Genomic DNA, 72,089 nt, shown 5'->3' on the forward strand with positions numbered 1-72,089 from the left:
TCCTGCCCAGAGAAGACATCTCCTCCCACCCAGAGGGGGCATCTCCTCTCGCCCAAGGGGGCGTTTGTCCTGGGTGACTCCTGGGAGAATGGTGGACAGGAGGATATTCCACTTTGGGGAATACCGGGAGATCCCCTCCCCCCTCCTGTACATGGACATGGGCAACTCCACCACCTCCGGGCGCTGGAGGAGATCTCACCAGGAGTTGCCCCCCCCCCCGCAGGTCAAGTTTTTGGGATTTCCTGAGGTTGCAATGTCCATGGCTTAGTATTTCTGACAACTCTTGTATCTAAGGGAAGGTTCCAGAACTTGGCCCATCGGGGGGTTCCGGTACTGAGGGGTTCCAGTACTGAGGGGTTCCCGTACTGAGGGGTTCCCGTACTGAGGGGTTCCCGTACTGAGGGGTTCTGGTACTGGAGGAAGGTTGGAACATCTATGTGGGAAGACTTGGAAATATGGATCAGCAAAGTCCCCGATGGGAGCGACATGTCAGGAAGGAATGAAATGTGTCCTGAGGATGGATCTGGTCCTCGCCAACCTCCCCCCCCCGACGGCTGCGAGGGGGTCCTGTGGTCTGCCTTATCTGTGCAGCAGATGTGCAGACTGCGCTGTCCCCTCGTCAGCTTCCCTCCATGGTCCCCGTGTGACGAGTCCTCTCCCCGCCTGAAACCGCAGCAGGAAGTCACAGCGGCTGCCGTCATCCTCTCGCTCTGGTTCCTGTCACTGAGAAGTCGCACAGCCAGCAGCCTCCTCTGCCGCCCCGTGCACCCCTCTGATTCTGGGCGCGGACCCCGGACCGGCATGGCGGAGCAGGAGAGCCTGGAGTTCGGCAAGGCGGACTTTGTGCTGCTGGATCATGTCACCATGGAGGAGTTCATGGACAACCTGAAGCTCAGGTAAGTCCAAGAGCTTGTTTCCTATGTTTCCCTCGCCTACCGGGCACTGTCACTCCTCGCCTACCGGGCACTGTCACCCCTCGCCTACCGGACACTGTCACCCCTCGCCTACCGGGCACTGTCACCCCTCGCCTACCGGGCACTGTCACTCCTCGCCTACCGGGCACTGTCACCCCTCGCCTACCGGACACTGTCACCCCTCGCCTACCGGGCACTGTCACCCCTCGCCTACCGGACACTGTCACCCCTCGCCTACCGGGCACTGTCACTCCTCGCCTACCGGGCACTGTCACCCCTCGCCTACCGGACACTGTCACCCCTCGCCTACCGGGCACTGTCACCCCTCACCTACCGGACACGGTCACCCCTCGCCTACCGGGCACTGTCACCCCTCGCCTACCGGACACTGTCACCCCTCGCCTACCGGGCACTGTCACTCCTCGCCTACCGGACACGGTCACCCCTCGCCTACCGGGCACTGTCACCCCTCGCCTACCGGACACTGTCACCCCTCGCCTACCGGGCACTGTCACTCCTCGCCTACCGGGCACTGTCACTCCTCGCCTACCGGGCACTGTCACTCCTCGCCTACCGGGCACTGTCACTCCTCGCCTACCGGACACTGTCACCCCCTCATGCCCACCGGGCACGGTCACCTCCTTCCTGCCCACCAGGCATGGTCACCCCTTTCTGCCCACCAGTGGCACTGATGAGGTGGTATAGATAGGTAGCACTGATGGGCACTGATGAGGTGGCGACTCGGATTCTGCGCCTCTCCACTCGTTCCTCCAGACTCTGGGACCTGGATCTCCGAATGAAATGCCGAATTTGCTTCCATCCAAAAAAAGGACTTTGGACCACCAAGCAACCGTCCCGTCCTGGTAGAGGGCTGCGCTGGCTTTGGTGGACCAACACCAGCACATGACACGGCTCCCCAAACCATCACCGACTGTGGAAACGTCACAATGGACCTCCTGCGACTCGGATTCTGCGCCTCTCCACTCGTTTCTCCAGACTCCGGGACCTGGATCTCCACATGAAATGCCAAAGTTACTCTCATCCGAAAAAAGGACTTTGGACCACCAAGCAACAGTCCCGTCCTTTTTCTCCTTGGCCCAGGTAAGACGTTTCTGAGGTTGTCTCTTGTTCAGGAGTGGCTGGACACAAGGACAGTTGTAGCCCACATCCTGGATACGTCTCTGTGTGGTGGTGGCTCTTGAAGCTCTGACACCATCCGTGGTCCACACCTTGTGAGTCTCCAGCTTCTGAGAACAGCCAGCTTCTTCAGCGATGACCTTTTGTGGCTCGCCCTCCTGGTGGAGGGTGTCAGTGACTGTCTCCTGGACAACCGTCAAGTCAGCAGTCTTCCCCATGGTTGTGTAACCTACCGAACCCGACCGAGAGACCAATCACAGGCTCAGGAAACCTTTCCGGGTGTTTGGAGTCAATTAGCTGATTAGAGTGTGACACCACGAGTCTACGATAGTCAACGTTGTCACGACAGTCCCATTTCACTGAATTTTGGGTTGTCACTCGCTGTAAGCCGTCATCATCAAGAGGTAATGAGGCCGGATTGGTCCCAGAAGGAGGCCGGACTGGTCCCAGGAGGAGGCCAGACTGGTGAAGGTGGAGGCCGGACTGGTCCCAGGAGGAGGCCAGACTGGTGAAGGTGGAGGCCGGACTGGTGAAGGTGGAGGCCGGACTGGTCCCAGGAGGAGGCCGGACTGGTGAAGGTGGAGGCCGGACTGGTCCCAGGAGGAGGCCGGACTGGGGAAGGTGAGATGTTCTTGTCTCCTCGTGGTGCTTTCCACCGCTGGTGTAGTCAAGGGGAGGCAAGGGGAGTATTGCGCCCCCTAAACCATGGAACGGTAACACCTCCTGTGTCCCTTCCTCCAGAATATATATATGTGATACCTAGGAGGAAGGAGCCTTACCCCCAGATCCCCTCCCCCTTCCAGCACAAATCTCTACAACCCCTCCCCCGTCCTCCCCTCCCTTCACAAATCCTCCCCCCAATCCTCCCCTTCTAGCACAAGTCCTCTCTCCCAGCACAAATCCCCCCTCCAATCCTCTCCTCCCAGCACAAATCCCCCCCCATCCTCTCCTTTCAGCACAAATCCCCTCCAATCCTCTCCTCCCAGCACAAATCCCCCCTCCCCCCAATCCTCTCCGCCCAGCACAAATCCCCCCCCATCCTCTCCTTCCAGCACAAATCCCCCCCAATCCTCCCTTCCCAGCACAAATCCCCCCCAACCCTCTCCTCCCAGCACAAATCCCCCCCAATCCTCTCCTTCCAGCACAAATCCCCCCCATCCTCTCCTCCCAGCACAAATCCCCCCCCCAAATTCTCTCCTTCCAGCACAAATCCCCCCCCCAATCCTCTCCTCCCAGCACAAATCCCCCCAATCCTCTCCTCCCAGCACAAACCCCCCCCCAATCCTCTACCCCCAGCACAAATCCCCCCGATCCTCTCCTCCCAGCACAAATCCCCCCTCCCCCCAATCCTCTCCCCCCAGCACAAATCCCCCCTCCAGTCCTCTCCTCCCAGCACAAATCCCCCCAATCCTCTCCTCCCAGCACAAATCCCCCCAATCCTCTCCTCCCAGCACAAATCCCTCCCCCATCCTCTCCTTCCAGCACAAATCCCCCCCAATCCTCCCCTCCCAGCACAAATCCCCCCCAATCCTCCCCTCCCAGCACAAATCCCCCCCAATCCTCTCCTCCCAGCACAAATCCCCCCAATCCACTCCTTCCAGCACAAATCCCCCCCATCCTCTCCTCCCAGAACAAATCCGCCCCCCAATCCTCTCCTTCCAGCACAAATCCCCCCCAATCCTATCCTCCCAGCACAAATCCCCCCCCAATCCTCTCCTCCCAGCACAAATCCCCCCAATCCTCTCCTCCCAGCACAAATTCCCCCCCCCAATCCTCTCCTCCCAGCACAAATCCCTCCCCCCAATCCTCTCCTCTCAGCACAAATCCCCCCCATCCTCTCCTCCCAGCACAAATCACCCCTCCCCCAAATCCTCTCCTCCCAGCACAGATCCCCTCTCCCCCCAATCCACTCCTCCCAGCACAAATCCCTCCCCCCAATCCTCTCCTCCCAGCACAAATCCCCCCTCTCTCAATCCTCTCCTCCCAGCACAGATCCCCCCTCCCCCCAATCCACTCCTCCCAGCACAAATCCCTCCCCCCAATCCTCTCCTCCCAGCACAAATCCCCCCTCCCCCCAATCCTCTCCACCCAGCACAAATCCCCCCTCCAATCCTCTCCTCCCAGCACAAATCCCCCCCCCATCCTCTCCTTCCAGCACAAATCCCCCCCAATCCTCCCCTCCCAGCACAAATCCCCCCCAATCCTCCCCTCCCAGCACAAATCCCCCCCAATCCTCTCCTCCCAGCACAAATCCCCCCAATCCTCTCCCAGCACAAATCCCCCCATCCTCTCCTCCCAGCACAAATCCCCCCCCCAATCTTCTCCTCCCAGCACAAATCCCCCCAATCCTCTCCTCCCAGCACAAATCCCCCCCCCCAATCCTCTCCTCCCAGCACAAATCCCCCCAATCCTCTCCTCCCAGCACAAATCCCCCCCCAATCCTCTCCTCCCAGCACAAATCCCTCCCCCCATCCTCTCCTCCCAGCACAAATCCCCCCAATCCTCTCCTCCCAGCACAAATCACCCCTCCCCCAAATACTCTCCTCCCAGCACAGATCCCCCCTCCCCCCAATCCACTCCTCCCAGCACAAATCCCTCCCCCCAATCCTCTCCTCCCAGCACAAATCCCCCCTCCCTCAATCCTCTCCTCCCAGCACAGATCCCCCCTCCCCCCAATCCACTCCTCCCAGCACAAATCCCTCCCCAATCCTCTCCTCCCAGCACAAATCCCCCCTCCCCCCAATCCACTCCTCCCAGCACAAATCCCTCCCCCCAATCCTCTCCTCCCAGCACAAATCCCCCCTCCCTCAATCCTCTCCTCCCAGCACAGATCCCCCCAATCCACTCCTCCCAGCACAAATCCCTCCCCCCAATCCTCTCCTCCCAGCACAAATCCCCCCTCCCTCAATCCTCTCCTCCCAGCACAGATCCCCCCTCCCCCCAATCCACTCCTCCCAGCACAAATCCCTCCCCCAATCCCCATGAGATCCAGGACAGATGGAAGGTATGAATTTGCTTCCCTTGTTACTCCCAAGGCACCCCCCCCCCCCCCCACTGCCTTACTGGGAAGAAACTGTACATATTTGTGGAGTCCTTTCCGGAATTAAATTCGCTGCATCTCCGCGATCCGACCGACCGGTACCAAGTTATACGATTGTTAGAGCTGACACCTAATCTGCTGATATCCTGCTTCCCTGCCCCCCCCCCCCCCATCAACATACGAATGACAATGAGATAAAACATTTCCATTTTCATGACATTTTATACTTAGTGATGTAATCGAAGGGTCTCTGTGCTTCTCTATGCAATGCAGGTAGATAATGGCTGGTGGAAGGAGCCAGTAGGGTGCTGCAATGTTTTCTAGAAGCTATGTACAGCACCTTGCTGGCCCCTCCCACCAGCCAAGATCTGCCTGCATTGCATAGAGAAGTACAAAGATCCAGTGATGACATTTCTGGGCCTTAAATTGGGTATGTAATAAAAAAAAGTATTATATAATGATATCATTGTCAGGTCACCGAGGGAGCGAGATGAGAGCCAGGGAGAGCGAATTATCAGCAGCATATACTCCATCTCCCGTCTGAGCGATGTTTATAAACAATGTTACTTTGTATCTCTCTCTCTCCCGTCTGATCGATGTTTATAAACAATGTTACTTTGTATCTCTCCATCTCCCGTCTGAGCGATGTTTATAAACAATGTTACTTTGTATCTCTCCATCTCCCGTCTGAGCGATGTTTATAAACAATGTTACTTTGTATCTCTCCCGTCTGATCGATGTTTATAAACAATGTTACTTTGTATCTCTCTCCATCCCCCGTCTGATCGATGTTTATAAACAATGTTACTTTGTATCTCTCCCGTCTGATCGATGTTTATAAACAATGTTACTTTGTATCTCTATCTCCCGTCTGATCGATGTTTATAAACAATGTTACTTTGTATCTCTCTCCATCCCCCGTCTGATCGATGTTTATAAACAATGTTACTTTGTATCTCTCCCGTCTGATCGATGTTTATAAACAATGTTACTTTGTATCTCTATCTCCCGTCTGATCGATGTTTATAAACAATGTTACTTTGTATCTCTCCATCCCCCGTCTGATCGATGTTTATAAACAATGTTACTTTGTATCTCTATCTCCCGTCTGATCGATGTTTATAAACAATGTTACTTTGTATCTCTCCATCTCCCGTCTGAGCGATGTTTATAAACAATGTTACTTTGTATCTCTCCCGTCTGATCGATGTTTATAAACAATGTTACTTTGTATCTCTCTCCATCCCCCGTCTGATCGATGTTTATAAACAATGTTACTTTGTATCTCTCCCGTCTGATCGATGTTTATAAACAATGTTACTTTGTATCTCTATCTCCCGTCTGATCGATGTTTATAAACAATGTTACTTTGTATCTCTCTCCATCCCCCGTCTGATCGATGTTTATAAACAATGTTACTTTGTATCTCTCCCGTCTGATCGATGTTTATAAACAATGTTACTTTGTATCTCTATCTCCCGTCTGATCGATGTTTATAAACAATGTTACTTTGTATCTCTCCATCCCCCGTCTGATCGATGTTTATAAACAATGTTACTTTGTATCTCTATCTCCCATCTGATCGATGTTTATAAACAATGTTACTTTGTATCTCTCCGTCTCCCGTCTGATCGACGTTTATAAACGATGTTACTTTGTATCTCTATCTCCCGTCTGATCGACGTTTATAAACGATGTTACTTTGTATCTCTCCGTCTCCTGTCCGATCGACGTTTATAAACGATGTTACTTTGTATCTCTCCGTCTCCCGTCCGATCGATGTTTATAAACGATGTTACTTTGTATCTCTCCGTCTCCCGTCTGATCGATGTTTATAAACGATGTTACTTTGTATCTCTCCGTCTCCCGTCCGATCGATGTTTATAAACGATGTTACTTTGTATCTCTCCGTCTCCCGTCCGATCGATGTTTATAAACGATGTTACTTTGTATCTCTCCGTCTCCCGTCTGATCGATGTTTATAAACGATGTTACTTTGTATCTCTCCGTCTCCCGTCTGATCGATGTTTATAAACAATGTTACTTTGTATCTCTCCATCTCCCGACTGATCGATGTTTATAAACAATGTTACTTTGTATCTCTATCTCCCGTCTGATCGATGTTTATAAACAATGTTACTTTGAATCTCTCTATCTCCCGTCTGATCGATGTTTATAAACAATGTTACTTTGTATCTCTATCTCCCGTCTGATCGATGTTTATAAACAATGTTACTTTGTACCTCTCCATCTCCCGACTGATCGATGTTTATAAACAATGTTACTTTGTATCTCTATTTCCCGTCTGATCGACGTTTATTAACGATGTTACTTTGTATCTCTCCATCTCCCGTCTGATCGACGTTTATAAACGATGTTACTTTGTATCTCTCCGTCTCCCGTCCGATCGATGTTTATAAACGATGTTACTTTGTATCTCTCCGTCTCCCGTCTGATCGATGTTTATAAACAATGTTACTTTGTATCTCTCCATCTCCCGTCTGATCGATGTTTATAAACAATGTTACTTTGTATCTCTCCGTCTCCCGACTGATCGATGTATATAAACAATGTTACTTTGTATCTCTATCTCCCGTCTGATCGATGTTTATAAACAATGTTACTTTGTACCTCTCCATCTCCCGACTGATCGATGTTTATAAACAGTGTTACTTTGTATCTCTCCGTCTCCCGTCTGATCGATGTTTATAAACGATGTTACTTTGTATCTCTCCGTCTCCCGTCTGATCGATGTTTATAAACAATGTTACTTTGTATCTCTCCGTCTCCCGTCTGATCGATGTTTATAAACAATGTTACTTTCTATCTCTCCGTCTCCCGTCTGATCGATGTTTATAAACAATGTTACTTTGTATCTCTATCTCCCGTCTGATCGATGTTTATAAACAATGTTACTTTGTATCTCTATCTCCCGTCTGATCGATGTTTATAAACAATGTTACTTTGTATCTCTCTCTCCCGTCTGATCGATGTTTATAAACAATGTTACTTTGTATCTCTCCGTCTCCCGTCCGATCGATGTTTATAAACGATGTTACTTTGTATCTCTCCGTCTCCCGTCCGATCGATGTTTATAAACGATGTTACTTTGTATCTCTCCGTCTCCCGTCTGATCGATGTTTATAAACAATGTTACGTTGTATCTCTCCATCTCCCGTCTGATCGATGTTTATAAACGATGTTACTTTGTATCTCTCCATCTCCCATCTGATCGATGTTTATAAACGATGTTACTTTGTATCTCTATCTCCCGTCTGATCGATGTTTATAAACGATGTTACTTTGTATCTCTCCGTCTCCCGTCTGATCGATGTTTATAAACAATGTTACTTTGTATCTCTCCGTCTCCCGTCCGATCGATGTTTATAAACAATGTTACTTTCTATCTCTCCGTCTCCCGTCTGATCGATGTTTATAAACAATGTTACTTTGTATCTCTATCTCCCGTCTGATCGATGTTTATAAACAATGTTACTTTGTATCTCTCTCTCCCGTCTGATCGATGTTTATAAACAATGTTACTTTGTATCTCTATCTCCCGTCTGATCGATGTTTATAAACAATGTTACTTTGTATCTCTCCATCTCCCGTCTGATCGATGTTTATAAACAATGTTACTTTGTATCTCTCCATCTCCCGTCTGATCGATGTTTATAAACAATGTTACTTTGTATATCTCCCGTCTGATCGATGTTTATAAACAATGTTACTTTGTATCTCTCCGTCTCCCGTCTGATCGACGTTTATAAACGATGTTACTTTGTATCTCTCTATCCCCCGTCTGATCGATGTTTATAAACAATGTTACTTTGTATCTCTCTATCTCCCGTCTGATCGATGTTTATAAACAATGTTACTTTGTATCTCTCTATCTCCCGTCTGATCGACGTTTATAAACGATGTTACTTTGTATCTCTCCGTCTCCCATCCGATCGATGTTTATAAACGATGTTACTTTGTATCTCTCCGTCTCCTGTCTGATCGATGTTTATAAACGATGTTACTTTGTATCTCTCCGTCTCCCGTCTGATCGATGTTTATAAACAATGTTACTTTGTATCTCTCCGTCTCCCGTCTGATCGATGTTTATAAACAATGTTACTTTGTATCTCTCCGTCTCCCGTCTGATCGATGTTTATAAACAATGTTACTTTGTATCTCTCCATCTCCCGTCTGATCGATGTTTATAAACGATGTTACTTTGTATCTCTCCATCTCCCGTCCGATCGATGTTTATAAACGATGTTACTTTGTGTCTCTCCATCTCCCGTCTGATCGATGTTTATAAACGATGTTACTTTGTATCTCTCTATCTCCCGTCTGATCGATGTTTATAAACAATGTTACTTTGTATCTCCCGTCTGATCGATGTTTATAAACAATGTTACTTTGTATCTCTCCATCTCCCGTCCAATCGATGTTTATAAACGATGTTACTTTGTGTCTCTCCGTCTCCCGTCTGATCGATGTTTATAAACAATGTTACTTTGTATCTCTATCCCCCGTCTGATCGATGTTTATAAACAATGTTACTTTGTATCTCTCTATCCCCCGTCTGATCGATGTTTATAAACAATGTTACTTTGTATCTCTCTCTCCCGTCTGTTCGATGTTTATAAACAATGTTACTTTGTATCTCTCTCTCCCGTCTGATCGATGTTTATAAACAATGTTACTTTGTATCTCTCTCTCCCGTCTGATCGATGTTTATAAACAATGTTACTTTGTATCTCTCTCTCCCGTCTGATCGATGTTTATAAACAATGTTACTTTGTATCTCTCTCTCCCGTCTGATCGATGTTTATAAACAATGTTACCTTTTATCTCTCTCTCCCGTCTGATCGATGTTTATGAACAATGTTACCTTTTATCTCTATCTCCCGTCTGATCGATGTTTATAAACAATGTTACTTTGTATCTCTTCATCTCCCGTCTGATCGATGTTTATAAACAATGTTACTTTGTATCTCTCTATCCCCCGTCTGATCGATGTTTATAAACAATGTTACTTTGTATCTCTCTCTCCCGTCTGATCGATGTTTATAAACAATGTTACTTTGTATCTCTCCATCTCCCGTCCAATCGATGTTTATAAACGATGTTACTTTGTGTCTCTCCGTCTCCCGTCTGATCGATGTTTATAAACAATGTTACTTTGTATCTCTCTCTCCTGTCTGATCGATGTTTATAAACAATGTTACTTTGTATCTCTCTCTCCTGTCTGATCGATGTTTATAAACAATGTTACTTTGTATCTCCATCTCCCGTCTGATCGATGTTTATAAACAATGTTACTTTGTATCTCCATCTCCCGTCTGATCGATGTTTATAAACAATGTTACTTTGTATCTCTCTCTCCCGTCTGATCGATGTTTATAAACAATGTTACTTTGTATCTCTCTCTCCCGTCTGATCGATGTTTATAAACAATGTTACTTTGTATCTCTCTCTCCTGTCTGATCGATGTTTATAAACAATGTTACTTTGTATCTCCATCTCCCGTCTGATCGATGTTTATAAACAATGTTACTTTGTATCTCCATCTCCCGTCTGATCGATGTTTATAAACAATGTTACTTTGTATCTCTCTCTCCCGTCTGATCGATGTTTATAAACAATGTTACTTTGTATCTCTCTCTCCCGTCTGATCGATGTTTATAAACAATGTTACTTTGTATCTCTCTCTCCCGTCTGATCGATGTTTATAAACAATGTTACTTTGTATCTCTCTCTCCCGTCTGATCGATGTTTATAAACAATGTTACTTTGTATCCCTCTCTCCCGTCTGATCGATGTTTATAAACAATGTTACTTTGTATCTCTCTATCCCCCGTCTGATCGATGTTTATAAACAATGTTACTTTGTATCTCTCTCTCCCGTCTGATCGATGTTTATAAACAATGTTACTTTGTGTCTCTCCGTCTCCCGTCTGATCGATGTTTATAAACGATGTTACTTTGTGTCTCTCCGTCTCCCGTCTGATCGATGTTTATAAACAATGTTACTTTGTATCTCTCTCTCCCGTCTGATCGATGTTTATAAACAATGTTACTTTGTATCTCTCTCTCCCGTCTGATCGATGTTTATAAACAATGTTACTTTGTATCTCTCTCTCCCGTCTGATCGATGTTTATAAACAATGTTACTTTGTATCTCTCTCTCCCGTCTGATCGATGTTTATAAACAATGTTACCTTTTATCTCTCTCTCCTGTCTGATCGATGTTTATAAACAATGTTACTTTGTATCTCTCTCTCCCGTCTGATCGATGTTTATGAACAATGTTACCTTTTATCTCTATCTCCCGTCTGATCGATGTTTATAAACAATGTTACTTTGTATCTCTCCATCTCCCGTCTGATCGATGTTTATAAACAATGTTACTTTGTATCTCTTCATCTCCCGTCTGATCGATGTTTATAAACAATGTTACTTTGTATCTCTCTATCCCCCGTCTGATCGATGTTTATAAACAATGTTACTTTGTATCTCTCTCTCCCGTCTGATCGATGTTTATAAACAATGTTACTTTGTATCTCTCCATCTCCCGTCCAATCGATGTTTATAAACAATGTTACTTTGTATCTCTCTATCCCCCGTCTGATCGATGTTTATAAACAATGTTACTTTGTATCTCTCTCTCCCGTCTGATCGATGTTTATAAACAATGTTACTTTGTATCTCTCCATCTCCCGTCCAATCGATGTTTATAAACGATGTTACTTTGTGTCTCTCTGTCTCCCGTCTGATCGATGTTTATAAACAATGTTACTTTGTATCTCTCTCTCCCGTCTGATCGATGTTTATAAACAATGTTACTTTGTATCTCTCCATCTCCCGTCCAATCGATGTTTATAAACAATGTTACTTTGTATCTCTCTATCCCCCGTCTGATCGATGTTTATAAACAATGTTACTTTGTATCTCTCTCTCCCGTCTGATCGATGTTTATAAACAATGTTACTTTGTATCTCTCTATCCCCCGTCTGATCGATGTTTATAAACAATGTTACTTTGTATCTCCATCTCCCGTCTGATCGATGTTTATAAACAATGTTACTTTGTATCTCTATCTCCCGTCTGATCGATGTTTATGAGCATGTCTTGTATTCCTGTAATATCCTCTCCTGTGTAGACATCCACATGTCCCGATTCTGCTGCGATGTGCCGCCATCTTGGCTGTGATGTCAGCAGCCTCAACAGCCTCAGAGCTGCCACTCAAGTGACCCCTCTATAGTATTCCCATTGACTCTTCCTGTGGTAGATACATGAAACGTTATGTAGGTAGGTGATGAGGAGAGATGTGGGAGCTGGACCAGCACAGACAGTAATTAGACAGGTACAGAAAAGAAGAGGGGAAGGGCAGAGGAGCTGGGCCAGCACAATCAGTAATTAGACACTCCCAAAAAAAGAGGGGAAGAGCAGAGGAGCTGGGCCAACACAGACAGTAATGACAGTCATGGAAGAGAAGACAAGAAGGGCAGAGGAATAATTAGACAGTCATGGAAGAGAAGAGGGAAAGAGCAGAGGAGCTGGGCCAGCATAAACAGTAATTAGATAGGCACAGAAGAAAAGAGGGGAAGGGAAGAGGAGCTGGGCCAGCATAAACAGCAATTAGATAGGCACAGAAGAAAAGAGGGGAAGGGAAGAGGAGCTGGACCAGCACAGTCAGTAATTAGACAGTCATGGAAGAGAAGAGGGGAAGGGCACAGGAGCTGGGCCAGCACAGACAGTAATTAGACAGTCATGGAAGAGAAAAGGGGAAGGGCACAGGAGCTGGGCCAGCACAGACAGTAATTAGACAGTCATGGAAGAGAAGAGGGGAAGGGCAGAGGAGCTGGGCCAGCACAGACAGTAATTAGACAGTCATGGAAGAGAAAAGGGGAAGGGCACAGGAGCTGGGCCAGCACAGACAGTAATTAGACAGTCATGGAAGAGAAGAGGGGAAGGGCAGAGGAGCTGGAGCAGCACAGTTAGTAAATAGACAGTGATGGAAGAGAAGAGGGAAAGAGCAGATAAGCTGGGCCAGCACAGACAGTAATTAGACAGTCATGGAAGAGAAGAGGGGAAGGGCACAGGAGCTGGGCCAGCACAGTCAGTAATTAGACAGTCATGGAAGAGAAGAGGGGAAGGGCAGAGGAGCTGGGCCAGCACAGACAGTAATTAGACAGTCATGGAAGAGAAGAGGGGAAGGGCACAGGAGCTGGGCCAGCACAGACAGTAATTAGACAGTCATGGAAGAGAAGAGGGGAAGGGCAGAGGAGCTGGGCCAGCACAACCAGTGACTAGATACTCCCAGAAGAAAAGAAGGGAAGGGCAGAGGAGCTGGTCCAGCACAGTCAGTAATTAGACAGGCACAGAAGAGAAGAGGGGAAGGGCAGAGGAGCTGGGCCAGCACAAACGATAGTTAAACACGCCCAGAAGTAACTCTCTATATATTATTCCCCTCCCTCCTCCCCCAGCAGCTACATAAAAGGGGAGGGATGGATGGATGGACGGAGGAGCTGCTCAAAGGCACATTGCAAGTAAAAAACATTAACTTAAAGGAAAACACCGCAAGTCTGCTTTTAACATACTTCATCTTCCCGGGATATAACCTGCACGTGTGTTATGTTGGTGACTCTTTAAAGCAGATCTAGCGTCAGATATCATAGGACTCTACCTGACAGAGGGACGGCGCCAGCTTTGTTCAGGCATCATTCAGGGTCACCGTCTATATCCTGACCTGAGATGGCAGCTCAGAGATGTCCAAATCCTGGTGCCTGTGCAGTTCTTGGCACAGTTCACAAATGTCTGACACAGATCAGCCCCTGCTGCACCCTCTCACCTTTTGACTTGTTACAATGTTGCATCTTTCATGAAGCCAACATACACTATATTGCCAAAAGTATTGGCCCCGCCCTCCAGATCATGTGATTCAGGTGTTCCAATCCCCTCCATACCATGTGATTAAGGTGCTCCAATCCCCTCCATATCATGTGATTCAGGTGTTCCAATCGCCTCCATATCATGTGATTCAGGTGTTCCAATCCCCTCCCAATCATGTGATTCAGGTGCTCCAATCCCCTCCATATCATGTGATTCAGGTGTTCCAATCTTCTCCCAATCATGTGCTTCCTGTGTTCCAATCCCCTCCATATCATGTGATTCAGGTGCTCCAATCCCCTCCATATCATGTGATTCAGGTGTTCCAATCCCCTCTAGATCATGTGATTCAGGTGTCCCAATCCCCTCCAGATCATGTGATTCAGGTGTCCCAATCCCCTCCATATCATGTGATTCAGGTGTCCCAATCCCCTCCAGATCATGTGATTCAGGTGTTCCAATCCTCTCCAGATCATGTGATTCAGGTGCTCCAATCCCCTCCATATCATGTGATTCAGGTGTTCCAATCCCCTCCATATCATGTGATTCAGGTGTTCCAATCCCCTCCAGATCATGTGATTCAGGTGCTCCAATTCCCTCCATATCATGTGATTCAGGTGTTCCAATCCCCTCCAGATCATGTGATTCAGGTGCTCCAATCCCCTCCATATCATGTGATTCAGGTGTTCCAATCCCCTCCATATCATGTGATTCAGGTGTTGCAATCCCCTCCATATCATGTGATTCAGGTGTTCCTCCATGGACACAGGTGTATACAATCCATCCCCTAGGCATGCAGACTGCTTCTACAAACATTGGTGAAAGAATGGGTCGCTCTCAGGAGCTCAGTGACTCCAAGCGTGGTCCCGTGATAGGTGGTCACCTGGGCAATAAGTCCATCCGTGACATTTCCTGGCTACTAAATATTCCACGCTCAACTGTTAGTGGGATTATAACAAAGTGGAAGCAACTGGGAACAACAGCCACTCAGCCACCAAGTGGTAGGCCACGTCACATGACAGGGCGGGGTCAGCGCATGCTGAAGCGCACAGTGCGCAGAAGTCGCCAACTGTCTGCAGAGTCAATAGCTAAAGACCTCCAAACTTGGTGTGGCCTTCAGATGAGCCCAACAACAGTGCGTAGAGAGCTTCATGGAATGGGTTTCCATGGCCGAGCAGCTGCATCCAAGCCTTCCATCACCAAGTGCAATGCAAAGCGTCGGATGCCGTGGTGTAAAGCACGCCGCCACTGGACTCTAGAGCAGGGGAGACGTGTTCTCTGGAGTGACCAATCACGCTTCTCTGTCTGGCAATCCAATGGACGTGTCTGGGTTTGGTTTGCCAGGAGAACGGTACTTGCCTGACTGCATTGTGCGAAGTGTAAAGTTTGGTGGAGAGGGGATTATGGTGTGGGGGTGTTCCTCAGGGGTTGGGCTTGGCCCCCTAGTTCCAGTGAAGGGAACTCTTAAGGCGACATTTTGGACAATTTCCTGCCCCCAACTTTGTGGGAGGAGTTTGGGGATGGCCCCTTCCTGTTCCAACATGACTGCCCCCCAGTGCACAAAGCAAGGTCCATAAAGACATGGAGGAGCCAGTTTGGGGTGCAGGAACTTGACTGTCCTGCACAGAGTCCTGACCTCAACCCCATAGAACACCTTTGGGATGAATTAGAGCGGAGAATGTGAGCCAGGCCTCCTCCCCCGACATCAGTGCCTGACCTGACAAATGTGCTTCTGGAAGAATGGTCCAACCTTCCCATAGACACCCTCCTAAACCTTGTGGGGGGCCTTCCCAGGAGAGTTGAAGCTGTTATAGCTGCAAAGGGCGGGGCCAACTCAATATTGAACCCTACGGACTAAGACTGGGGGGCCATTAAAGGTCATGTGTGTGGAAAGGGCGGGGCCAACTCAATATTGAACCCTACGGACTAAGACTGGGGGGCCATTAAAGGTCATGTGTGTGGGAAGGGCGGGGCCAACTCAATATTGAACCCTACGGACTAAGACTGGGGGGCCATTAAAGGTCATGTGTGTAGGAAGGGCGGCCGACCAATACTTGGGGCAATATAGTGTGTATTATAAAAATGTGAATTGGAGAGGATTTTGTATGCAGATATTACAGACGCTGTATGAAAGGGTGGAGCGGGGTGGAGTGTGTTATGTAGAAGGGTGGAGCGGGGTGGAGCGTGTTATGTAGAAGGGTGGAGCGGGGTGGAGTGTTATGCAGAAGGGTGGAGCTGGGTGGAGTGTTATGTAGAAGGGTGGAGAGGGGTGGAGTGTGTTATGTAGAAGGGTGGAGCGGGGTGGAGTGTTATGTAGAAGGGTGGAGCGGGGTGGAGTGTGTTATGTAGAAGGGTGGAGCTGGGTGGAGTGTGTTATGTAGAAGGGTGGAGCTGGGTGTAGTGTGTTATGTAGAAGGGTGAAGCTGGGTGGAGTGTGTTATGTAGAAGGGTGGAGTGTGTTATGTAGAAGGGTGGAGCGGGGTGGAGCGTGTTATGTAGAAGGGTGGAGTGTGTTATGTAGAAGGGTGGAGCTGGGTGGAGTGTGTTATGTAGAAGGGTGGAGCGGGGTGGAGTGTGTTATGTAGAAGGGTGGAGTGTGTTATGTAGAAGGGTGGAGCGGGGTGGAGCGTGTTATGTAGAAGGGTGGAGTGTGTTATGTAGAAGGGTGGAGCGGGGTGGAGTGTGTTATGTAGAAGGGTGGAGCGGGGTGGAGTGTTATGCAGAAGGGTGGAGTGTGTTATGTAGAAGGGTGGAGCTGGGTGGAGTGTGTTATGTAGAAGGGTGGAGCTGGGTGGAGTGTGTTATGTAGAAGGGTGGAGCGGGGTGGAGTGTGTTATGTAGAAGGGTGGAGCTGGGTGTAGTGTGTTATGTAGAAGGGTGGAGCTGGGTGGAGTGTGTTATGTAGAAGGGTGGAGCGGGGTGGAGTGTTATGCAGAAGGGTGGAGCGTGTTATGTAGAAGGGTGGAGCGGGGTGGAGTGTGTTATGTAGAAGGGTGGAGCGGGGTGGAGTGTGTTATGTAGAAGGGTGGAGCGGGGTGGAGCGTGTTATGTAGACGGGTGGAGCGGGGTGGAGTGTGTTATGTAGAAGCGTGGAGTGTGTTATGTAGAAGGGTGGAGCGGGGTGGAGCGTGTTATGTAGAAGGGTGGAGCGGGGTGGAGCGTGTTATGTAGACGGGTGGAGCGGGGAGGACTGTTATGTAGAAGGGTGGAGCTGGGTGGAGTGTTATGTAGAAGGGTGCAGCGGGGTGGAGTGTTATGTAGAAGGGTGGAGCGGGGCGGAGCGTGTTATGTAGAAGGGTGAAACGGGGTGGAGTGTGTGATGTAGAAGGGTGAGGCAGGGTGGAGTGTGTGATGTAGAAGGGTGGAGCGGGGTGGAGTGTGTGATGTAGAAGGGTGGAGCAGGGTGGAGTGTGTGATGTAGAAGGGTGGAGCGGGGTGGAGTGTGTGATGTAGAAGGGTGGAGCGGGGTGGAGTGTTATGTAGAAGGGTGGAGCTGGGTGGAGTGTGTTATGTAGAAGGGTGGAGCGGGGTGGAGTGTTATGTAGAAGGGTGGAGCTGGGCAGAGTGTTATGTAGAAGGGTGGAGCTGGGTGGAGTGTGTTATGTAGAAGGGTGGAGTGGGGTGGAGTGTTATGTAGAAGGGTGGAGCTGGGTGGAGTGTGTTATGTAGAAGGGTGGAGCGGGGTGGAGTGTTATGTAGAAGGGTGGAGCGGGGCGGAGTGTTATGTAGAAGGGTGGAGCGGGGTGGAGTGTGTTATGCAGAAGGGTGGAGCGGGGTGGAGTGTTATGTAGAAGGGTGGAGCGGGGTGGAGTGTTATGTAGAAGGGTGGAGCGGGGTGGAGTGTTATGTAGAAGGGTGGAGCGGGGCGGAGCGTGTTATGTAGAAGGGTGGAGCGGGGCGAAGCGTGTTATGTAGAAGGGTGGAGCTGGGCGGAGTGTGTTATGTAGAAGGGTGGAGCTGGGTGGAGTGTGTTATGTAGAAGGGTGGAGCTGGGTGGAGTGTGTTATGTAGAAGGGTGGAGCTGGGTGGAGTGTGTGATGTAGAAGGGTGGAGCGGGGTGGAGCGTGTTATGTAGAAGGGTGGAGCTGGGTGGAGTGTGTTATGTAGAAGGGTGGAGCTGGGTGGAGTGTGTGATGTAGAAGGGTGGAGCGGGGTGGAGCGTGTTATGTAGAAGGGTGGAGCGGGGTGGAGTGTTATGTAGAAGGGTGGAGCGGGGAGGAGTGTGTTATGTAGAAGGGTGGAGCGGGGTGGAGTGTGTTATGTAGAAGGGTGGAGCTGGGTGGAGTGTGTTATGTAGAAGGGTGGAGCGTGGCGGAGTGTGTTATGTAGAAGGGTGGAGCGGGGTGGAGTGTGTTATGTAGACGGGTGGAGCGGGGTGGAGTGTGTTATGTAGAAGGGTGGAGCGGGGTGGAGCGTGTTATGTAGACGGGTGGAGCGGGGTGGAGTGTGTTATGTAGAAGGGTGGAGCTGGGTGGAGTGTGTGATGTAGAAGGGTGGAGCGGGGTGGAATGTGTTATGTAGAAGGGTGGAGCGGGGTGGAGTGTTATGTAGAAGGGTGGAGCGGGGCGGAGTGTGTTATGTAGAAGGGTGGAGCGGGGTGGAGTGTTATGTAGAAGGGTGGAGCGGGGCGGAGCGTGTTATGTAGAAGGGTGGAGCGGGGCGGAGCGTGTTATGTAGAAGGGTGGAGCGGGGTGGAGTGTTATGTAGAAGGGTGGAGCGGGGCGGAGTGTTATGTAGAAGGGTGGAGCGGGGCGGAGCGTGTTATGTAGAAGGGTGGAGCGGGGCGGAGCGTGTTATGTAGAAGGGTGGAGCTGGGCGGAGTGTGTTATGTAGAAGGGTGGAGCGGGGTGGAGTGTGTTATGTAGAAGGGTGGAGCGGGGTGGAGCGTTTTATGTAGAAGGGCGGAGCGGGGCGGAGTGTGTTATGTAGAAGGGTGGAGCGGGGCGGAGTGTGTTATGTAGAAGGGTGGAGCGGGGCGGAGCATGTTTTGTAGAAGGGTGGAGCGGGGCGGAGCGTGTTATGTAGAAGGGTGGAGCGGGGCGGAGCGTGTTATGTAGAAGGGTGGAGCGGGGCGGAACGTGTTATGTAGAAGGGTGGAGCGGGGCGGAGTGTGTTATGTAGAAGGGTGGAGCGGGGCGGAGCGTGTTATGTAGAAGGGTGGAGCGGGGTGGAGTGTGTTATGTAGAAGGGTGGAGCGGGGCGGAGCGTGTTATGTAGAAGGGTGGAGCGGGGTGGAGTGTGTTATGTAGAAGGGTGGAGCTGGGTGGAGTGTGTGATGTAGAAGGGTGGAGCGGGGTGGAGTGTGTTATGTAGAAGGGCGGAGCGGGGCGGAGTGTGTTATGTAGAAGGGTGGAGCTGGGTGGAGTGTGTGATGTAGAAGGGTGGAGCGGGGCGGAGCGTGTTATGTAGAAGGGTGGAGCTGGGTGGAGTGTGTGATGTAGAAGGGTGGAGCGGGGTGGAGTGTGTTATGTAGAAGGGCGGAGCGGGGCGGAGTGTGTTATGTAGAAGGGTGGAGCGGGGCGGAGTGTGTTATGTAGAAGGGTGGAGCGGGGCGGAGCATGTTTTGTAGAAGGGTGTAGCGGGGCGGAGCGTGTTATGTAGAAGGGTGGAGCGGGGAGGAGTGTGTTATGTAGAAGGGTGGAGCTGGGTGGAGTGTGTTATGTAGAAGGGTGGAGCGTGGCGGAGTGTGTTATGTAGAAGGGTGGAGCTGGGTGGAGTGTGCTATGTAGAAGGGTGGAGCGGGGTGGAGCGTGTTATGTAGAAGGGTGGAGCTGGGTGGAGTGTGTGATGTAGAAGGGTGGAGCGGGGTGGAGTGTTATGTAGAAGGGTGGAGCGGGGCGGAGTGTGTTATGTAGAAGGGTGGAGCGGGGTGGAGTGTGTTATGTAGAAGGGTGGAGCGGGGAGGAGTGTTATGTAGAAGGGTGGAGCGGGGTGGAGCGTGTTATGTAGAAGGGCGGAGCGGGGCGGAGTGTGTTATGTAGAAGGGTGGAGCGGGGCGGAGTGTGTTATGTAGAAGGGTGGAGCGGGGCGGAGCATGTTTTGTAGAAGGGTGGAGCGGGGCGGAGCGTGTTTTGTAGAAGGGTGGAGCGGGGCGGAGCGTGTTATGTAGAAGGGTGGAGCGGGGCGGAGCGTGTTATGTAGAAGGGTGGAGCGGGGCGGAGTGTGTTATGTAGAAGGGTGGAGCAGGAAGCAGGAGGTCACAAGGGGTAGATGCAGTCAGTGATCCTGTACAAAGGTCTGTAGATAAGAGTTGGACATTTCCTGAGTGGCCAATCACTGGTGACACCGCTAGATGAGCCAATCACTGGTGACACCGCTAGATGAGCCAATCACTGGTGACACCGCTAGATGAGCCAATCACTGGTGACACAGCTAGGTGAGCCAATCACTGGTGACCCCAATAGATGAGCCAATCACTGGTGACACCGCTAGGTGAGCCAATCACTGGTGACTCAGGAAAACTTTCACCAAACTCCTCCATTGCCAGGAACAACACGAAGCTCTTCAGCAGACAAGGACAGCTACACCAGTCATGTGATAGGACCAATTTTTCAGAGACACTTCTCCTGTTGCTCGTGCACAACGTTGCCGCAGGGGATGACGGGGCATCGGCTCTCAGTTTAGTACATCGGAATAGAAATTCTATTTTGCAGGTCAGTACACACCACAAAGTAACCACAGCGCAGCCTCCTGAGAATGACATCACTTCCCCGAGAATGACATCACTTCCCCGAGAATGACATCACTTCCCCGAGAATGACATCACTTCCTGAAAAAAAATGTATTTATTTATTTTTTTTACGTACTGTCACCGCCACATCAGTTATATAATCACGCTGTACTGGACTGGTGACAATATGTAAAAAAAAAATATATATATAATAATAATAATTATGTAATAAAAAATAAAATAGAAAAATGTGAAAAAAAATACAAATTAAATTATTATTTTTAGCATACTGTCACCAGTCAGTGTCCCTGATCACTGCCACACCAGATATATAATCACGCTGTACTGGACTGGTGTCAATATGTAATATATATATATAAAATAATTAATAAAAAAGAAAAGAAAAATTTGAAAAAAAATAAAAATTAAACTATTATTTTAATTTTTTTTACATACATTTGAAAAAAAAATGTAATTATTTATTTATTTATTTTTTGTACACACTGTCACCAGTCAGTGTCTCTGATCACAGCCACACCAGTTATATAATCACGCTGTACTGGACTGGTGACAATATGTAAAAAAATATATATATATATAATAATAATTATGTAATAAAAAATAAAATAGAAAAATGTGAAAAAAAATACAAATTAAATTATTATTTTTAGCATACTGTCACCAGTCAGTGTCCCTGATCACTGCCACACCAGATATATAATCACGCTGTACTGGACTGGTGTCAATATGTAATATATATATATAAAATAATTATTAAAAAAGAAAATACAAATTTGAAAAAAAATAAAAATTAAACTATTATTTTAATTTTTTTTACATACATTTGAAAAAAAAATGTAATATTTTTTTTTTTTTTTTTTGTACACACTGTCACCAGTCAGTGTCTCTGATCACAGCCACACCAGTTATATAATCACGCTGTACTGGACTGGTGACAATATGTAAAAAAAAAAATATATATATAATAATAATTATGTAATAAAAAATAAAATAGAAAAATGTGAAAAAAAATACAAATTAAATGATTATTTTTAGCATACTGTCACCAGTCAGTGTCCCTGATCACTGCCACACCAGATATATAATCACGCTGTACTGGACTGGTGTCAATATGTAATATATATATATAAAATAATTAATAAAAAAGAAAAGAAAAATTTGAAAAAAAATAAAAATTCAACTATTATTTTATTTTTTTTTACATACATTTGAAAAAAAAATGTAATTATTTATTTATTTATTTTTTGTACACACTGTCACCAGTCAGTGTCTGTGATCACAGCCACACCAGTTATATAATCACGCTGTACTGGACTGGTGACAATATGTAAAAAAAAAATATATATATATAATAATAATTATGTAATAAAAAATAAAATAGAAAAATGTGAAAAAAAATACAAATTAAATGATTATTTTTAGCATACTGTCACCAGTCAGTGTCCCTGATCACTGCCACACCAGATATATAATCACGCTGTACTGGACTGGTGTCAATATGTAATATATATATATAAAATAATTAATAAAAAAGAAAAGAAAAATTTGAAAAAAAATAAAAATTCAACTATTATTTTATTTTTTTTTACATACATTTGAAAAAAAAATGTAATTATTTATCTATTTATTTTTTGTACACACTGTCACCAGTCAGTGTCTCTGATCACAGCCACACCAGTTATATAATCACGCTGTACTGGACTGGTGACAATATGTAAAAAAAAAAATATATATATAATAATAATTATGTAATAAAAAATAAAATAGAAAAATGTGAAAAAAAATACAAATTAAATTATTATTTTTAGCATACTGTCACCAGTCAGTGTCCCTGATCACTGCCACACCAGATATATAATCACGCTGTACTGGACTGGTGTCAATATGTAATATATATATATAAAATAATTAATAAAAAAGAAAAGAAAAATTTGAAAAAAAATAAAAATTCAACTATTATTTTAATTTTTTTTACATACATTTGAAAAAAAAATGTAATTATTTTTTTTTTTTTTTTTGTACACACTGTCACCAGTCAGTGTCTCTGATCACAGCCACACCAGTTATATAATCAAGCTGTACTGGACTGGTGTCAATATGTAAAAAAAAAAATATATATATAATAATAATTATGTAATAAAAAATAAAATAGAAAAATGTGAAAAAAAATACAAATTAAATGATTATTTTTAGCATACTGTCACCAGTCAGTGTCCCTGATCACTGCCACACCAGATATATAATCACGCTGTACTGGACTGGTGTCAATATGTAATATATATATATAAAATAATTAATAAAAAAGAAAAGAAAAATTTGAAAAAAAATAAAAATTAAACTATTATTTTAATTTTTTTTACATACATTTGAAAAAAAAATGTAATTATTTATTTATTTATTTTTTGTACACACTGTCACCAGTCAGTGTCTCTGATCACAGCCACACCAGTTATATAATCATGTTGTACTGGACTGGTGACAATATGTAAAAAAAAAATATATATATAATAATAATTATGTAATAAAAAATAAAATAGAAAAATGTGAAAAAAAATACAAATTAAATTATTATTTTTAGCATACTGTCACCAGTCAGTGTCCCTGATCACTGCCACACCAGATATATAATCACGCTGTACTGGACTGGTGTCAATATGTAATATATATATATAAAATAATTAATAAAAAAGAAAAGAAAAATTTGAAAAAAAATAAAAATTCAACTATTATTTTAATTTTTTTTACATACATTTGAAAAAAAAATGTAATTATTTTTTTTTTTTTTTTTGTACACACTGTCACCAGTCAGTGTCTCTGATCACAGCCACACCAGTTATATAATCACGCTGTACTGGACTGGTGACAATATGTAAAAAAAAAAAATATATATAATAATAATTATGTAATAAAAAATAAAATAGAAAAATGTGAAAAAAAATACAAATTAAATTATTATTTTTAGCATACTGTCACCAGTCAGTGTCCCTGATCACTGCCACACCAGATATATAATCACGCTGTACTGGACTGGTGTCAATATGTAATATATATATATAAAATAATTAATAAAAAAGAAAAGAAAAATTTGAAAAAAAATAAAAATTAAACTATTATTTTAATTTTTTTTACATACATTTGAAAAAAAAATGTAATTATTTATTTATTTATTTTTTGTACACACTGTCACCAGTCAGTGTCTCTGATCACAGCCACACCAGTTATATAATCATGCTGTACTGGACTGGTGACAATATGTAAAAAAAAAAAATATATATAATAATAATTATGTAATAAAAAATAAAATAGAAAAATGTGAAAAAAATACAAATTAAATTATTATTTTTAGCATACTGTCACCAGTCAGTGTCCCTGATCACTGCCACACCAGATATATAATCACGCTGTACTGGACTGGTGTCAATATGTAATATATATATATAAAATAATTAATAAAAAAGAAAAGAAAAATTTGAAAAAAAATAAAAATTCAACTATTATTTTAATTTTTTTTACATACATTTGAAAAAAAAATGTAATTATTTTTTTTTTTTTTTTTGTACACACTGTCACCAGTCAGTGTCTCTGATCACAGCCACACCAGTTATATAATCACGCTGTACTGGACTGGTGACAATATGTAAAAAAAAAAAATATATATAATAATAATTATGTAATAAAAAATAAAATAGAAAAATGTGAAAAAAAATACAAATTAAATTATTATTTTTAGCATACTGTCACCAGTCAGTGTCCCTGATCACTGCCACACCAGATATATAATCACGCTGTACTGGACTGGTGTCAATATGTAATATATATATATAAAATAATTAATAAAAAAGAAAAGAAAAATTTGAAAAAAAATAAAAATTAAACTATTATTTTAATTTTTTTTACATACATTTGAAAAAAAAATGTAATTATTTATTTATTTATTTTTTGTACACACTGTCACCAGTCAGTGTCTCTGATCACAGCCACACCAGTTATATAATCATGCTGTACTGGACTGGTGACAATATGTAAAAAAAAAAATATATATATAATAATAATTATGTAATAAAAAATAAAATAGAAAAATGTGAAAAAAATACAAATTAAATGATTATTTTTAGCATACTGTCACCAGTCAGTGTCCCTGATCACTGCCACACCAGATATATAATCACGCTGTACTGGACTGGTGTCAATATGTAATATATATATATAAAATAATTAATAAAAAAGAAAAGAAAAATTTGAAAAAAAATAAAAATTCAACTATTATTTTAATTTTTTTTACATACATTTGAAAAAAAAATGTAATTATTTTTTTTTTTTTTTTTGTACACACTGTCACCAGTCAGTGTCTCTGATCACAGCCACACCAGTTATATAATCACGCTGTACTGGACTGGTGTCAATAGGTTAAAAAAAAAAATAGAGATTTTTTTTTTAAATTTCTACATTTTCCAAAAAATTGTAACAAAAAATGACAACCTCCAAAAAAACTCCCCATGCCTCTCTCACTAAATACCTTGTACTGTCTATTTTCCAAAAATGGGTGATTTGGGGGGTATTTGTACTATCCTGGAATTTTTGGGATACAATTTTTTTATGGGTATAGCGTTGCATGACCGAATTGTCAAAGCGCGACAGCGCTGAAAGCTGGAAATTAGCCTGGGCAGGAAAGGGTGTGGCGGTGCCCGGAAGGGGCGGGGTTAAAGGACATGCGACTTAAAAAATACACCAAAAACAAAAACTTTTTTTTATAGATTTCAATGGGAAAAGGGGGGTTTTTGGTGTTTTTTCCCCCATAGATATACATTCACAAACACAGGGAAGCGTTTTTCTTGAGCGTTTCTGGCGCTTTTTCTAACTCTTCGCTCGTTGCCGTTTGGTGTCTCCGCAGGTTTGAGCGCGGGAAGATCTACACGTACATCGGGGAAGTGGTGGTGTCTGTGAACCCGTACAAATCCGTCGATCTGTATGGGAAGGAAATGATCGAATACTACCGGGGGAGGGAGCTGTACGAGAGACCGCCGCACCTCTACGCCGTCGCTGACGCCGCCTACAAGGCCATGAAACGCCGAGCCAAGGACACGTGCATTGTGATCTCAGGTACACCGGGACCGGGAGACTCACCAGCAAGGACATAGCTGTCTATATACCCACATGGAAGAGAAATATATTTACAATATATTTAGAAAAAAAAAATTAAATATGTGACATATATTTACAGCATATTGGCCTACGCTAATATATTTTCACTAGTATTCTAAAAAAAATTCAATTTATATATATTTTCTCAAAGGCATATATTTTAAAAAATATATATATTTTTTAAATATATTCAGATTTTTTTTAACATAAAAAAATCATTTTAACATATGTTTTTACAAAAATGTAGATTAAATGTATTTTCAAAGCCATATATTTGAAAATGTATTTTGAAAAATATTTTTCATATTTTTTTAATATATAAAAAATGCATTTCAACAATATATATATATATATATATATAATATTTTTTTTTAAGTAAATGTATTTCTGAAAGGCATATATTTAAAAATATATATTTTTAAAATATATATTCATATTTTTTTAACATAAAAAAAGTCATTTTAACATATATTTTTACATATATTTGGAAATGCATTCCAAAAAATGTAGATTAAATGTATTTTCAAAGACATATATTTGAAAATGTATTTTTTAAAATATTTTTCATTTTTTTTTAATATATTCAGATTTTTTTAACATTAAAAAAAGTCATTTTAACATATATTTTTACATATATTTGGAAATGCATTCCAAAAATGTATTTTTTTTTTAAATATATATATTGAAATATATTTTTTAAGTAAATATATTTTCTAAAAGGCATATATTTAAAAATATATATTTTTAAAATATATATTCATATTTTTTTAACATAAAAAAAGTCATTTTAACATATATTTTTACATATATTTGGAAATGCATTCCAAAAAATGTAGATTAAATGTATTTTCAAAGACATATATTTGAAAATGTATTTTTTAAAATATTTTTCATTTTTTTTTTTAATATATTCAGATTTTTTTAACATTAAAAAAAGTCATTTTAACATATATTTTTACATATATTTGGAAATGCATTCCAAAAATGTTTTTTTTTTTTTAAATATATATATTGAAATATATTTTTTAAGTAAATATATTTTCTAAAAGGCATATATTTAAAAATATATATTTTTTAAAAATACAGTCTGATTTTTTTAACATAATAAAAGTTATTTTAACATATATTTTTCATATTTTTTTAATATATAAAAAAATGCATTTCAACACTATATATATATATATATATATATATATATATATTTTTTTTTTTTTATAAATAAATATATTTTCTAATAGGCATATATTTAAAATTATATATTTATTTAAACTATGTTAAGTTTTTTTAACATAAAAAAAGTCATTTTAACACATATTTTTACATATATTTGTAAATGCATTCCAAAAATGTAGATTAAATGTATTTTAAAAGACCTATATTTGAAAGTGTATTTTTAAAAATATTTTTCAGATATTTTTTAATATATAAAAAACGTATTTCAACACACAGTATATATATTATATTAAAGTATATTTTTGAAATAAATATATTTTCTAAAAGCCATATATTTAAAAATATATATTTTTTTATATATTCAGATTTTTTTTTTACATAAAAAAAGTCATTTTAACATATATTTGTAAATGCATTCCAAAAATGTAGATTAAATGTATTTTCAAAGACATATAATTGAAAATATATTTTTAAAAATATTTTTTAATATAGAAAAACACATTTATATACTGTGTGTTGAAATGCGTTTTTTATATATTAACAAATATATGAAAAATAAAAAAGTAATTTTAACATATATTTTCACATATATTTATAAATGCATGCCAAAAATGTAGATTAAATGTATTTTCAAAGACATATATTTGAAAATGTATTTTTAATATTTGTTAATATATAAAAAAAAAGCATTTCAACACACAGTGTATATATATATATATATATATATATATATATATATATATATACATATACAATAAAATAAATATATTTTCTAAAAGGCATATATTTACAAATATATATTTTTAAAAATATATTCAGATTTTTTTAACATTAAAAAAAGTAATTTTAACATATATTTTTACATATATTTGTAAATGCATTCCAAAAATGTAGATTAAATGTATTTTCAAAGTCATATATTTGAAAATTTATTTTTTAAAATATTTTGCATATTTTTTTTAATATCTAAAAATTGCATTTCAACACACAGTATATATATATATATATATATATATAAATAATTATTATTATTATACAGGATTTATATAGCGCCAACAGTTTGCGCAGCGCTTTACAATATAAGGGAGACAGTACAATTACAATACATTTCAGTACAGAAGGAATAGAAGGGCCCTGCTCGTGGAGCTTACAATATATATATATAATTTTTTTTTATAAATATATTTTCTAAAACGCATATAATTAAAAATGTATTTTTAAAAATATTTTCATATATTTTTTAATATATAAAAAACACATTTCAACACACAGAATAAGTATATATATACACACACATTTTTTTAAGTAAATATATTTTCTCAAAGGTATATATTTAAAACTATATATTTTTTAAAATATACTCAGATTTTTTTAACATAAAAAAAGTAATTTTAACATATATTCTTACATATATTTGTAAATGCATTCCAAAATTGTAGATTAAATGCATTTTCAAAGACATATATTTGAAAATGTATTTTTTAAAACATCTTGCACATATTTTTTTAATATATAAAAAAATGCATTTCATCACACAGTGTGTATGTATATGTATGTATAGATATATATATATATATATATATATATATATATATATATATATATATATAATTTTTTTTTTTTAAGTAAATATATTTTCTAAAAGGCATATCATTTAAAAATATTTATTGTTAAAATATATTCTGATTTTTTTTTTAATTATATTGAATATGGACTAAATTGTAGTATTCCAAATATATGTCAATATATTTGTGAAAAATATTTTTAAACTATATTTAAAATGTATTTTTCTTCCACATGGGTAAAATATTGCAGTTTATATGCAGCATGAAAGTCAGCTTAGACCAATTTATGGTGCCCTAAAGAGGACCTGTTATGGGAATGCTGCCCAGGCAGTGACCAGTATTGTGGTCCCCCCACTGCCGATATTGTCCCTGTTCCTGACTCCCCGTGCCTCGTCCTGCCCTGCGTGTCTCTGTCTGGTGATGGCCGTCTTAGTAGAAGGGCGTGGCTTGCCTTCGGTGATTCGGTGACTGGTGGGGTAGTGATGAAGAAGCAGCAGCAGGAGAAATGGAGGAAGCATAGATCCCCAGAACGAATGAAACAGAAGCAGGGAGATCCTTGCAGTGCAGGCCCTCAGGTACAGCTTCCTCTCCAGCAAGGAGAACAGTGAGCGTAGAACGGGCCTACTGGAGCAGGAGTGGTCATAGCAGACATGAAGCCATAGCCATTGGTTGCCAGGAACTGATATGGAGCATGCATGCCGTGAAGGGATGACCTCCTACTGCAGCACTCCTCCTTCGAATCCCTCGTCCCGGCCCCGGGGCCAGTAGTTGTCCCTCTTCTTCCAACACAGCATTTCCCTGAATAAAAGTTGACCCCATATGTGCTCTTTCTTCTACAGGAGAGAGCGGAGCAGGGAAGACAGAGGCCAGCAAGTACATCATGCAATACATTGCGGCCATCACCAACCCCACCCAGAGAGAGGAAGTGGAGAGGTAAGTTCGTGGTCATTGAAAAGACAGTGGTGGGGTGTCAGTGCTCACTTACTCCTGGGAAGCCTTGGCTGATTTCATAAAGGGGTTTCGTGATTTCAAGGTTCTCCAGAATTGAGCGTTTCACTTTCCTTCACCTCATCCATTCACCGAAGAAGGAGGAACTTCAATGACCACTGTAGGATATTTCGGTGGATTACAGAAGCGGCCAGGCCAAGATCTCGCTCTCCTCCTTTTCCTAGTACAGGATCAAGAAGAATTCTTTGTATCTTCTGGCCATGAAACATCTCAAATGATGGCCTTCATCTAGAGAACATGGTCACCATCTTAAAAGTGGTGATGGGGGACTAGTCATGGTCCAGCTATTTCCCATTTTGCTGGACTCCGGAAAAGAACCCAGTATACAAAGAAGTGGTGGAGCCACGTCAGCTGAGTCCACCCTTGGCTTCTTGTATGTCTTGGATGCTCCAAGAATGATATCCACCCTTCCATAACTCGTGACAAGTGGGACTTTTCAGTGTGTTCACCCACCTTTGACTGTTTCGGCTACTCTTTTTACTCTATATAATACATGGCTCCAAAAACTGAAAGGAAGACTCTGAAAACCCATCAGATCTCAATGGGGACGAATCTCCTGCTGGATCTCTATACTGACATGGACGGGGGATGGGTGAGGGACGTAAGAACGCCCCATTGTTTGATGGAAATGAAAATGATCGACCTACAGAGGACTGAATTCAAAGACACCCCGAAAATCAAAGTGAAGAAATGAAGCAGCAGGCGAGTCCATGTTGGTGAAATGTCATTGCAGCAACTCAGAATGGTCCTCAGTAGTCTGTGTGGCCCCCACGTGCTTGTATGCATGCCTGACAATGTCGGGGGAGGGTCCTAATGAGACCACGGATGGTGTCCTGGGGGATTTCCTGCCAGATCTGGACCAGGACATCACTGAGCTCCTGGACAGTCTGAGGTGCAACCTGGCGGCGTCGGATGGACCAAAACATGACATCCCAGAGGGGTTCTATTGGATTTAGGTCAGGAGAGCGTGGAGGCCATTCAATGGTATCAATTCCTTCATCCTCCAGGAACTGCCTGCATACTCTCCCCACATGATGCCGGGTATTGTAGTGCACCAGGAGGAACCCAGGACCCACTGCACCAGGAGGAACCCAGGACCCACTGCACCAAGAGGAACCCAGGACCCACCGCACCAGGAGGAACCCAGGACCCACCTCACCTGGAGGAACCCAGGACCCACCACACCAGGAGGAACCCAGGACCCACCGCACCAGGAGGAACCCAAGACCCACTGCACCAGGAGGAACCCAGGACCCACAGCACCAGGATAAGCCCAGGTTCCACCACACCAGGAGGAACCCAGGACCCACCACACCAGGAAGAACCTAGGACCCACTGTACCAGGAGGAACCCAGGACCCACTGCACCAGGAGGAACCCAGGACCCATTGCACCAGGAGGAACCCTAGACCCACTGCACCAGGAGGAACCCAGGACCCACAGCACCAGGATAAGCCCAGGATCCACCACACCAGGAGGAACCCAGGACCCACCGCACCAAGAGGAACCCAGGACCCACCGCACCAGGAGGAACCCAAGACCCACTGCACCAGGAGGAGCCCAGGACCCACTGCACCAGTGTAGGGTCTGACAATGGGTCCAAGAATTTCATCCCCATATCTAATGGCAGTCAGGGTGCCATTGTCTAGCCTGTAGAGGTCTGTGCGTCCCTCCATGGATATGCCTCCCCAGACCATCACTGACCCACCACCACAACGATCATGCTGAACCATGTTACAGGCAGCAGAATGTTCTCCACGGCTTCTCCAGACCCTTTCACGTCTGTCACATGTGCTCAGGGGGAACCTGCTCTCATCTGTGAAAAGCACAGGGAGTCAGTGGTGGACCTGCCAATTCTGGGGTTCAATGGCCAATGCCAATCCAGCTCTATGGTGCCGGGCAGTGAGCACAGGGCCCACTAGAGGATGTCGGGCCCTCAGGCCACCCTCATGAAGTCTGTTTCTGATTGATTGGTCAGAGGCATTCATACCAGTGACCTGCTGGAGGTCATTTTGTAGGGCTCTGGCAGGGCTCATCCTGTTCCTCCTCGCACAAAGGAGCAGATACCGGTCCTGCTGATGGGTTAAGGACCTTCTACGGCCCTGTCCAGCCCTCCTAGAGGACCATCATGTCAAGGTAGATAGATCTTGACCATCATGTCAACGTAGATAGATTGTGGCCATCATGTCAACGTAGATAGATTGTGGCCATCATGTCAACGTAGATATATTTTAGTCATCTTTTAGAAACTCCCTAGCAGCAGAAGGGACCTTCACTTGGTCCAGGGAGGCCAACCAATAATGATTTATTGTCAAGACAGGAAAATTGCAAACTTTTTGAAGAGAAATGAAAGAAGAGAAATTGTTTTCACGAGTCCGGTATACGTTTCAGGAAGTGACTACCATATATGATACCGAAACGAAACACGGACTGCCATTGGATGACTCCAGCTGGCTGCAAAGTAATGACTCAGGCAAGACAGTCAGAGACGGCCCCAATTGTTGAGTAATTTGAACAGCCCCTCCCCCCACCTCACAGAGGGTAACCACTAGAGATGAGCGAATCGAAGTATCCGAAGTGGAATTCGAGTCGAATTTCGGAAAAATTTCGATTCGTGCCGAATCCGAAAAACAGCCTAATTCGGACGCGCGAATCGAAATTTTTCCGAAAATGGCGGCTGACATGTGCGGCGACGGAGCGGGGATGTCGGGGAAGGCGCGCAGACAAGGCGCGCTGCCCCATAATGCATTCCTCAACGACATGTGATCGCATCAGCCAATCAGCAGCCAGCCAGCCAGCACTGTGTAATGGTCGAGGTATATATAGCGGCCATTTTGGAAATCTTCATTTGCCTGCAGTCATTGAACAGAGGCAGACCGCTCTGTACTAGGGACAGGGACAGAGTTAGGGCCACAGAAACGAGAATTGGGGACAGAGAGAAGTTACTTAGGGACAGAGAACCATTACTCAGGGACACAGACTTGTTAATGAGGGCCACAGAATCGTTATTTAGGGACAAAGAAACGCTAGTTAGGGCCACAGAATTCATACTCAGGGACAGACAGAATTGTTACTCAGTGCCAGAGAATTGTTACTTAGGGCCACAGAAACGTTATTAGGGCCACAGAATTTTTACTCAGGGACAGACAGAATTGTTACTGAGTGCCAGAGAATTGTTACTCAGGGACAGACAGAATTGTTACTGAGTGCCAGAGAATTCTTACTCAGGGCCACAGAATTCATTCTCAGGGACAGACAGAATTGTTACTCAGGGACAGACAGAATTGTTACTGAGTGCCAGAGAATTGTTACTCAGGGACAGACAGAATTGTTACTGAGTGCCAGAGAATTGTTACTCAGGGACAGACAGAATTGTTACTGAGTGCCAGAGAATTGTTACTCTCACAGACACAAAATTGTTACTTGCACAGACACAGAATTGTTACTTGCACAGACACACAATTGTTACTCAGGGCCACAGAATTCATACTCAGGGACAGACAGAATTGTTACTGAGTGCCAGAGAATTCTTACTCAGGGCCACAGAATTCATACTCAGGGACAGACAGAATTGTTACTCAGGGACAGACAGAATTGTTACTGAGTGCCAGAGAATTGTTACTCAGGGACAGACAGAATTGTTACTGAGTGCCAGAGAATTGTTACTCTCACAGACACAAAATTGTTACTTGCACAGACACAGAATTGTTACTTGCACAGACACACAATTGTTACTCAGGGCCACAGAATTCATACTCAGGGACAGACAGAATTGTTACTGAGTGCCAGAGAATTGTTACTCAGGGACAGACAGAATTGTTACTGAGTGCCAGAGAATTGTTACTCTCACAGACACAAAATTGTTACTTGCACAGACACAGAATTGTTACTCGCACAGAGACAGAATTGTTACTCAGGGCCACAGAATTCATACTCAGGGACAGACAGAATTGTTACTGAGTGCCAGAGAATTGTTACTCAGGGAAGACAGAATTGTTACTGAGTGCCATAGAATTGTTACTCAGGGACAGACAGAATTGTTACTGAGTGCCAGAGAATTGTTACTCTCACAGACACAAAATTGTTACTTGCACAGACACAGAATTGTTACTCGCACAGAGACAGAATTGTTACTCAGGGCCACAGAATTCATACTCAGGGACAGACAGAATTGTTACTGAGTGCCAGAGAATTGTTACTCAGGGACAGACAGAATTGTTACTGAGTGCCAGAGAATTGTTACTCTCACAGACACAAAATTGTTACTTGCACAGACACAGAATTGTTACTTGCACAGACACACAATTGTTACTGAGTGCCAGAGAATTGTTACTCAGGGACAGACAGAATTGTTACTGAGTGCCAGAGAATTGTTACTCAGGGACAGACAGAATTGTTACTGAGTGCCAGAGAATTGTTACTCAGGGACAGACAGAATTGTTACTGAGTGCCAGAGAATTGTTACTCTCACAGACACAAAATTGTTACTTGCACAGACACAGAATTGTTACTCGCACAGAGACAGAATTGTTACTCAGGGCCACAGAATTCATACTCAGGGACAGACAGAATTGTTACTGAGTGCCAGAGAATTGTTACTCAGGGACAGACAGAATTGTTACTGAGTGCCAGAGAATTGTTACTCTCACAGACACAAAATTGTTACTTGCACAGACACAGAATTGTTACTTGCACAGACACACAATTGTTACTCAGTGCCAGAGAATTGTTACTCAGGGACAGACAGAATTGTTACTGAGTGCCAGAGAATTGTTACTCAGGGACAGACAGAATTGTTACTGAGTGCCAGAGAATTGTTACTCTCACAGACACAAAATTGTTACTTGCACAGACACAGAATTGTTACTCGCACAGAGACAGAATTGTTACTCAGGGCCACAGAATTCATACTCAGGGACAGACAGAATTGTTACTGAGTGCCAGAGAATTGTTACTCAGGGAAGACAGAATTGTTACTGAGTGCCATAGAATTGTTACTCAGGGACAGACAGAATTGTTACTGAGTGCCAGAGAATTGTTACTCTCACAGACACAAAATTGTTACTTGCACAGACACAGAATTGTTACTCGCACAGAGACAGAATTGTTACTCAGGGCCACAGAATTCATACTCAGGGACAGACAGAATTGTTACTGAGTGCCAGAGAATTGTTACTCAGGGACAGACAGAATTGTTACTGAGTGCCAGAGAATTGTTACTCTCACAGACACAAAATTGTTACTTGCACAGACACAGAATTGTTACTTGCACAGACACACAATTGTTACTGAGTGCCAGAGAATTGTTACTCAGGGACAGACAGAATTGTTACTGAGTGCCAGAGAATTGTTACTCAGGGACAGACAGAATTGTTACTGAGTGCCAGAGAATTGTTACTCAGGGACAGACAGAATTGTTACTGAGTGCCAGAGAATTGTTACTCTCACAGACACAAAATTGTTACTTGCACAGACACAGAATTGTTACTCGCACAGAGACAGAATTGTTACTCAGGGCCACAGAATTCATACTCAGGGACAGACAGAATTGTTACTGAGTGCCAGAGAATTGTTACTCAGGGACAGACAGAATTGTTACTGAGTGCCAGAGAATTGTTACTCTCACAGACACAAAATTGTTACTTGCACAGACACAGAATTGTTACTTGCACAGACACACAATTGTTACTGAGTGCCAGAGAATTGTTACTCAGGGACAGACAGAATTGTTACTGAGTGCCAGAGAATTGTTACTCAGGGACAGACAGAATTGTTACTGAGTGCCAGAGAATTGTTACTCAGGGACAGACAGAATTGTTACTGAGTGCCAGAGAATTGTTACTCTCACAGACACAAAATTGTTACTTGCACAGACACAGAATTGTTACTCGCACAGAGACAGAATTGTTACTCAGGGCCACAGAATTCATACTCAGGGACAGACAGAATTGTTACTGAGTGCCAGAGAATTGTTACTCAGGGACAGACAGAATTGTTACTGAGTGCCAGAGAATTGTTACTCTCACAGACACAAAATTGTTACTTGCACAGACACAGAATTGTTACTTGCACAGACACACAATTGTTACTCAGGGCCACAGAATTCATACTCAGGGACAGACAGAATTGTTACTGAGTGCCAGAGAATTCTTACTCAGGGCCACAGAATTCATACTCAGGGACAGACAGAATTGTTACTCAGGGACAGACAGAATTGTTACTGAGTGCCAGAGAATTGTTACTCAGGGACAGACAGAATTGTTACTGAGTGCCAGAGAATTGTTACTCTCACAGACACAAAATTGTTACTTGCACAGACACAGAATTGTTACTTGCACAGACACACAATTGTTACTCAGGGCCACAGAATTCATACTCAGGGACAGACAGAATTGTTACTGAGTGCCAGAGAATTGTTACTCAGGGACACCTAATCGTTGAATTAAATAGTATGTCAGACAACATGCAGAGGAGTGGCAGAGGAGGCAATGTTTTAGGAGCGAGCAGACGTGGCAGCAGAGGAAGGGGTCGAGGCAGCAGTATTCGCAGCCAGAGGCCAGTGCTCCCGGTGTCATCCAGCGGTCGTGTCTCCACCGACAACCCTGCCGTCATTGATTGGTTGGCTCGGTCGTCTTCCTCTTCCCAGGTCACCTCTGACACCTACAGCCAACGGTCGGTGGGTACGTCAGACACAACCGTTAGTTGGCATGGCCCGGGACCAAGCCCACTGAAATCACGTGTCCTCTACCTGCCCCTGTCCTTTGCTGTTCCCTCACCAAGCGAAGTATCGCATGCTGTGGGCTCAGCCCCACTGTACAGTGAGGAAGAGCTAACAGAGGGCGGTCAGGAACGGGGGGAGACATCGGCCTTTTCAGCAGCCAAGCGAACAAGTACTGGCGAGGAGAGTGGCTCGGTAGCCGGTCTAGAGACAGGTCTGTCTCCTGACCCAGACGCAGCCGAGGGGGCTAGTAGTGAGGCGGAGACCCTACTTGATGATGAGGAGGTTGATCGCACTTGGCAGCCTCGTCGTCATCAGGCAATTTCTTCCGCATCATCAGGAGAAGAGGGTGGCAGCTTGGCAGCGAGCAAAACAGTCGGTGGGTTGCCCAGGAGACAGCAGCAGGGTCGCATCAGTGTCAGTGGAGCCAAACGTCCACGGAGTAGAGCACCAGCTCCACTGCAGCCTACCACCACGGCCAGTAGTGGTGCCGGTGCGCACGGAGGAAGTAGCAGTCAGCCAGTGAAGAGTAGCGGGGGCAAAGTTTCCTACTCGGTGGTGTGGCAATTTTTCCTCAAGCCGCCCGAGGAAGTAAACGTAGCCGTATGTCGACTATGTGGCCAGAAATGCAAGCGTGGCCAGGGGGCCCATGTTGGGACTACAGCGTTGCGTCAGCATATGCAGCGTCACCATTCGGTGGCCTGGGAAAACCGTGATAAACATACGGCGGTTCTGCCTGCCCCAGCCCCCGCTCCATCACCCGCTCCGTTACTTGCTCCGTCACCCGACGTCGTCAATCGCCCTCTATCAGCCAGTCAAGGCTCCAACACCTCTGCTGAGGGGAGTTGTCGCTCATTGGCATCTTCCGCTCGTTCAGATGCTCCTTCTCCTGCTACTCCTCTTCTCGGATTCCGTCAACAGTCTTTCTTGGAATCCGTATCCAAGAGACAACAGTTTGCGAGCACGCACCCGACGGTGCAAAAGCTGAACGTCCTCCTGTCCAAGTTGCTGGTGCTGCAGTCCCTCCCTTTCCAACTGGTGGACTCAGCACCTTTCCGAGAAATGATGGCTTGTGCCGCGCCGCGGTGGAGAGTGCCAAGCCGTCATTTCTTTGCCCAAAAGGCAGTGCCAGCCCTGCATTCACATGTAGAAGAGATGGTGGGCCAGTCTTTGAGCATGTCGGTCTCTGCCAAAGTGCACGGCAGCGCCGACGTGTGGAGCTGTAACTACGGTCAGGGACAGTACATGTCATTTACGGCCCACTGGGTGAACGTGGTGCCGGCACAGCCGCACCAGCAACTTGGACAGGTCACGACGCTTTTGCCTCCACGTTTGCACGTCCTTGGTCCAGCAAGCATGTCCGCCTCTACCACCTCTTTTTCCGCCGTGTCCTCAGCCGCCACCCCCGTGCCAAGTCCCATTACCCGACCGGCATATCACATGTGCAGGGCGCAACGGTGTCACGCTGTGCTGCACCTGGTATGCCTTGGCGAACGTAGTCACACAGGGGAGGAACTGCTGAGTGTAATGAACAGAGAAATCGACAGATGGCTGTCTCCGCGCAAACTAAAAATCGGAACCATGTTGACTGACAACGGAAAGAACATGGTGTCTGCTCTGCGTCAAGGAAGGTTGTGCCATGCGCCATGCATGGCTCACGTGTTCAATCTGGTTGTCAAGCGGTTCCTAAAATCCACCATCCCACTGCAAGACATCCTTAAAATGTCACGTAAACTGTGCATGCATTTCAGCCATTCCTACACCGCAAAGAACACCCTCATTGAGCTGCAGCGGCAGAACGGAATTCCACAGCATCGCCTGATCTGCGACGTTGCAACAAGGTGGAATTCAACCCTACACATGTTAGACCGCCTTTACGAGCAGCGAAAGGCCATCACCGATTTCCTGATGTTACAAGCGGATAAAGGTACTCCCCTGTGTAACTTAGATGTCAGCCATTGGCAGCTCATGCGTGACACCTGCCGCTTGCTCAGGCCCTTTGAGGAGGCCACGCTATTCGTGAGTCGGCAGGACTATGGGATGAACGACGTCATTCCTCTGTTGCACGTCCTGGAACAAATGCTGTTAACAATGGCTGGTCAGGGTGCGGTAGACGTGGCGCACAGATCTCAACGCCACATGACCCCTGTGGGGGCAGGACAGGAAGAAGAGGAGGAGGTAGAGGAGGACATTTGTGCTCAGGAATTATTGAGTGAAATGGGTGGTTTTTCCACTCAGCGGACAGGAGTGGAGGAGCAGGAGCATCTGGTAGAGGAGGAGGAGGAGGAGACAGAGGACCCAGACGCACCGTGGCAGTATGCTGTGGAGATGGAGGCAGGGAGTCCCTCGCATTCCTTGGCACAAATGGCCCATAGCATGCTCGGTTGCTTGCGTAGCGACAGCCGAATAATAACCATCAGACAGAGGGATGACTTTTGGCTGTCCACCTTGTTGGACCCTCGCTACCGGTCCAAAATGGTGGCCTTTTTCACACCTGCTGAGAGGGAGGCCAAAATTACGTACTATAAAAACCACCTATGTAGTCAGTTGGTCTCTGCCTTTGTGCGCCAACGTCCATCCTCAGACACTGTGGGCCCTGTGCGCTCGCGTTCCGCTGGCATGGCAGCAGGGGAGGGGTGGGGTGGTAGGAGCAGTGGCAGCTCCACCAGCAGCGGCTGCCTCAGTCTGCAGTCGATGATGAGTAGCTTTCTTCACCAGCGCAGTGAGGAAACTACTAACCAGCCGCAGCAGCAGCAGCAGCATCAGGTGGACCTGGAGCAGGAGCTCAAACAACAGGCTTGGGCCTACTTGGACAGCACCCTGCCAACCGAGGTAGACAATCCCCTTGACTACTGGGCAACGAAACTTGACCTTTGGCCCCAACTAGCTGAATTTGCCCTTGAAAGGCTGTCATGCCCGGCCAGTAGCGTGGCATCGGAGCGCGTGTTTAGTGCGGCAGGAGGTATTGTAACTCCGCGGAGGACACGACTGTCCACCCAAAGTGTGGAGAGACTCACGTTTGTGAAAATGAATCAGGCGTGGATTAGTCTGGATTTCAAACCACCAGTTCCTGACACAACTGACTAAATCCGCCATGAATCATGCCTCAAACATGTGCCACTTTCAGGTCTCCTCACACTGCTGGTGTGTTGAATTTTTTGACATAGGGTGCTGGCAGATTACGGGCCTCCTATAGCTGCTGCCAGGCCCCTAATCTGCCATAGGCCCCTATATACCGCCTCCTCCTGCTGCTGCCAGGTCCAGAGTCTCTCATGGGTCCCTGTACGGCCTCCCATTGCTGCTGTCTCCATCGCCACACTCTGCTGCCATGTGCCACTTTCAGGTCTCTTCACACTGCTGGTGTGTTAAATTTTTTGACATAGGGTGCAGGCAGATTACGGGCCTCACATAGCTGCTGCCAGGCCCCTAATCTGCCATGGGCCCCTATATACCGCCTCCTCATGCTGCTGCCAAGTCTAGAGTCTCTCATGGGTCCCTGTACGGCCTCCCATTGCTGCTGTCTCCATCGCCACACTCTGCTGCCATGTGCCACTTTCAGGTCTCTTCACACTGCTGGTGTGTTAAATTTTTTGACATAGGGTGCTGCAAGATAACGGGCCTCACATAGCTGCTGCCAGGCCCCTAATCTGCCATGGGCCCCTATATACCGCCTCCTCATGCTGCTGCCAAGTCCAGAGTCTGTCATGGTCCCTGTACGGCCTCCCATTGCTGCTGTCTCCATCGCCACACTCTGCTGCCATGTGCCACTTTCAGGTCTCTTCACACTGCTGGTGTGTTAAATTTTTTGACATAGGGTGCAGGCAGATTACGGGCCTCACATAGCTGCTGCCAGGCCCCTAATCTGCCATGGGCCCCTATATACCACCTCCTCCTGCTGCTGCCAGGTCCAGAGTCTCTCATGGGTCCCTGTACGGCCTCCCATTGCTGCTGTCTCCATCGCCACACTCTGCCATGTGCCACTTTCAGGTCTCTTCACACTGCTGGTGTGTAAAATTTTTTGACATAGGGTGCTGCAAGATAACGGGCCTCACATAGCTGCTGCCAGGCCCCTAATCTGCCATGGGCCCCTATATACCGCCTCCTCATGCTGCTGCCAAGTCCAGAGTCTGTCATGGTCCCTGTACGGCCTCCCATTGCTGCTGTCTCCATCGCCACACTCTGCTGCCATGTGCCACTTTCAGGTCTCTTCACACTGCTGGTGTGTTAAATTTTTTGACATAGGGTGCTGCAAGATAACGGGCCTCACATAGCTGCTGCCAGGCCCCTAATCTGCCATGGGCCCCTATATACCGCCTCCTCATGCTGCTGCCAAGTCCAGAGTCTGTCATGGTCCCTGTACGGCCTCCCATTGCTGCTGTCTCCATCGCCACACTCTGCTGCCATGTGCCACTTTCAGGTCTCTTCACACTGCTGGTGTGTTAAATTTTTTGACATAGGGTGCAGGCAGATTACGGGCCTCACATAGCTGCTGCCAGGCCCCTAATCTGCCATGGGCCCCTATATACCACCTCCTCCTGCTGCTGCCAGGTCCAGAGTCTCTCATGGGTCCCTGTACGGCCTCCCATTGCTGCTGTCTCCATCGCCACACTCTGCTGCCATGTGCCACTTTCAGGTCTCTTCACACTGCTGGTGTGTAAAATTTTTTGACATAGGGTGCTGCAAGATAACGGGCCTCACATAGCTGCTGCCAGGCCCCTAATCTGCCATGGGCCCCTATATACCGCCTCCTCATGCTGCTGCCAAGTCCAGAGTCTGTCATGGTCCCTGTACGGCCTCCCATTGCTGCTGTCTCCATCGCCACACTCTGCTGCCATGTGCCACTTTCAGGTCTCTTCACACTGCTGGTGTGTTAAATTTTTTGACATAGGGTGCAGGCAGATTACGGGCCTCACATAGCTGCTGCCAGGCCCCTAATCTGCCATGGGCCCCTATATACCGCCTCCTCCTGCTGCTGCCAGGTCCAGAGTCTCTCATGGGTCCCTGTACGGCCTCCCATTGCTGCTGTCTCCATCGCCACACTCTGCTGCCATGTGCCACTTTCAGGTCTCTTCACACTGCTGGTGTGTTAAATTTTTTGACATAGGGTGCTGCAAGATAACGGGCCTCACATAGCTGCTGCCAGGCCCCTAATCTGCCATGGGCCCCTATATACCGCCTCCTCATGCTGCTGCCAAGTCCAGAGTCTGTCATGGTCCCTGTACGGCCTCCCATTGCTGCTGTCTCCATCGCCACACTCTGCTGCCATGTGCCACTTTCAGGTCTCTTCACACTGCTGGTGTGTTAAATTTTTTGACATAGGGTGCAGGCAGATTACGGGCCTCACATAGCTGCTGCCAGGCCCCTAATCTGCCATGGGCCCCTATATACCACCTCCTCCTGCTGCTGCCAGGTCCAGAGTCTCTCATGGGTCCCTGTACGGCCTCCCATTGCTGCTGTCTCCATCGCCACACTCTGCTGCCATGTGCCACTTTCAGGTCTCTTCACACTGCTGGTGTGTTAAATTTTTTGACATAGGGTGCTGCAAGATAACGGGCCTCACATAGCTGCTGCCAGGCCCCTAATCTGCCATGGGCCCCTATATACCGCCTCCTCATGCTGCTGCCAAGTCCAGAGTCTGTCATGGTCCCTGTACGGCCTCCCATTGCTGCTGTCTCCATCGCCACACTCTGCTGCCATGTGCCACTTTCAGGTCTCTTCACACTGCTGGTGTGTTAAATTTTTTGACATAGGGTGCAGGCAGATTACGGGCCTCACATAGCTGCTGCCAGGCCCCTAATCTGCCATGGGCCCCTATATACCGCCTCCTCCTGCTGCTGCCAGGTCCAGAGTCTCTCATGGGTCCCTGTACGGCCTCCCATTGCTGCTGTCTCCATCGCCACACTCTGCTGCCATGTGCCACTTTCAGGTCTCTTCACACTGCTGGTGTGTTAAATTTTTTGACATAGGGTGCTGCAAGATAACGGGCCTCACATAGCTGCTGCCAGGCCCCTAATCTGCCATGGGCCCCTATATACCGCCTCCTCATGCTGCTGCCAAGTCCAGAGTCTGTCATGGTCCCTGTACGGCCTCCCATTGCTGCTGTCTCCATCGCCACACTCTGCTGCCATGTGCCACTTTCAGGTCTCTTCACACTGCTGGTGTGTTAAATTTTTTGACATAGGGTGCAGGCAGATTACGGGCCTCACATAGCTGCTGCCAGGCCCCTAATCTGCCATGGGCCCCTATATACCGCCTCCTCCTGCTGCTGCCAGGTCCAGAGTCTCTCATGGGTCCCTGTACGGCCTCCCATTGCTGCTGTCTCCATCGCCACACTCTGCTGCCATGTGCCACTTTCAGGTCTCTTCACACTGCTGGTGTGTTAAATTTTTTGACATAGGGTGCTGCAAGATAACGGGCCTCACATAGCTGCTGCCAGGCCCCTAATCTGCCATGGGCCCCTATATACCGCCTCCTCATGCTGCTGCCAAGTCCAGAGTCTGTCATGGTCCCTGTACGGCCTCCCATTGCTGCTGTCTCCATCGCCACACTCTGCTGCCATGTGCCACTTTCAGGTCTCTTCACACTGCTGGTGTGTTAAATTTTTTGACATAGGGTGCAGGCAGATTACGGGCCTCACATAGCTGCTGCCAGGCCCCTAATCTGCCATGGGCCCCTATATACCGCCTCCTCCTGCTGCTGCCAGGTCCAGAGTCTCTCATGGGTCCCTGTACGGCCTCCCATTGCTGCTGTCTCCATCGCCACACTCTGCTGCCATGTGCCACTTTCAGGTCTCTTCACACTGCTGGTGTGTTAAATTTTTTGACATAGGGTGCTGCAAGATAACGGGCCTCACATAGCTGCTGCCAGGCCCCTAATCTGCCATGGGCCCCTATATACCGCCTCCTCATGCTGCTGCCAAGTCCAGAGTCTGTCATGGTCCCTGTACGGCCTCCCATTGCTGCTGTCTCCATCGCCACACTCTGCTGCCATGTGCCACTTTCAGGTCTCTTCACACTGCTGGTGTGTTAAATTTTTTGACATAGGGTGCAGGCAGATTACGGGCCTCACATAGCTGCTGCCAGGCCCCTAATCTGCCATGGGCCCCTATATACCGCCTCCTCCTGCTGCTGCCAGGTCCAGAGTCTCTCATGGGTCCCTGTACGGCCTCCCATTGCTGCTGTCTCCATCGCCACACTCTGCTGCCATGTGCCACTTTCAGGTCTCTTCACACTGCTGGTGTGTTAAATTTTTTGACATAGGGTGCTGCAAGATAACGGGCCTCACATAGCTGCTGCCAGGCCCCTAATCTGCCATGGGCCCCTATATACCGCCTCCTCATGCTGCTGCCAAGTCCAGAGTCTGTCATGGTCCCTGTACGGCCTCCCATTGCTGCTGTCTCCATCGCCACACTCTGCTGCCATGTGCCACTTTCAGGTCTCTTCACACTGCTGGTGTGTTAAATTTTTTGACATAGGGTGCAGGCAGATTACGGGCCTCACATAGCTGCTGCCAGGCCCCTAATCTGCCATGGGCCCCTATATACCACCTCCTCCTGCTGCTGCCAGGTCCAGAGTCTCTCATGGGTCCCTGTACGGCCTCCCATTGCTGCTGTCTCCATCGCCACACTCTGCTGCCATGTGCCACTTTCAGGTCTCTTCACACTGCTGGTGTGTTAAATTTTTTGACATAGGGTGCTGCAAGATAACGGGCCTCACATAGCTGCTGCCAGGCCCCTAATCTGCCATGGGCCCCTATATACCGCCTCCTCATGCTGCTGCCAAGTCCAGAGTCTGTCATGGTCCCTGTACGGCCTCCCATTGCTGCTGTCTCCATCGCCACACTCTGCTGCCATGTGCCACTTTCAGGTCTCTTCACACTGCTGGTGTGTTAAATTTTTTGACATAGGGTGCAGGCAGATTACGGGCCTCACATAGCTGCTGCCAGGCCCCTAATCTGCCATGGGCCCCTATATACCGCCTCCTCCTGCTGCTGCCAGGTCCAGAGTCTCTCATGGGTCCCTGTACGGCCTCCCATTGCTGCTGTCTCCATCGCCACACTCTGCTGCCATGTGCCACTTTCAGGTCTCTTCACACTGCTGGTGTGTTAAATTTTTTGACATAGGGTGCAGGCAGATTACGGGCCTCACATAGCTGCTGCCAGGCCCCTAATCTGCCATGGGCCCCTATATACCGCCTCCTCCTGCTGCTGCCAGGTCCAGAGTCTCTCATGGGTCCCTGTACGGCCTCCCATTGCTGCTGTCTCCATCGCCACACTCTGCTGCCATGTGCCACTTTCAGGTCTCTTCACACTGCTGGTGTGTTAAATTTTTTGACATAGGGTGCAGGCAGATTACGGGCCTCACATAGCTGCTGCCAGGCCCCTAATCTGCCATGGGCCCCTATATACCACCTCCTCCTGCTGCTGCCAGGTCCAGAGTCTCTCATGGGTCCCTGTACGGCCTCCCATTGCTGCTGTCTCCATCGCCACACTCTGCTGCCATGTGCCACTTTCAGGTCTCTTCACACTGCTGGTGTGTTAAATTTTTTGACATAGGGTGCAGGCAGATTACGGGCCTCACATAGCTGCTGCCAGGCCCCTAATCTGCCATGGGCCCCTATATACCACCTCCTCCTGCTGCTGCCAGGTCCAGAGTCTCTCATGGGTCCCTGTACGGCCTCCCATTGCTGCTGTCTCCATCGCCACACTCTGCTGCCATGTGCCACTTTCAGGTCTCTTCACACTGCTGGTGTGTAAAATTTTTTGACATAGGGTGCTGCAAGATAACGGGCCTCACATAGCTGCTGCCAGGCCCCTAATCTGCCATGGGCCCCTATATACCGCCTCCTCATGCTGCTGCCAAGTCCAGAGTCTGTCATGGTCCCTGTACGGCCTCCCATTGCTGCTGTCTCCATCGCCACACTCTGCTGCCATGTGCCACTTTCAGGTCTCTTCACACTGCTGGTGTGTTAAATTTTTTGACATAGGGTGCAGGCAGATTACGGGCCTCACATAGCTGCTGCCAGGCCCCTAATCTGCCATGGGCCCCTATATACCGCCTCCTCCTGCTGCTGCCAGGTCCAGAGTCTCTCATGGGTCCCTGTACGGCCTCCCATTGCTGCTGTCTCCATCGCCACACTCTGCTGCCATGTGCCACTTTCAGGTCTCTTCACACTGCTGGTGTGTTAAATTTTTTGACATAGGGTGCAGGCAGATTACGGGCCTCACATAGCTGCTGCCAGGCCCCTAATCTGCCATGGGCCCCTATATACCGCCTCCTCCTGCTGCTGCCAGGTCCAGAGTCTCTCATGGGTCCCTGTACGGCCTCCCATTGCTGCTGTCTCCATCGCCACACTCTGCTGCCATGTGCCACTTTCAGGTCTCTTCACACTGCTGGTGTGTTAAATTTTTTGACATAGGGTGCTGCAAGATAACGGGCCTCACATAGCTGCTGCCAGGCCCCTAATCTGCCATGGGCCCCTATATACCGCCTCCTCATGCTGCTGCCAAGTCCAGAGTCTGTCATGGTCCCTGTACGGCCTCCCATTGCTGCTGTCTCCATCGCCACACTCTGCTGCCATGTGCCACTTTCAGGTCTCTTCACACTGCTGGTGTGTTAAATTTTTTGACATAGGGTGCAGGCAGATTACGGGCCTCACATAGCTGCTGCCAGGCCCCTAATCTGCCATGGGCCCCTATATACCACCTCCTCCTGCTGCTGCCAGGTCCAGAGTCTCTCATGGGTCCCTGTACGGCCTCCCATTGCTGCTGTCTCCATCGCCACACTCTGCTGCCATGTGCCACTTTCAGGTCTCTTCACACTGCTGGTGTGTTAAATTTTTTGACATAGGGTGCTGCAAGATAACGGGCCTCACATAGCTGCTGCCAGGCCCCTAATCTGCCATGGGCCCCTATATACCGCCTCCTCATGCTGCTGCCAAGTCCAGAGTCTGTCATGGTCCCTGTACGGCCTCCCATTGCTGCTGTCTCCATCGCCACACTCTGCTGCCATGTGCCACTTTCAGGTCTCTTCACACTGCTGGTGTGTTAAATTTTTTGACATAGGGTGCAGGCAGATTACGGGCCTCACATAGCTGCTGCCAGGCCCCTAATCTGCCATGGGCCCCTATATACCACCTCCTCCTGCTGCTGCCAGGTCCAGAGTCTCTCATGCCATGTGCCACTTTCAGGTCTCTTCACACTGCTGGTGTGTTTAATTTTTTGACATAGGGTGCAGGCAGATTACGGGCCTCACATAGCTGCTGCCAGGCCCCTAATCTGCCATGGGCCCCTATATACCGCCTCCTCATGCTGCTGCCAAGTCTAGAGTCTCTCATGGGTCCCTGTACGGCCTCCCATTGCTGCTGTCTCCATCGCCACACTCTGCTGCCATGTGCCACTTTCAGGTCTCTTCACACTGCTGGTGTGTTAAATTTTTTGACATAGGGTGCTGGCAGATTACGGGCCTCCTATAGCTGCTGCCAGGCCCCTAATCTGCCATGGGCCCCTATATACCGCCTCCTCATGCTGCTGCCAAGTTCAGAGTCTGTCATGGGTCCCTGTACGGCCTCCCATTGCTGCTGTCTCCATCGCCACACTCTGCTGCCATGTGCCACTTTCAGGTCTCTTCACACTGCTGGTGTGTTAAATTTTTTGACATAGGGTGCAGGCAGATTACGGGCCTCACATAGCTGCTGCCAGGCCCCTAATCTGCCATGGGCCCCTATATACCGCCTCCTCCTGCTGCTGCCAGGTCCAGAGTCTCTCATGGGTCCCTGTACGGCCTCCCATTGCTGCTGTCTCCATCGCCACACTCTGCTGCCATGTGCCACTTTCAGGTCTCTTCACACTGCTGGTGTGTTAAATTTTTTGACATAGGGTGCTGCAAGATAACGGGCCTCACATAGCTGCTGCCAGGCCCCTAATCTGCCATGGGCCCCTATATACCGCCTCCTCATGCTGCTGCCAAGTCCAGAGTCTGTCATGGTCCCTGTACGGCCTCCCATTGCTGCTGTCTCCATCGCCACACTCTGCTGCCATGTGCCACTTTCAGGTCTCTTCACACTGCTGGTGTGTTAAATTTTTTGACATAGGGTGCAGGCAGATTACGGGCCTCACATAGCTGCTGCCAGGCCCCTAATCTGCCATGGGCCCCTATATAACGCCTCCTCATGCTGCTGCCAAGTTCAGAGTCTGTCATGGGTCCCTGTACGGCCTCCCATTGCTGCTGTCTCCATCGCCACACTCTGCCATGTGCCACTTTCAGGTCTCCTCACACTGCTGGTGTGTTGAATTTTTTGACATAGGGTGCTGGCAGATTACGGGCCTCCTATAGCTGCTGCCAGGCCCCTAATCTGCCATAAGCCCCTATATACCGCCTCCTCATGCTGCTGCCAAGTCCAGAGTCTGTCATGGGTCCCTGTACGGCCTCCCATTGCTGCTGTCTCCATCGCCACACTCTGCCATGTGCCACTTTCAGGTCTCCTCACACACTGCTGGTGTGTTGAATTTTTTGACATAGGGTGCTGGCAGATTACGGGCCTCCTATAGCTGCTGCCAGGCCCCTAATCTGCCGTAGGCCCCTATATACCGCCTCCTCATGCTGCTGCCAGGTCCAGAGTCTCTCATGGGTCCCTGTACGGCCTCCCATTGCTGCTGTCTCCATCGCCACACTCTGCCATGTGCCACTTTCAGGTCTCCTCACACTGCTGGTGTGTTCCATTTTTTGTCATAGGGTGCTGGCAGATTATGGGCCTCCCATAACTGCTGCCAGGCCCCTAATCTGCCATGGGCCCCTATACCGACTCCTCATGCTGTGACGTTGCAACAAGGTGGAATTCAACCCTACATATGTTAGACCGCCTTTACGAACAGCAAAAGGCCATCACAGATTTCCTGATGTTAAAAGCAGATAAAGGTACTCCCTGTGTAACTTAGATGTCAGCCATTGGCAGCTCATGCGTGACACCTGCGCTTGCTCAGGCCCTTTGAGGAGGCCACGCTATTCGTGAGTCGGCAGGACTATGGGATGAACGACGTCATTCCTCTGTTGCACGTCCTGGAACAAATGCTGTTAACAATGGCTGGTCAGGGTGCGGTAGACGTGGCGCACAGATCTCAACGCCACATGGCCCCTGTGGGGGCAGGACTGGAAGAAGAGGAGGAGGTAGAGGAGGACATTGGTGCTCAGGAATTATTGAGTGAAATGGGTGGTTTTTCCACTCAGCGGACAGGAGTGGAGGAGCAGGAGCATCTGGTAGAGGAGGAGGAAGAGGAGACAGAGGACCTAGACGCACCGTGGCAGTATGCTGTGGAGATGGAGGCAGGGAGTCCCTCGCATTCCTTGGCACAAATGGCCCATAGCATGCTCGGTTGCTTGCGTAGCGACAGCCGAATAATAACCATCAGACAGAGGGATGACTTTTGGCTGTCCACCTTGTTGGACCCTCGCTACCGTTCAAAAATGGTGGCCTTTTTCACACCTGCTGAGAGGGAGGCCAAAATAACGTACTATAAAAAACACCTATGTAGTCAGCTGGTCTCTGCCTGTCTGCGCCAACGTCCATCCTCAGACACTGTGGGCCCTGTGCGCTCGTGTTCCGCTGCCATGGCAGCAGGGGAGGGGTGGGGTGGTAGGAGCAGTGGCAGCTCCACCAGCAGCGGCTGCCTCAGTCTGCAGTCGATGATGAGTAGCTTTCTTCACCAGCGCAGTGAGGAAACTACTAACCAGCCGCAGCAGCAGCAGCAGCATCAGGTGGACCTGGAGCAGGACCTCAAACAACAGGCTTAGGCCTACTTGGACAGCACCCTGCCAACCGAGGTAGACAATCCCCTTGACTACTGGGCAACGAAACTTGACCTTTGGCCCCAACTAGCTGAATTTGCCCTTGAAAGGCTGTCATGCCCGGCCAGTAGCGTGGCATCGGAGCGCGTGTTTAGTGCGGCAGGAGGTATTGCAACTCCGCGGAGGACACGACTGTCCACCCAAAGTGTGGAGAGACTGACGTTTGTGAAAATGAATCAGGCGTGGATTAGTCTGGATTTCAAACCACCAGTTCCTGACACAACTGACTAAATCCGCCATGAATCATGCCCCAAACATGTGCCACTTTCAGGTCTCCTCACACTGCTGGTGTGTTCCATTTTTTGTCATAGGGTGCTGGCAGATTACGGGCCTCCCATAGCTGCTGCCAGGCCCCTAATCTGCCATGGGCCCCTATACCGCCTCCTCATGCTGCTGCCAAGTCCAGAGTCTCTCATGGGTCCCTGTACGGCCTCCCATTGCTGCTGCCTCCATCGCCACACTCTGCCATGTGCCACTTTCAGGTCTCCTCACACTGCTGGTGTGTTCCATTTTTTGTCATAGGGTGCTGGCAGATTACGGGCCTCCCATAGCTGCTGCCAGGCCCCTAATCTGCCATGGGCCCCTATACCGCCTCCTCATGCTGCTGCCAGGTCCAGAGTCTCTCATGGGTCCCTGTACGGCCTCCCATTGCTGCTGTCTCCATCGCCACACTCTGCCATGTGCCACTTTCAGGTCTCCTCACACTGCTGGTGGGTTCCATTTTTTGTCATAGGGTGCTGGCAGATTACGGGCCTCCCATAGCTGCTGCCAGGCCCGTAATCTGCCATGGGCCCCCGTACCGACTCCTCATGCTGCTGCCAGGCCCGTAATCTGTCATGGGCCACTGTTGTCGCTTGTTGGCATATTCCGCTCGTTCAGATGCTCCTTCTCCTGCTACTCCTCTTCACGGATTCCGTCAGCAGTCTTTCTTGGAATCCGTTTCCAAGAGACAACAGTTTGCGAGCACGCACCCGACGGTGCAGAAGCTGAACGTCCTCCTGTCCAAGTTGCTGCTGCCAGGCTCGTAATCTGTCATGCGCCCCTGTACCGCCTCCTCATGCTGCTGCCAGGTCCAGAGTGTGTCATGGGCCCCCGTACCGACTCCTCATGCTGCTGCCAGGCCCGTAATCTGTCATGGGCCCCTGTACCGCCTCCCCATGCTGCTGCCAGGTCCAGAGTGTGTCATGGGTCCCTGTACGGCCTCCCATTGCTGCTGCCAGGCCCGTAATCTGCCATGGGCCCCTGTACCGACTCCTCATGCTGCTGCCAGGCCCGTAATCTGTCATGGGCCCCTGTACCGCCTCCTCATGCTGCTGCCAGGTCCAGAGTGTGTCATGGGTCCCTGTACGGCCTCCCATTGCTGCTGTCTCTATCGCCACACTCTGCCATGTGCCACTTTCAGGTCTCCTCACACTGCTGGTGGTTTCCATTTTTGTCATAGGGTGCTGTATGGCCTCCCATTGCTGCTGCCTCCACCGCCACACTGTGGCTCCACACTCTGGTTTTGGCCCCGTGACTGCCCAAATGAGTGAAGTGTGCGGTGATTCTAAGATCGACGGCACTCATCTGCATGTCATACTGACTGACAGTATTATTTCTCTTCCCCAGCAGACTCCAAGGGCATTTAAATTAAAGGTACAGTGTTCTGCACTAATATTAAGTCTCTCTGAAGCCTAGAAACACCCTTTTTTAAGTTAAATTCACAGCGAATTTATTCGACTCGAATCGAATATTGTCCACGAATTCGCCGAATCAGTCGAATCGAATTTTTCATTTCTTCGCTCATCTCTAGTAACCACACGACTTATCTACAGGACATACATACCTCTTCCTCCAGACGTGTACAATTCGGAGGACCAATCTCTCTCCTTCATTCATTTAACATTTTTACACCTCCAGACTGAGATCTTTATCATATCTCCTTCACTGCTGTCCAAAGTTTGGTCTTTTAAAATGTATCTCTATATCTGTACTATATCCAAAACTAAATAGAAAAAAATTAAATATAATAAGTGATATCAATATATAAAAAATTTTATACATTTATTTTTAAAAATAAAAAATCCAAAACATTTGATTTAGCCCAGTTTCACAAGACAAATAACTCAGTACATTTTTCTATAAATACTCCCCTTAAAGTTTATTTAAGCCAACATTTTTATATATTTTTTATTTTATATAATATAGTTTGATTTATATATGGATTAAAAAAAAAAGAAATATATATATATATATATATATATATATATATATATATTTTTTATTATTATTTTTTTACATTTAAATATATAAATCTAAATATATTAAATAGAAAAAAAAAGCAAACATTTTGGCTTTAGGTACACTTTAAGGGGTGTATTTATAAAATTTAAAGCGCTATTCATCCTATGAAACTGAATTTGTTCTGTGTAGATGGGGGCAAAACTTTATGTTTTTTTAGGCTATTTTCTCTCCAGGTCAATTTCCTTCACTGCTGTCCAAAGTTTGGTCTTTTAAGATGTATCTCTATAGCTGTACTATATCCAAAACTAAATAGAAAAAAATAAAATATAAGTGATATATATATATATATATATATATATATATATATAATTTTATAAATTTATTTTTAAGAAGAAAAAAATCTAAAACATGTGATTTAGCCCAGTTTCACAGGACAAATAGCTCAGTACATTTTTCTATAAATACGCCCCTTAAAGTTGATCTAAGCCAATATTTTTATATATTTTTTATTTTATATAATATAGTATGTGTGTATATATATATATATATATGTATATATATATATATATATTACATTTAAATATATAAATCTAAATATATTAAATAGAAGAAAAAGTAAACATTTTGGCTTTAGATACACTTTAAGGGGTGTATTTATAAAATTGAAAGCGCTATTCATCCCATGAAACTGCATTTGTTCTGTGCAGATGGGGCAATATTTTATGTTTTTTTTGGCTATTTTCTCTCCGGGTCCATTTCCTTCACTGCTATCCAAAGTCCAAAGTTTGGTCTTTTATAATGTATCTCTGTATCTGTACTATATCCAAAACTAAATAGAAAAAAATATAATAAGTGATGTATATATATAACATATTGTAAATGTATTTTTATATATTTGTTTATAAACCTGAAGAAAAAAATCCAGTACATGTGATTTATCCCAGTTTCCCAGGAAAAATAACTCTGAACATTTTTCTATAAATACACCCCTTAAAGTTTATCTAAGCCAATATTTTTATATATTTTTTATTTTATATAATATAGTTCAATATATATATATATATATATATATATAAATAATTAATCATATATATAATTATTATTATAAATATCAATTATATATATATATACAGTCATGGCCGAAATTGTTGGCACCCTTGATATTTTTCCTGAAAATCAAGTATTTCACACAAAAAAGGTATTGCATTAACACATGTTTTGCTATACACATGTTTATTCCCTTTGTATGTATTGGAACAAATATAAAACAGAGGCAGAAAAGCAAATATGACATAATGTCACACAAAACCCCAAAAATGGGCTGGACAAAAGTATTGGCACCCTTAACTTAATATTTGGTTGCACACCCTTTGGAAAACATAACTGAAATCAGTCGCTTCCTATAACCATCAATAAGCTTCTGACACCTCTCACCCGGAATTTTGGACCACTCTTCCTTTGCAAACAGCTCCAGGTCTCTCTTATTGGAAGGACACCTTTTCCCAACAGCAATTTTAAGATCTCTCCACAGGTGTTCAATGGGATTTAGATCTGGGCTCATTGCTGGCCACTTCAGAACTCTCCAGCGCTTCTTTGCCATCCATTTCTGAGTGCTTTTTGACGTATGTTTGGGGTCATTGTCCTGCTGGAAGACCCAGGATCTTGGACGCAAACCCAGCTTTCTGACACTGGGCCCTACAGTGCGACCCAAAATCCTTTGGTAATCCTCAGATTTCATGATGCCTTGCACACAGTCAAGGCACCCAGTGCCAGAGGCAGCAAAACAACCCCAAAACATCATTGAACCTCCACCATATTTTACCGTAGGTACTGTGTTTTGTTCTTTGTAGGCCTCATTCCGTTTTCGGTAAACAGTAGAATGATGTGCTTTACCGAAAAGCTCTATCTTGGTCTCATCTGTCCACAAGACGTTTTCCCAGAAGGCTTTTGGCTTACTCAAGTACATTTTGGCAAACTGTAGTCTTGCTTTTTTATGTCTCTGTGTCAGCAGTGGGGTCCTCCTGGGTCTCCTGCCATAGCGTTTCATTTCATTTAAATGTCGACGGATAGTTCGCGCTGACACTGATGCTCCCTGAGCCTGCAGGACAGCTTGAATGTCTTTGGAACATGTTTGGGGCTGCTTATCCACCATCCGGACTATTCTGCGTTGCAATCTTTCATCAATTTTCCTCATCCGTCCACGACCAGGGAGATTAGCTACAGTGCCATGGGTTGCAAACTTCTTGATAATGTTGCGCACTGTGGACAAAGGCAAATCTAGTTCTCTGGAGATGGACTTGTAACCTTGAGATTGTTGATATTTTGCCACAATTTTGGTTCTCAGGTCCTCAGACAGTTCTCGTCTCCTCTTTCTGTTGTCCATGCTTAGTGTGGCACAGACAGACACACAATGCAAAGGTTAAGTGAACGTCTCTCCTTTTTATCTGCTTTCAGGTGTGATTTCTATATTGGCCACACCTGTTACTTGCCCCAGGTGAGTTTACAGGAGCATCACATGCTTGTAACATTCTTATTTATCCGCAGTTGTGAAAGGGTGCCAATACTTTTGTCCAGCCCATTTTTGGAGGTTTGTGTGACATTATGTCGAATTTGCTTTCTTTCCTCCCTTTTTTTGTTTTGTCCCAATACACACAAAGGGAATAAACATGTGTATAGCAAAACATGTGTTAATGCAATACGTTTCGTGAGAAATACATGATTTTCAGGAAAAATATCAAGGGTGCCAACAATTTCGGCCATGACTGTATATATATATATATATAACATGTATTTTTTTAATAAATATATATATATATATATATATATATATATATATATATATAATTATTTATTTATTTATTTTTTACACCTGCATGAGATCTTTATAAGATTTCCTTCACTGTTGTCCAAAGTTTGCTCTTTTAAAATGTATCTCTATATCAGTATATAATTAATATTAATTTAAAAAAAAAAAAATATATATATATATATATATTTTTTTTTTTTAATTAATATTTTTTTTTACATTTAAATATATAAATCTAAATATATTAAATAGAAAAAAAAGTAAACATTTTGGCTTTAGGTACACTTTAAGGGGTGTATTTGTAAATTTTAAAGAGCTATTCATTCCATGAAACTGCACTTGTTCTGTGCAGATGGGGCACATTTTATGCTTTTTTTGGCTATATTCTCTCCGGGTTCAAATTTTCTTCATAAAGTGAATCAGGAAAACACTACATGATGGCCACTAGATGGAATTGATGATCATAAGAAATAAAAACTATTTTTGTCGGCTCCATCTTGTGGCCACAATGTGCTATTTTCCTGATTCGTTCTAAGAAGATCATTGGGCCTGGTGACAAAACAGCCTGAACACATTTTATTTTGCCCCCCCCTCCCCCCCCCATTGGCCCAGAATGAATGTTGTGCCGTTAAATACACCCCAAAGGGTTACCAACCTGAGTCTACAGCTGCTCATGGACACAGAACCGTAATGGCCAGGTCTGGACAGATCTGATCCTGATGTCTGTGGCCACCTCCAGACCCTGTTAGATGCTCAAATTGGACATCTTGGGGAAAGGTCAAAGTTGTGCGGTAAATTTTGGTGATTGAAATAGTTTCTTCACCAAATTAGCTGAGGAAAGCCACGGTGCTCCCTGTCACCAAGACATCGTCCATTATGGGTCAAGTACGGGTTCACTTCACCTAGGAGGTGCTTTTTGTCCTCCAACCATCTCGAGAACTTCGCCTAGGGGGTGCTTTTTGTCCTCCAACCATCTTGATAACTTCACCTAGGGGGTGCTTTTTGTCCTCCAACCATCTCGAGAACTTCGCCTAGGGGGTGCTTTTTGTCCTCCAACCATCTCGCGAACTTCGCCTAGGAGGTGTTTTCTGTCCACCAACCATCTCGAGAACTTCGCCTAGGAGGTGCTTTTTGTCCTCCAATCATCTTGAGAACTTCACCTAGGAGGTGCTTTTTGTCCTCCAACCATCTGGAGAACTTCGCCTAGGAGGTGCTTTTTGTCTTCCAACCATCTCGAAAACTTCGCCTAGGAGGTGCTTTTTGTCCTCCAACGATCTCGTGAACTTCGCCTAGGAGGTGCTTTTTGTCCTCCAACCATCTCGAACTTCACCTAGGAGGTGCTTTTTGTCCACCAACCATCTCGAGAGCTTCGCCTAGGAGGTGCTTTTTGTCCTCCAACCATCTCGAGAACTTCGCCTAGGAGGTGCTTTTTGTCCTCCAACCATCTCGAGAACTTCGCCTAGGAGGTGCTTTTTGTTCTCCAAACATCTTGAGAACTTCACCTAGGAGGTGCTTTTTGTACTCCAACCATCTCGAGAACTTCACCTAGGAGGTGCTTTTTGTCCTCTAACCATCTCGAGAACTTCGCCTAGGAGGTGCTTTTTGTCCTCTAACCATCTCAAGAACTTCGCCTAGGAGGTGCTTTTTGTCCACATCCATCTCGAGAACTTCACCTAGGAGGTGGTTTTTGTCCTCCAACCATCTCGAGAACTTCACCTAGGAGGTGCTTTTTGTCCACATCCATCTCGAGAACTTCACCTAGGAGGTGGTTTATGTCCTCCAACCATCTCGAGAACTTCACCTAGGAGGTGCTTTTTGTCCTCCAACCATCTCGAGAACTTCGCCTAGGAGGTGCTTTTTGTCCTCCAACCATCTCGAGAACTTCGCCTAGGAGGTGCTTTTTGTCCTCTAACCATCTCAAGAACTTCGCCTAGGAGGTGCTTTTTGTCCACATCCATCTCGAGAACTTCACCTAGGAGGTGGTTTTTGTCCTCCAACCATCTCGAGAACTTCACCTAGGAGGTGCTTTTTGTCCACATCCATCTCGAGAACTTCACCTAGGAGGTGGTTTATGTCCTCCAACCATCTCGAAAACTTCACCTAGGAGGTGCTTTTTGTCCTCCAACCATCTCGAGAACTTCGCCTAGGAGGTGCTTTTTGTCCTCCAACCATCTCGAGAACTTCGCCTAGGAGGTGCTTTTTGTCCTCTAACCATCTCAAGAACTTCGCCTAGGAGGTGCTTTTTGTCCACATCCATCTCGAGAACTTCACCTAGGAGGTGGTTTTTGTCCTCCAACCATCTCGAGAACTTCACCTAGGAGGTGCTTTTTGTCCTCCAACCATCTCGAGAACTTCCATCACTGCTTCTCTTCACCAGTTCAACACCCGATATATGAGCTTATATGGTAGAACCCTTAACCGTACCGTCTTCCTCTCTCCAGGGTGAAGAACGTTCTCTTGAAATCTAACTGCGTCCTCGAAGCTTTCGGAAACGCCAAAACCAACCGGAACGACAATTCCAGTAGATTTGGCAAGTACATGGACATCAACTTTGACTTCAAGGGTGACCCGACTGGAGGACACATCAACAACTACCTGCTGGAAAAGGTGAGCGAAGCCGTACAGAGGAATGCTCTACCTCCCACGCCAAACACGTACCCTTCTAAGGATTTTGCCAGAAATTGATTTGAAGTTGAAATGACCAATTTCAGTTTTGTTGAAATTCCATCTTCCTTGGCCTCGGATATATATAAAATTTATTTTTTATTTTTATTTTTTTTACTCAATTTTAGCTATCATTGCTAATAATAAAACAATAATATTATAATAATAATAATAATAATTTATATGTATACATTTTAAAAAATATATTTAAAAATTTTTGAAACAAGGTGCCACTGATAATAATAATAATAATAATAATTATTATTATACTTTTTTAAGTTCAAAATATTTTTTTCCAAGTTCTTTTAAAATTTTAAAAATAATAACTTTAAAAAAATAAAAATAGATTAAATGAGCTACCACTGCAAATAATAATAATGATAATAATAATATTTTTAAAGTTCTTTTTTAAGTTTTTGCAAAAAAATTTAAAATAAAAAATAGATGAAATGAGCTAGCAATAATATTAGTACTTTTTTTAAGTTCCAAAAAATATTTTTTCTCCAAGTTCTTTTAAAGTTTTAAAAATAATAACTTAAAAAAAATTAAAATAGATGAAATGAGCTACCACAGCAAATAATAATAATAATGATGATGATAATAATAATAATGATGATAATAATAATAATATTTTTAAAGTTCTTTTTAAAGTTTTTGAAAAAAACATTTAAAAATAAAAAAAATAGATGAAATGAGCTACCACTGCAAATAATAATAATAATAATAATAATTATAATTATAATAATAATGATAATAATATTTTTTAAAGTTCTTTTTAAAGTTCTTGAAAAAAAAAAAGTAAAATAAAAAAAATAGATGTAGCAATAATAATTATAATAGTACTTTTTTTTAAGTTCCAAAAAATATTTTTTTCTAAGTTTTTTTAATGTGTCAAAATAAAAATGAGATGTAATGAGCTACCACTGCTTAAGAAAATAATAATAATAATAATAATAATAATGACAACATTAATTAACTTTTTCTATGTTTTAATTTAATTTTTTTAATTTTTAAAAGTTTTTTTAAAATAAAATAAATTGTAAAAAAATAAAAAAAATAAAAAAAAGAAGAAGTGACGTACTGGTAAAAAACAGCCCAGGGCAAATTTTAAAAGTTTAAGAAAGAATCTGATCTACTCATTTTACAAGTCCATAATAGAGAATCAGAGTCTCCATACAGTTGGATTCACCTGATTGGATACAAGCCGTTCACCCAACACCATCCATGTCTGATATTCCACCAATTGTCTTTGTTTTTGTATCCTCCATCCACTACAATGTAAGTCTGAGGAATATTTGGTAAAATGATTTTTGCCATCACTGGGTTACTGTGCTTCTCTATGCACTCTCAGCAGATCGAATGTATGAATGGTGAACAATGGGCATCGTAGCCACTAGATGGCGCTGAGTTTCATAGTAAATACGTATGCTCATCATCTCCATCTAGTGGCCATCATGCAGTATTGTCCCCATTCACACATTCGATCTGCTGTGACGGTAGCCATAGGATGTTCCGGGGGACGGACAGCTGACCCGCGTCTCATAATTCTTCTCTCATTCCAGTCTCGGGTCCTCAAGCAGCAGCCGGGAGAGAGAAACTTCCATTCATTCTACCAGGTGAGCCAGTCTCTGACCGTCTCCTGTACTATGTCCGCAGTCTCTGGTCATCTCCTGTACTGTGTCCGCAGTCTCTGGTCATCTCCTGTACTATGTCCGCAGTCTCTGGTCATCTCCTGTACTGTGTCCGCAGTCTCTGGTCATCTCCTGTACTATGTCCGCAGTCTCTGGTCATCTCCTGTACTATGTCCGCAGTCTCTGGTCATCACCTGTACTGTGTCCGCAGTCTCTGGTCATCTCCTGTACTATGTCCGCAGTCTCTGGTCATCTCCTGTACTATGTCCGCAGTCTCTGGTCATCTCCTGTACTATGTCCGCAGTCTTTGGTCATCTCCTGTACTGTGTCCGCAGTCTCTGGTCATCTCCTGTACTGTGTCCGCAGTCTCTGACCATCTCCTGTACTATGTCTGCAGTCTCTGGTCATCTCCCGTACTGTGTCTGCAGTCTCTGGTCATCTCCTGTACTGTGTCTGCAGTCTCTGACCATCTCCTGTACTGTGTCTGCAGTCTCTGGTCATCTCCTGTACTGTGTCTGCAGTCTCTGACCATCTCCTGTACTGTGTCCGCAGTCTCTGACCATCTCCTGTACTGTGTCTGCAGTCTCTGGTCATCTCCCGTACTGTGTCTGCAGTCTCTGGTCATCTCCTGTACTGTGTCTGCAGTCTCTGACCATCTCCTGTACTGTGTCTGCAGTCTCTGACCATCTCCTGTACTATGTCCGCAGTCTCTGACCATCTCCTGTACTATGTACGCAGTCTCTGACCGTCTCCTGTACTATGTCCGCAGTCTCTGGTCATCTCCTGTACTGTGTCCGCAGTCTCTGACTATCCCCTGTACTATGTCTGCAGTCTCTGGTCATCTCCTGTACTATGTCAGCAGTCTCTGGTCATCTCCTGTACTGTGTCCGCAGTCTCTGACCATCTCCTGTACTATGTCTGCAGTCTCTGACCATCTCCTGTACTGTGTCCGCAGTCTCTGGTCATCTCCTGTACTATGTCTGCAGTCTCTGGTCATCTCCTGTACTATGTCCGCAGTCTCTGGTCATCTCCTGTACTCTGTCTGCAGTCTCTGGTCATCTCCTGTACTGTGTCCGCAGTCTCCGGTCATCTCCTGTACTATGTCCGCAGTCTCTGGTCATCCCCTGTACTGTGTCCGCAGTCTCTGATCATCTCCTGTACTCTGTCTGCAGTCTCTGGTCATCTCCTGTACTATGTCCGCAGTCTCTGACCATCTCCTGTACTCTGTCTGCAGTCTCTGATCATCTCCTGTACTCTGTCTGCAGTCTCTGACCATCTCCTGTACTATGTCCGCAGTCTCTGACCATCTCCTGTACTATGCCTGCAGTCTCTGGTCATCTCCTGTACTATGTCTGCAGTCTCTGACCATCTCCTGTACTGTGTCCGCAGTCTCCGGTCATCTCCTGTACTATGTCCGCAGTCTCTGGTCATCCCCTGTACTGTGTCCGCAGTCTCTGACAATCTCCTGTACTCTGTCTGCAGTCTCTGGTCATCTCCTGTACTGTGTCCTCAGTCTCTGGTCATCTCCTGTACTGTGTCCGCAGTCTCTGGTCATCTCCTGTACTATGTCTGCAGTCTCTGGTCATCTCCTGTACTATGTCTGCAGTCTCTGGTCATCTCCTGTACTATGTCCGCAGTCTCTGGTCATCTCCTGTACTATGTCTGCAGTCTCTGGTCATCTCCTGTACTATGTCCGCAGTCTCTGGTCATCTCCTGTACTGTGTCCGCAGTCTCTGGTCATCTCCTGTACTGTGTCCGCAGTCTCTGGTCATCTCCTATACTATGTCCGCAGTCTCTGGTCATCTCCTGTACTGTGTCCGCAGTCTCTGACCATCTCCTGTACTGTGTCCGCAGTCTCTGGTCATCCCCTGTACTGTGTCCGCAGTCTCTGGTCATCTCCTGTACTATGTCCGCAGTCTCTGGTCATCCCCTGTACTATGTCCGCAGTCTCTGGTCATCTCCTGTACTATGTCCGCAGTCTCTGGTCATCTCCTGTACTGTGTCCGCAGTCTCTGGTCATCTCCTGTACTGTGTCCGCAGTCTCTGACCATCTCCTGTAGTATGTCCGCAGTCTCTGACCATCTCCTGTAGTATGTCTGCAGTCTCTGACCATCTCCTGTACTATGTCTGCAGTCTCTGACCATCTCCTGTACTGTGTCTGCAGTCTCTGACCATCTCCTGTGCTATGTCTGCAGTCTCTGGTCATCTCCTGTACTGTGTCCGCAGTCTCTGACCATCTCCTGTGCTATGTCTGCAGTCTCTGGTCATCTCCCGTACTGTGTCTGCAGTCTCTGGTCATCTCCTGTACTGTGTCTGCAGTCTCTGGTCATCTCCTGTACTGTGTCTGCAGTCTCTGGTCATCTCCTGTACTGTGTCTGCAGTCTCTGGTCATCTCCTGTACTGTGTCTGCAGTCTCTGGTCATCTCCTGTACTGTGTCCGCAGTCTCTGGTCATCTCCTGTACTGTGTCTGCAGTCTCTGGTCATCTCCCGTACTGTGTCTGCAGTCTCTGGTCATCTCCTGTACTGTGTCTGCAGTCTCTGGTCATCTCCCGTACTGTGTCCGCAGTCTCTGGTCATCTCCTGTACTGTGTCCGCAGTCTCTGGTCATCTCCTGTACTGTGTCTGCAGTCTCTGGTCATCTCCTGTACTGTGTCCGCAGTCTCTGGTCGTCTCCTGTACTATGTCTGCAGTCTCTGGTCATCTCCTGTACTGTGTCTGCAGTCTCTGGTCATCTCCTGTACTGTGTCTGCAGTCTCTGGTCATCTCCTGTACTGTGTCTGCAGTCTCTGGTCATCTCCTGTACTGTGTCTGCAGTCTCTGGTCATCTCCTGTACTGTGTCCGCAGTCTCTGGTCATCTCCTGTACTGTCCGCAGTCTCTGGTCATCTCCTGTACTGTGTCTGCAGTCTCTGGTCATCTCCTGTACTGTGTCTGCAGTCTCTGGTCATCTCCTGTACTGTGTCTGCAGTCTCTGGTCATCCCCTGTACTGTGTCCGCAGTCTCTGGTCATCTCCTGTACTGTCCGCAGTCTCTGGTCATCCCCTGTACTGTGTCTGCAGTCTCTGGTCATCTTCTGTACTATGTCTGCAGTCTCTGGTCATCTCCTGTACTGTGTCTGCAGTCTCTGGTCATCTCCTGTACTGTGTCTGCAGTCTCTGGTCATCTCCTGTAATACACAAAACATATTAAACATCTGGTGCAGCTTTACAGTGTCTTGGCGGATGAATTGATATTCAGAATTTGCTGATATTTAGTGGAATTTATAGATTGAGATCTGAAGTATAAGAGAGGGATGGAGAGGGATGGAGAGGGATGGAGGTGGATGGAGGTGGATGGAGGTGGATGGAGAGGGATGGAGGTGGATGGAGAGGGATGGAGGTGGATGGAGGTGGATGGAGAGGGATGGAGGTGGATGGAGAGGGATGGAGGTGGATGGAGAGGGATGGAGGTGGATGGAGGTGGATGGAGAGGGATGGAGGTGGATGGAGAGGGATGGAGGTGGATGGAGGTGGATGGAGAGGGATGGAGAGGGATGGAGAGGGATGGAGGTGGATGGAGTGGGATGGAGGTGGATGAAGGTGGATGGAGGAGGATGGAGGAGGATGGAGAGGGATGGAGGTGGATGGAGAGGGATGGAGGTGGATGGAGAGGGATGGAGGTGGATGGAGGAGGATGGAGGTGGATGGAGAGGGATGGAGGAAGATGGAGAGGGATGGAGAGGGATGGAGGTGGATGGAGGTGGATGGAGAGGGATGGAGGTGGATGGAGAGGGATGGAGGTGGATGGAGGTGGATGGAGAGGGATGGAGGTGGATGGAGGTGGATGGAGGGGGATGGAGGTGGATGGAGAGGGATGGAGGTGGATGGAGAGGGATGGAGGTGGATGGAGGTGGATGGAGGTGGATGGAGGGGGATGGAGGTGGATGGAGAGGGATGGAGAGGGATGGAGGTGGATGGAGGGGGATGGAGGTGGATGGAGGTGGATGGAGAGGGATGGAGAGGGATGGAGAGGGATGGAGGTGGATGGAGGGGGATGGAGGTGGATGGAGAGGGATGGAGGTGGATGGAGGGGGATGGAGGTGGATGGAGAGGGATGGAGAGGGATGGAGGTGGATGGAGGAGGATGGAGGGGGATGTAGGTGGATGGAGGAGGATGGAGGGGGATGGAGGTGGATGGAGGAGGATGGAGGTGGATGGAGAGGGAAATGTCTACAACATAGACTGTAGTGAAGTGCATTTCTGCTGTGTACTGATCACATGACTTGGTCTTCCAGCTGCTACTGGGGGCTCCGGAGTCTTTACTGAGCTCCTTCCACCTGCAGAGGGACCCCGCAGTCTACGTCTTCACCAGAGAGGGCGCCAATGTAAGTGACCAGAAACACCAATAATTGGAGGGGCTTCACTGAACCGATCCCAGAAACAAGCGCAATAATTGTCTCTGAGCGCCTGATCACCTGATCACATGATTACCTGATTACCTGATTATCTGATTACCTGATCACATGATTACCTGATCACCTGATCACAATAACCTGATCACGGGGAGTCCATGGCAGCAAAAATCATTACAAATAAAACATTTATGATAATAAATACTTATAGTACTACTAAACACTAATACACCTACTACTCCTCCTCCTACTACTACTACTCCTACTGCTACTACTCCTCCTACTACTACTACTACTCCTCCTACTACTACTACTACTACTACTACTCCTACTACTCCTACTATTACTACTACTACTACTACTACTCCTACTACTCCTACTACTCCTACTATTACTACTACTACTACTACTACTCCTACTACTCCTACTATTACTACTACTACTACTACTACTACTCCTACTATTACTACTACTACTCCTACTACTCCTACTATTACTACTACTACTACTACTACTACTATTACTACTACTACTACTCCTACTATTACTACTACTACTCCTACTACTCCTACTATTACTACTACTACTACTACTACTATTACTACTACTACTACTCCTACTATTACTACTACTACTACTACTCCTCCTACTACTACTACTACTACTACTACTATTACTACTACTACTACTACTCCTACTATTACTACTACTACTACTACTCCTACTATTACTACTACTACTACTACTCCTACTACTCCTACTATTACTACTACTACTACTCCTACTATTACTACTACTACTACTACTCCTACTATTACTACTACTACTACTCCTACTACTCCTACTACTACTACTACTACTACTACTCCTACTACTACTACTACTACTACTCCTACTACTACTACTCCTACTACTACTACTACTACTACTCCTACTATTACTACTACTACTACTCCTACTACTCCTTCTACTACTACTACTACTACTCCTCCTACTACTACTACTACTACTCCTACTACTACTACTACTACTACTACTACTACTCCTACTACTCCTACTATTACTACTATTACTACTCCTACTACTACTACTACTACTACTACTACTACTACTACTATTACTACTACTACTACTACTACTCCTACTACTACTACTCCTACTACTCCTACTATTACTACTACTACTACTACTACTCCTACTACTACTACTACTACTACTACTACTACTCCCACTACTCCTACTATTACTACTACTACTACTACTCCTACTACTACTCCTACTATTACTACTACTACTACTCCTACTACCACTACTACTACTATTACTACTACTACTACTACTCCTACTACTACTACTCCTACTACTACTACCACTACTACCACTACTACTACTCCTACTACTGCTACTCCTACTACTACTACTCCTACTACTACTACCACTACTACTACTCCTACTACTGCTGCTGCCACTACTACTATTACTACTACTCCTACTACTACTGCTACTCCTACTACTACTACCACTACTACTACCACTACTACTACTCTTACTACTGCTACTACCACTACTACTATTACTACTCCTGCTACTACTACTACTAATACTACTACTGCTACTACCACTACTACTATTACTACTCCTCCTACTACTGCTACTACTGCTACTACTACTACTACTGCTACTACCACTACTACTACTCCTACTGCTACTACCGCTGCTACTACTACTACTACTACTATTCCTACTACTACTTCTTCTACTACTACTCAAACTACTACTACTACTACTACTACTACTACTCCTAATACTCCTACTTCTAATTCTCCTACTACTACTACTACTACTCTTACTACTACTACTACTACTTGTACTCCTCCTACTACTACTACTCCTACTACTACTCCTACTACTACTCCTTCTACTACTACTCCTACTACTCCTACTACTTCTCCTACTACTACTCCTTCTACTACTCGGACTCCTACTGCTACTCCTACTCCAACTACTACTATTCCTACTACTACTACTCCTATTACTACTGTTCCTACTACTACGACTACGACTACTACTACTACTACTATTACTACTCCTCCTACTCCTACTACTACTCCTACTACTACTATTCCTACTACTACTCCTACTACTCCTACTATTCCTACTACTACTACTACTACTACTACTACTACTACTACTACTACTACTACTATTCCTACTACTACTACTCCTACTACTACTCCTAGTCCTACTACTCCTACTACTACTACTACTTCTACTGCTCCTACTACTACTCATACTCCTCATACTCCTACTACTACTATCTCTACTACTCCAACTCCTCCTCCTACTACTACTACTCCTACTACTACTACTACTACTACTACTACTACTACTACTACTCCTACTACTACTATCTCTACTACTCCTACTCCTCTTACTACTACTCCTACTACTCCTTCTCCTACTATTCCTACTACTACTATCTCTTCTACTCCTTCTCCTCCTACTACTCCTACTACTACTCCAACTACTACTCATTCTACTACTCATTCTACTACTACTACTACTACTACTCTTACTACTACTACTACTAATATTCCTACTACTACTACTCCTACTACTACTGCTATCCCTACTACTCATACTACTACTACTACCACTACTACTACTCCAACCCCTACTACGCCTATCCCTACTACTACTATCCCTACTACTCCTGCTACTCCTACTGCTACTACTACTCCAACTGTTACTACTACTCCTATTACTACTACTACTACTATCTCTACTACTCCTACTACCACTACTTCTCCTAGTAATACTACTACTCACACTATTAATACTACTCCAACTCCTACTACTCCTGCTACTACCACTCCTACTACTACTACTCCTTCTCCAACTACTACTCTTACTTCTATTCCTACTCCAACTACTACTCCTACTACTACTATTCCTAGTACTACTACTAATTCTACTACTGCTCATACTCCTACTACCCCAACTACTACCACTCTTACTACTACTCCTACTCCAACTACTACTCCTACTCCTCCTCCTCCTACTACTACTACTTCTTTTACTCCTACTTTTACTCCTACTACTACTACTACTACTACTAATAATATTAAAAAACAATCTAGTATTACCAATAAATAAAAAATTACTACTACTGCTAAATACGAATACAACCACCACTAAATTCAACTACTATGACCACTACTACTACTGCTACTACCACTACTAATACCAATAAAAATAAAAAACAAACTACTAATAATAATAATAAATGCTAATGGTACCACTACTACTAAATACTAATACAACTACTATTGCTGCTACTAGGACTACTACTACCAATAGTAATAAAAAACAAACAACTACTACTACTATTACTACTACTACTAATAATAATAATAATAAATGCTGATACTACTACTACTACTATTAACAATAAAAAACAAACCACTACTACTTCTACTACTACTACTAATAATAATAAATACTCATGCTACCACTACTACTAATGCAGCCACCAGCACTACCTCTATTAATATTAAATTAAAAGCTACTACTACTAAAAATACTAAAAAATAAAATAAATACTACCACTAGTACCAATATTACTACAAATAATAACAACAATGATGATGATGATAATAATAAACACAAAAATATATTTTTAACTACTACTAATGACATGACATGAATACTACTACTAATAATAAAATAATACTACTACAACTACTAAATACAACAATTACTGAATACAACAAGTACTACTTCCCCCCCCACAGTGGCAGAACGCCAGAGCCCGACTGGAAGTGTGACCTTTGCGACCTCGGTAGTTCCGCCACTAGTTTCAGTAGTTTTTTATTTTTGTGATTTCTTTATTATTATTTTTGATCATTTAATTTTATTTTTTTACAATTTTTTTTATTTTTATTTTTATGTTTTGTTGGGGGGGGGGGGGCTTTGGTGAGATATCGGGGGTCAAAACAGACATCTGATATCCAACCCTTGAGACATCTCTGCAGCACAGAATGGATGGGCAGGAATAGCTCTGTACAGAGGCTTCCCGCTCATTCACAAACTGAAGCATAACAAACGTAGCTCACTATGCTTCAAATATGAATGACCACAGGAGCGATCGGTGCCGATCATTCAGAAGAGGAAGGGGCCAGTAAATGACATATTTACTGGCCCCTTCCTTGCTCTCTATCTTGACACATCCCCCGCAGTAGCTGTAGGGGAGGGGGGAAGCTGGCAGAGCTGTGGGGTACAAGGGGGGCAGGAGAGTACACAGGGGGCCCGGGGGCAGCAGGACATGGATAGGAAGGGCAGCCGGCTGGCATATAGAGGTTCCTCTAAATGCTGCACCCGCTGTCCTTCCTATTCAGGTGTACAGTGGAGCCGCACGGGCCGCCTGGAGCATGGGGCTGGGTTACAATTGTGACCCCTATAACCCCTGTAGGTACGCCCCCGATAATAGGTAAACAATTCTTGTACTAAATACTACTAATAATAATCATAATAAGTAAATACTGTACATACTATTATTACTACTACTACTACTAAAAAATAAATACTGTACATATTTCTACTAATACTAGTAGTAATAATAATAATATTAATATTATTATTAATAATAATAATAATAATCATAATAAATACTGTACATATTACTACTACTAATAATAATAAAAAATAAATACTGTACATATTAGTACTACTACTACTAATACTAATAATAAAAAATACTCTACATACTATTACTATTACTACTATGACTAATAAATAAATACTGTACATATTACTACAGATAATAATAATAATAAATAAATACTGTACATATTACTACTACTACTAATAATAATAAAAAATAAATACTGTACATACTACTACTACTAATAATAATAAAAAATAAATACTGTACATATTTCTACTAATACTAGTAGTAATAATAATAATAATAATATTATTATTAATAATAATAATAATAATCATAATAAATACTGTACATATTACTACTACTACTACTAATAATAAAAAATAAATACTGTACATATTAGTACTACTAATAATAATAAAAAATAAATACTGTACATATTAGTACTACTACTAGTAATATTAATAATAAAAAATACTCTACATACTATTACTATTACTACTATGACTAATAAATAAATACTGTACATATTACTACAGATAATAATAATAAATAAATACTTTACATATTACTACAGATAATAATAATAAATAAATACTTTACATACTACTATTAAATAATACTACTGCTACTCTAATAATAAATTAATACAACTACTGCTAATAATGATAATAATAATAATAATAATAAAATAAATAACTACTACTACTAGTAATATTAATAATAAAAATAACAAAAATACTTATTTAGCTACTACTAATACATACTACTACTTATAATATTAATAATAATAACAAAAAAAATTATGTATCTACTACTACTAATGTTAATAATACAAATAATAACAAATACCAATGTAACTACTACTAATAATAATAATAAAAAATACTACTTCTAATATAAATTATAATAACAAAAATAATAATTATTTAACTACTACTAAGTAATATTATTAATAAAAATAAAAAAACCATTTAACTACTACTAATAATAAATACTGCTACTTCTAATATTAATAATAATAACAAAAAAAAATAATTATTTAACTACTACTACTACTAAGTAATATTTTTAATAAAAATAACAAAAAATACCAATTTAACTACTACTACTACTACTACTACTAATAATAATAATAAATTACTGCTACTTCTAATATTAATAATAATTAAAAAAATATTATTTTACTACTAAGTATTATTATTAATAAAAATAACAAAAAATACCAATTTAACTACTACTACTACTACTACTACTACTACTACTACTACTACTAATAATAATAATCATAATAAATAAGTAAATACTGTACATATTACTACAGATAATAATAATAAATAAATTCTTTACATACTACTACTACTAAATAATACTACTGCTACTCTAATAATAAATTAATACAACTACTGCTAATAATGATAATAATAATAAAATAAATAACTACTACTACTACTAGTAATATTAATAATAAAAATAACAAACATACTTATTTAGCTACTACTAATACATACTACTACTTATAATATTAATAATAATAACAAAAAAATTAGGTATCTACTACTACTAATGTTAATAATACAAATAATACAAAATACCAATGTAACTACTACTACTACTACTACTACTACTAATAATAATAATAATAATAATAATACAAAATACTACTTCTAATATAAATTATAATAACAAAAACAATAATTATTTAACTACTACTAAGTAATATTATTAATAAAAATAAAAAACCCATTTAACTACTACTAATAATAAATATTGCTACTTCTAATATTAATAATAATAACAAAAAAAAAAATTATTTAACTACTACTACTACTAAGTAATATTATTAATAAAAATAACAAAAAATACCAATTTAACTAATACTACTACTACTACTACTAAGAATAATATTAATAATAATAATAAAAATTACTGCTACTTCTAATATTAATAATAATTTAAAAAAAATTATTTAACTACTACTACTACTAAGTAATATTATTAATAAAAATAACAAAAAATACCAATTTAACTACTACTGCTACTACTACTACTACTACTACTACTACTAATAATAATAATAATAATAATAATAATAATAATAAATTACTGCTACTTCTAATATTAATAATAATTAAAAAAAAATATTATTTAACTACTACTACTAAGTTTTATTATTAATAAAAATAACAAAAAATACCAATTTAACTACTACTACTACTACTACTAATACATTACTGCTACTTCTAATATTAATAATAATAATAATAAAAAAATACATATTTAACTACTACTACTAAGTATTATTATTATTAAAAATAACAAAAAATACAAATGTAACTACTACTAATAAATAGTACTACTTCTTATAATAATAATAATAACAACAACAAAAAGAATTATTTAACTACTACTACTACTACTAAGTAATATTATTAATAAAAATAACAAAAAAATAGCAATTTAACAACAACTACTACTACTACTGCTAATAATAATAATAATAATAATAATAAATACTGCTACTTCTAATATTAATAATAATAAAAATAATTATTTAACTACTACTAAGTAATATTATTAATAAAAATAACAAAAAATACCAATTTAACAACAACAACTACTAATACTACTACTACTACTACTACTACTAATAATAATAACAAAAAAAATAATTATTTAACTACTACTACTACTAAGTAATATTATTAATAAAAATAACAAAAAATACCAATTTAACTACTACTACTACTACTACTACTAAGAATAATATTAATAATAATAATAAAAATTACTGCTACTTCTAATATTAATAATAATTTAAAAAAAATTATTTAACTACTACTACTACTAAGTAATATTATTAATAAAAATAACAAAAAATACCAATTTAACTAATACTACTACTACTACTACTACTACTACTACTACTACTAATAATAATAATAATAATAATAATAAATTACTGCTACTTCTAATATTAATAATAATTAAAAAAAAATATTATTTAACTACTACTACTAAGTTTTATTATTAATAAAAATAACAAAAAATACCAATTTAACTACTACTACTACTACTACTAATACATTACTGCTACTTCTAATATTAATAATAATAATAATAATAAAAAAATACATATTTAACTACTACTACTAAGTATTATTATTATTAAAAATAACAAAAAATACAAATGTAACTACTACTAATAAATAGTACTACTTCTTATAATAATAATAATAACAACAACAAAAAGAATTATTTAACTACTACTACTAAGTAATATTATTAATAAAAATAACAAAAAAATAGCAATTTAACAACAACTACTACTACTACTGCTAATAATAATAATAATAATAATAATAATAAATACTGCTACTTCTAATATTAATAATAATAAAAATAATTATTTAACTACTACTAAGTAATATTATTAATAAAAATAACAAAAAATACCAATTTAACAACAACAACTACTAATACTACTACTACTACTACTACTACTAATAATAATAATAATAAATACTGCTACTTTTAATATTAATAATATTAACAAAAAAATAATTTATTAACTACTACTACTAAGTAATATTATTAATAAAAATAACAAAAAATACAAATTTAACTAATACTACTAATAATAAATAATTTAATTCTTCTACTAAATACTACTACTACAACTAACACCACTACTACTAGCAATATTAATAATAATAATAAAAAAAATAAATGAATATTACTGCTACTGCCAAAAATAATAATAATAATAATAATAATGTAGAACGAGTGACTCCTACAAGGAATAAAGGGTGTCCCCGTATGTTAATCTGGGCCCCTGAGGGTTGTCTCACACTTAGGAGTGAAGAATGGATGAAGCTGTGGTCGTACCGGCTGCCATCACAGAGCCACTCCAGGCTCTGGAAGGATCTTGACCATATTGTCGGGATCCACCCAACTGCCTGATTGACAGCTAGCTCCGCCTCTCAGCTGTGCCTGCCCCCTCCCTTGCCCGTTGCTCCAGTGAGCGCTGCATTGACAGTCACCGCTCTGAGAAGACTGAGAACTGAACAATCAGCGGTCATGTGATCACTCCGTTCTTGGGCTGCGAGCCGGCGGCGGGGGGGGGGACAGCTGCAGCATTGAGGCGAGTATGGATTTTTTAAATTTTTTTTTTAATTATTAACCTTGTACATCCCCTTTAAGTACTCCATTACAGCGATTTAACTCGTGGTTTCACATTAATGTGCGTCGTGTTAGAGCCGCATTATGACCGGGCTTCAACGGCACCACAACAGATAAAAACACACAACCTTTTTTTCGGCAATGCAGCGCACCACAACGCATGTTACATGCAGCACGTCATGCACTGGAGTGCCATTTACAATGCAGTAGAGGGAGTGCATAGGAACCCCTCACTGCCCAGCCGTAATCGATCCGTAAAATCTTACTTCAGCTTAATAAAAAATCAGGAACCTCAGTATTGCCGCCTGACAGACGCTATTTTGCCGCCCTCTGAAAAGTGACCCAACACGGATTGCTTTTCAGATGATGCCACTCATGTAAAGGAGCCCTAAGTCTGGGTTCACACCTATGCA

The 72,089-nt window shown here is 43.8% G+C and overlaps 1 protein-coding gene and 1 long non-coding RNA gene across 2 annotated transcripts; both read left to right on the forward strand.

Annotated features, from left to right (window-relative positions):
- Positions 1–724: 724 nt before the first annotated feature.
- Positions 725–29,514, forward strand: LOC149434101 (unconventional myosin-Id-like). The gene is made up of 3 exons (XM_089664105.1): positions 725–896; positions 25,560–25,768; positions 29,388–29,514. Exons 1-3 carry the CDS (start codon positions 802–804, stop codon positions 29,483–29,485), a joined length of 402 nt encoding a protein of 133 aa, XP_089520231.1. The 5' UTR covers positions 725–801; the 3' UTR covers positions 29,486–29,514.
- A 26,437-nt stretch (positions 29,515–55,951) lies between these two features.
- Positions 55,952–62,801, forward strand: LOC149434102 (uncharacterized). The gene is made up of 3 exons (XR_016308812.1): positions 55,952–56,750; positions 58,370–58,423; positions 62,712–62,801. It is a non-coding gene; the product is annotated as an uncharacterized LOC149434102 (long non-coding RNA).
- Positions 62,802–72,089: the final 9,288 nt, after the last annotated feature.

The sequence above is a fragment of the Staurois parvus genome, unplaced genomic scaffold (genome assembly GCF_062004578.1).
Source record: "Staurois parvus isolate SC_StPar_1 unplaced genomic scaffold, SC_StPar_1.0 ptg001837l, whole genome shotgun sequence".
Classification (NCBI taxonomy): Eukaryota; Metazoa; Chordata; class Amphibia; order Anura; family Ranidae; genus Staurois; species Staurois parvus.

What these genes read in the sequence shown, in the direction of transcription:
- LOC149434101 (XM_089664105.1), top strand. Translation starts at nt 802, where the DNA reads ATGGCGGAGCAGGAGAGCCTGGAGTTCGGCAAGGCGGACTTTGTGCTG. An exon ending in ATGGACAACCTGAAGCTCAG is followed by an intron (nt 897 to 25,559) that starts GTAAGTCCAAGA and finishes GTGTCTCCGCAG; the next exon opens with GTTTGAGCGCGGGAAGATCT. An exon ending in CACGTGCATTGTGATCTCAG is followed by an intron (nt 25,769 to 29,387) that starts GTACACCGGGAC and finishes TTTCTTCTACAG; the next exon opens with GAGAGAGCGGAGCAGGGAAG.